General features: G+C 39.3%; 2 protein-coding genes across 2 annotated transcripts in view; one reads left to right on the top strand and one right to left on the bottom strand.

Annotated features, from left to right (window-relative positions):
- The window catches only part of LOC115224585 (retinoic acid receptor RXR-beta-like), a 29,816-nt gene extending 15,767 nt beyond the window's left edge, over positions 1–14,049 (top strand). The window contains exons 7-10 of the mRNA XM_036500731.1: positions 1,129–1,670; positions 4,612–5,004; positions 10,493–10,663; positions 13,638–14,049. Coding sequence (XP_036356624.1) covers positions 1,129–1,670; positions 4,612–5,004; positions 10,493–10,663; positions 13,638–13,879 — 1,348 coding nt within the window. The 3' untranslated portion in view covers positions 13,880–14,049. The remainder of the gene's footprint in view (positions 1–1,128; positions 1,671–4,611; positions 5,005–10,492; positions 10,664–13,637) is intronic.
- A 14,295-nt stretch (positions 14,050–28,344) lies between these two features.
- On the bottom strand, positions 28,345–61,549 carry LOC115231904 (biliverdin reductase A). Its single transcript, XM_029801802.2, has 7 exons — positions 61,316–61,549; positions 54,754–54,867; positions 39,898–39,995; positions 37,483–37,593; positions 35,881–36,058; positions 32,277–32,410; positions 28,345–28,740 (listed from the first exon to the last, which is right to left on the bottom strand). The coding sequence occupies exons 1-7, from the start codon at positions 61,528–61,530 to the stop codon at positions 28,616–28,618; spliced, it is 975 nt and encodes a 324-aa protein (XP_029657662.2). The 5' UTR covers positions 61,531–61,549; the 3' UTR covers positions 28,345–28,615.
- Positions 61,550–72,089: the final 10,540 nt, after the last annotated feature.

The following is a 72,089-nucleotide window of genomic DNA, read 5'->3' as shown; positions in this document are numbered from 1 at the left end:
TATATATATATATATATATATATATACGAGAGGCTTCCACAATTTGCCAACCAAATTCACTCACAAGGCATTACTCAAGATGCCACGCAATGTGATTGAACCTAAATGTTGCAAAGCGAGCTTCTTAACTACACAGCCATGTCTATCAATCGATGAAATAAGAACGGGGCAAGGGGATTAATATAATTGAAAGTACGGGTTCTTGAAGGGCCACAATCCAGTGGGTGGGACTGGTAAAAGAATAGAAGAATTAAAAGAATACTCTTACATTCCGTAAGGCGGCGAGCTGGCAGAAACGTTAGCACGCCGGGCAAAATGCGTAGCCGTATTTTGTCTGCCGTTACGTTCTGAGTTCAAATTCCGCCGAGGTCGACTTTGCCTTTCATCCTTTCGGGGTCGATTAAATAAGTACCAGTTACGCACTGGGGTCGATATAATCGACTTAATCCGTTTGTCTGTCCTTGTTTGTCCTCTCTGTGTTTAGCCTCTTGTGGGCAGTAAAGAAATAAGAATCGGTAGAACGTCAGATAAAATGCTTAGCGTCGTTTCCTCCGTCTCGTTAGGTTCTAAAACTAAATCCCGCCAAGGTCAACTTTCCTTTTCATCTCTTCAGGATCAATAAAATTAAGTACCAGTCAAGTACTTAGATCGATGTAATCGGCTTTCTCCCTACCTTCAAAATAGCTAGCTTCGAACCCTGCAACGGACCGGCGTCCCGTTCAGAGAGAATATTGAATCTCGATCATTTAACCCGGGTTACCGAGCTTACGATTCCTAAGGCGCGAGAGAAAAAAAAAGCATAACAGCAAGCTTGACAATGAGAAGTCTCTTAACCCCTTGGGGGTCGTTGGGGCGCTGCAGCCATGCAGTGTATATAGGGCGAGAAAGTCATGTGTAGCCCATCCTTCTCCAGGCTAAAGTGGACTGGAGCAACGTGAAATGAAGTGTTTTGCTCAAGAACACAACGCATTGTCTGGTCCAGGAATCGAACCACAATCTTACGATCATGAATCCAGCATCCTAATCTCTGAGCCAGGCGCCTCCACGTTTGGATTCTCAGATCTTCAGTTATTTGTTTTGGGACGATTTTTAGTTGCTTGTATTTTTTTTTTTTTTTGTTATTTGTAGATTGGATTATGCCCAGTTTCACCAGTACAGCACCCCAGTCACACTGCACCCTGAATTACCCGGTTACAATCCAGGTCAAGTGTTTCAGCCAATTACAATCCAATTAGCCGACCAAAATAGCCGCGCAGCAACTGCAGCTTTTCTCCACCCTCACCACCATCATCATCCATCACATCTACCCCATCACTACCCGAATCACTTGTTACAGCCAGGTACTACACCCAGTGGAGAAATAGGCTTCCGACCAGCAATAGTAAAAATTCCGTCTGGGGAACCAAATATACGCGGAACTGGTGGAGGAGGAGGAGGGGGAGCGGGTGGAGGAGGCGATGGAGAAAGAGGAGGAGGGGGAAACAACAGTGGTGGAGGTGGTGGAGGTAGCGGTGGCAGTGGTACTGGTAGTGGCGGTGGCGGTGGTGGCAGTAGAAATGAGAACAGTAACGTCGACTGTACCATCAAAGAAAACTGTTCGTCACGCGTTTCTGGAGAATGTTCCACACCGACGCATCTGAAACGCGAAAAGACTGAATCAGACAGTACAGGTAAATTGATTCACACTTTTTTTTAATGACTGATGATCATCACAATAAACTTTAAACTCATCTTGTCTTGTTCTTTTTATTATTCCTGAGTTGCATTAGATTTGGTCTGTTATTACGTGAAGAGACAAAATTGCATCGTGCTAGAGTCACTGTAGCCATTAAAAATACACACGTACTGTTAAATTCACTTTCACTCAATGGTTATTATTTTAAATAATATTTCCTACTAATGTTCTTGGAGCAGACATCTAGGCCGTAGATGTACTCAATTTCTTATGAAATATATCATTATTGGGCCAAACAAGGCGGCGAGCTAGCAGAAACGTTAGCACGCCGGGCGAAATGCGAAGCTGTATTTCGTCTGCCGTTACGTTCTGAGTTCAAATTCCGCCGAGGTCGACTTTGCCTTTCATCCTTTCGGGGTTGATAAATTAAGTACCAGTCATGCACTGGGGTCAATGTAATCGACTTAATCCCATTGTCTGTCTTTGTTTGTCCACTCTATGTTTAGCCCCTTGTGGGTAATAAAGAAATAGGTATTTCGCCCGTCTTTACATTGTGAGTTCAAATTCCACCGAGGTAGACTTTGCCTTTCATCCTTTCAGGATCGATACATTAAGTATCAGTGGAACACTGAGGTCGGTGTAATCGACTAGTCCCTTCCCCACAAATTTCAGGCCATATGCCTTTAGTACTCTTTACTCTCTCTCTCTCTCTCTCTCTCTCTCTCTCTCTCTCTCTCTCTCTCTCTCTCTCTCTCTCTCTTTCGTCAAGCTGTTATTTCCACAGTTCACATCGTTTAACGAACTGAACCCATGGATCAAGTGTAGACCGAAGTTGGGCATGTGGCATGTAGAGTGCCATCAGGCACTCGTGCTTCTCTCTAAATCGAGCAACGCCGGTGGCGGGGTTACTACCTCGTTCTTCTATAGAGGGTTAGTAGAGTTTAAGTGTGACGACGTCCTGGGAGAAACTCTGGGCTTCGACGAAGATCAACTGGCCAACCTGTTCCAAAGAACATTCGGTCCGGGGCCTATGGATAATTACCAAAAGTCCCTGGCCTGGCAATGTTACAGAGGAGCTTTACCGGTTCGAGATAAGCTCTTTAGACATGGGTGTGCACCCTCGCCGGTTTGTGCAAGATGTGAGAGGGACAGTGAAACTGTCCTGCACGCGATTGTGCAATGCCCCAAGGTGACTGAACTCTGGGCTTATGTCGAACACCTGCTGTCGCATTCGAGAAGAGTACAACTGTCGAGCGAATCTGTAATTAAGATAGTTCCGCCGACCTCCCTGAATCCCTATTCAGGAGCGAGCCTGTTTTCTCTCGGTAGTTGCTATGGCGAAAAAAGTAGTGTGGAAGACGAGAGTAAAAGGAATTGCAACAGGCATGTTTATCTCCAATCTCGAGCAAATCGACTTTTTCGTTTTCCACATGAAACGAAAAATAAGGCTGGAGAAGAAATGCCTGTCGCAAAGTGTGTTTCGTAAAAGATGGAAGTATATAGCAAGTATGTTGCGAGTGAAAGAACCTGTTTAATCAAGAATGTGAAAAAGGAGAAAGCAAAGTCTTCAGTGTGAGTATGTGGTTTGTGGGGTCAACCGCGTCCTCCGCTTCATTTTTTTTTATTCACTCATTCTCATTTAATTGTATATATTTTAATTGTTTGTTTATTCATACGTTTCGTCTCATTCGATACCCTAACCCCAACGTTTGTTTTGTCCCCTCTTTTTCTCAACCTCATGGTGAATAAAGAAATACTCTCTCTCTCTCTCTCTCTCTCTCTCTCTCTCTCTCTCTCTCTCTCTCTCTCTTTCACTCTTTTACTTGTTTCAGTCATTTGACTGCGGCCATGCTGGAGCACAGAATTATTATTGGGTCAAGTAAGGCGACGAGCTGGCAGAATCGCTAGCACGACTTTGCCTTTCATCCTTTCGGGATCAATAAATTAAATACCAGTGAAACACTGGAGGTCGATGTAATCCACTAGTCCAGTCCCCTCCCTACAAATTTCAGGCCTTGTTCCTTTAGCAAAAAGGACTTATTGGACCAAATAAGGTGGTGAGCTGACAGAATCGTTAGTGCATTAAACAAAACGCTTAACAATATTTCTTCCGGTTCTTTGTGTTCTGAGTTAAAATTCCGCCAAGCTCGACTTAGCCTTTCGTTCTATCGGGGTCGATGAAATAAGTACAAGTTGAACGCTGGGGTCATTGCAATCGACTTAGCCCTTCCTCGAAATTTCTGACCTTCTGCCAAAAATTTAAAACCCGTATCTAGAATAAATTTTGTTATTGTTTATATTTGATAAGTACACGAGAAAAACTGAGCATGAGATAATAAGAATTAATAAATTCTATGCATGGAATTATCTCTAATCTATAAATCTGCATTCATAGCTCTGATAAATACCCCAGTTTGCCGAAGCACTACTTTGTGGTTGGGCTGCTGTTCACCTCTTTCTTTTAAATCATAACTTTAATATTGCTTAAGAACAATGCTAAATTTAAAATAAGGCTAGCGATAACTTGGGTTTGATGAAATATGCAAAAATTGTCATTGTACCCCAAGAAACCAGTATTGCTTCATAATTATCGAACCTACATCAGACACAGAAATTCAGTTTCCATTTTCTTTTTATTAATTTTTTTGTTGTTTTTGTTTTAGAATCTAGGTTAACACGCAGGATAATGAAATCTTACGTAAAAATAAAATGTTAATTCCAGAGAAATGATTGAAGTATTGTAAAAATACTTCCCTAGAGTGTCTACAATTCTCTGCAATTTTGATTATGTAACTGTGAGACAATTTATAAATTTTGTCAATAAATTTGGATTCTTTTGTCAATAGAATTTATTTACAATTCTCAATTCTTTTCTCCTTAAATAAACTGAAAACTAACACACCATTTTGTTTCGTCTTTGCATGGTTTTTATTTAGAATCTTCTGGAGGTACTTCACAAGAGAATTCAGTTAGCACTACAACATCTATCCATCCACCGACAACCCTAAATGGTAACCAGCCCCAGGCATTTCCTTACAAAATGATCCCAGCGTCCGCCGTAAATATGAATCCTTCATCGTACCAACCACCGTTTGGCATGTTAGCTAACCCCCTCGCTGGAGGAGACCAACATTTTTATGTCAATAATTCCGGTGTAGAAAGCGTCTACGAAACAGCAGCACGTCTCTTATTTATGTCGGTGAAATGGGCGCGAAATATCCCGTCATTTCTTCAACAGCCATTTCGCGATCAAGCAATTCTTTTGGAAGAAAGCTGGAGTGAATTGTTCATCCTTAGTACGTCACAATGGTCAATGCCAATCGACATTGGTAAGTAAATATTCTTTAGAATAAGGATTCTCAAACCGGAGTCCGTGTACCCCCAAAAGTATGCAAGAGAAATACGAGGGTATGCGAGATTTATAAAAACATTTTAATCTTTAAATATAATCTACTACTTATCAATGATGCATCTTCGGATTCGGTAAATACATTTATTTTTAAAAAAAACTTCGTCAAATATAATTACCATCTTTTCCTGCATACAAGTTTACGTAGTGTATAAGTGTAGTGTAAACATTCAAACATTGTCACTATCTTTCCAAATCCTACTGCATTTCACAGGGAAGTTGTGGTTCTCCAAAGTCATCTTGCCTGTAAATTTTGGTCTAAAAATTTCGATTTGTAATGCTGAAAAGTATGATAATAACAGATAATATACGTTGTCTACATTGTCCGTTTCATGAGATGTGGTTGCATGGCTTAGTGTGTTGCATTCATCATAAGATTATGATTTCGATTCCTAGACATGACGATTTGTTGTGTTCTTGAGCAAAACATTTCATATCACGTTACTCCAGTCCGCTCAGCTGGCAAAAACGAGTAATGCAGGGACGGCCGCCGTCCCGTCCGGGAGGGTGAGGAATATACGAGAAGGTATTGAAAAGTTCCTGGCTTTATGGGTATCGCGAAAAAACCTGATTGGAAGCCCAACCTTCTGAGCTCTTTTACAGGGCTTAGAAAAACTGAACGACCACTGCAATAAATGTATGAATCTGAGAGGAGAATATGTTGCATAAAATCATAATTAACTGATCCTCCTGTATCTTCTTTTAAGCAAAGCCGGGAACTTTTCAGTAATCCTCGTATACGTCACGGAATTCGAGAAACCGGCCTTAAGAAACCGGCCTTGAGAAAAACATTTTATCCACTTTTTTTATCTTGTTTTATGGTAGCCATAAAAATTATATCTATCATTGTCTGTTTTATGGTATCGTACTATATTACAATACACAGGGTTATTCAAAAAGAAGGAGCCGACTTCAAATTTATTTTTAAAACAAGCGGTAAAAGACACAAAGACATTCTACATATTTCTTGATAGGAGAAGGTTTAAAGTTTATACCTGAACATGATAAATTGAATCAAGCCTTAAATAAAATAATATTTTATTTTGTTTTAATGTTTCCTTTTGTTAATTTTATTTAAAGTTGTATAATTTTCATTTCTGTAATCCCTTAGAAAATGGCGACGCCACAAGAAAAGTCTTTTTGTGTGCTGCAGTTTGAGAAATGCGAATCGATTGTGCAAGTGCAACGTGAATTTCGCTGCCAATTCAATAAAAATCCACCTCGTCACAAGCAAATTTACGAATGCCATAAAAATTTCACAGAAAAGGGTTTCGATGTTTGTCGAGCAACACATGGTGCTCATATTGAGTGCATACTACTTTAAAATAAACTTTAAACCTTCTATCAAGAAATATGTAGAATGTTTTTGTCTCTTACAGTCTGTTTTAAAAATAAGTTTTAAATCTACTCTTTCTTTTTGCATAACACTGTTTGATTTCAAATTTTGGCATAAGGCCAGCAAGTTCGGGGAGAGGATAAATCGATTACATCGATTCCAGTACTCAACTGCTACTTATTTTATCGATCTCGAAAGGATGAACGGCAAAGATGACCTCGGCTGCATTTAAACACAGAACGTGAAGACAGACGAAATACCGCGAAGTATTTTGCCCGGTGTGTTAACGATTCTTATTTCTTTATTCCCCACAAGGGGCTAAACATAGAGAGGATAAAACAAGGACAGACAAAGGGATTAAGTCGATTACATCAACCCCAGTGCGTAACTGGTACTTAATTTATCGACCCCGAAAGAATGAAAGGCAAAGTCGACCTCGGCTGCATTTGAACACAGAACGTAAAGACGGACGAAATACCGATTTCTTTAATACCCACAAGGAGCTAAACACAGAGAGGACAAACAAGGACAGACAAACGAATTAAGTCGATTACATCGATTCCAGTACTCAACTGCTACTTATTTTATCGATCCCGAAAGGATGAAAGGCAAAGTTGACCTCGGCTGCATTTGAACACAGAACGTAAAGATGGACGAAATACCGCGAAGCATTTTGCCCGGCGTTTTAACGATTTTGCCAGCTCGCCGCCATACTATTTTACAATATATTAAACATGCAGATACGCCAACACTGCCGGACATGACGAGTACCCAAGAGGAAAATGTTTCAGAATCTCTTTTTTAGACTGTCGATTTTATTGAAGAAAACCATCTGAATCAATAAAGAACGAATCCCTCTAGCAGAGATGAAAACATTATTGTTATGTTATAACATGAATGTTTTAATGTGTCTTTTCTTTTGATTTTGGGCTGGGGGGGGGGGGTTGTGTGTGTGGTAGGGTGTTAAAGGAATAAGATTTCCGATGGTGAACGAATATTGAGAGGAGCACTGGGATTAGTCTTCAACAAGCGTCTTACAATGTAGTGCAGCCGGTTCTGAAAGAGAGAGAAATGGAAAGGGGAGAAGAATCGACCTCAGTACTTGGTTGATACTTTGGAAGGAGGAAAGATAAATTTTATATCGACAGGATTTGAACTCTGAGTGCAATGAAGCACAACGATTACTGTGAGGCATTTGTCTGAAGATCTAACGAATCTGGCAAACAACTTTCTAATGTGTGTGCGTGAATATGTGCATGTGTGTGTAGATAGATAGTTAGGTAGATAGATAGATAGATAGATAGATAGATAGATAGATAGATGGATGGATGGATGGATGGATGGATGGATGGATAGATAGATAGATTTCTTTATTGGTCACGCAGGGCTGAACACAGAAAGGAGAAAATACAAAGTAGAGCTTTTCTTTTTGGGAAGAAGAGGGGGGGAAGGGTCAAATTCCGATCAAAAGGGATCGTGAAAGAAAAGTGGGGCCGATCAATAGGGATCGTGTATTAGATAGATAGATAGATAGATAGATAGATAGATAGATAGATAGATAGATAGATATAGATAGATAGATAGATGGATGGATGGATGGATGGATAGATAGATAGATTTCTTTATTGGTCACGCAGGGCTGAACACAGAAAGGAGAAAATACAAAGTAGAGCTTTTCTTTTTGGGAAGAAGAGGGGGGGAAGGGTCAAATTCCGATCAAAAGGGATCGTGAAAGAAAAGTGGGGCCGATCAATAGGGATCGTGTATTAGATAGATAGATAGATAGATAGATAGATAGATAGATAGATAGATGATAGATAGATAGATAGATAGATAGATAGATAGATGATTTATTTTCGAACGCAGAAACGCCGTTAGAACAGATGAAATATTTGGTAAATTACCCTTACAAAGTGGAAAAATTTGTCAACATATACGTGTGTGTGTGTGTGTGTGTGTGTGTGTGTGTGTGTGTGTGTGTGTGTGTGTGTGTGTGTGTGTGTGTGTGTGTGTGTGCGTGCGTGCGTGTGTGTGTGCGTGCGTGTGTGTGTGAAGACTCGCGGCTTAATGTTTAGAGTATTCGATTCACGATCGTAAGGTTACGAATTCGATTACCGGCAGCGCGTTCTATCTTTGAGCAAGAAGATTTATTTCATGTTGCTGCAGTCCACTCAGCTAGAAAAATGTATAGTACCTATTTTTCAAAGGGCAACCCTTGTCACATTCCGTGTCACGCTCAATCTCCCTGAAAACAACGTTAAGGGTACGCGTGTCTGTGGAATGCTCAGCCACTCTGCACGCTGATTTCGCGAACAGGCTATTCCGTTGATCGGATCAACTGGAACACTCGTCGTCGTAACCGACGGAGTGCCAGTTGGTTATATATGCTTTTATTTTACTATTTCAGTTTTTTTTTTTCTTGGACTGCAGCCATGCTGGGGAACCACAGCATGGCCGCAATCGAACGACTCCAGTACTTATTTTTCTTAAGTCAAGTACTTATTCTATTGGACCCTTTTGCTGAGCTGTTAAGTTACGAGAACGTTAACAAATCAATTCTGGTTGTCAGGTGGTAGCGGGGGATAAACACAAATATATAGATTCACACACATACACATGCATGAATATACGAACGTATGTATGCACGCACGTATATACGACAGGCTTATTTCAGTGTTCGTCTACCAAATTCACTCACAAGGCTTTGGCCGAAGGCGCCACGCAGTGAGATTGAATCTGGGATGCAGACTTTTTACCACTGAGTCACGCCTATATGGATTACCCATTTACAGCTTAGTGGACTGGAGCAACGTAAAATTAATTGTTTTGCTCAAGAACACAACGTACTGCCCGACCTGGGAATCGAACCCACGGTTTTGTGATCATAAATACAATACCCTAACCATTAGGCCACGTTCTTTCACATAGTCGAGCTTGATCTGGTGTTCAATAACAACTGGAATGCTCAACAACTTAATAGTGATCCTTCTCATAGTTCCTGCATTATCTGTATTTGATGTTCTTGTTATTTATGGTTTATTTAAGAAAAAACCGCGCCCATGTCCTTCACAGAACTTCCCCCGACTATTTACTGCGTTTGATGTTCAATTATAAACATCTGTAAATCGATGTAAGAAGGAAACAAAAACACAGGAGCTCTGAAGAAATTCTAGATGGAGGGTTGACATCTGGAGAAGTGCGGTGCCTGTATGGAGGAAGCTTAAGGAAAACGTAAGGAGAGACAGGTGTGCTTATGGACTTCAATGAAAGCTATATGCAACTGGCTAGTTCAGAGGAACAAAAGTTGCTGCAGATGCGATAAAAAGGTACAGAGAATTAGGACACGCTGTATCTAAGTGAAAGAGAGATTTTAGTATCTTAGGGAATTAGCTTTTGTCAATGAGTCGGATGGTTTTCTTTTTGTTTTCGATTCTTCTATGCAATTTAGGATGTGGGTTGGAAAAGAGGAGCCAAAACAATTACTGCTAGGCGTTTGTCCGATGCTCTAATTATTCTATCAATCAACAAACTTCTACAGAGATATGATTCTTTAGAAGAATACTGAAGATGTTCTATGTGAATAGAGTGACAAAAACTGAGTTCCTTGGACAAGCAAAGACCACAAGAAAGATTCTCAATAATATAAGGAGACAAAAAACTTGGTTCTTTGGACACTAAATGAGAAGGAAAAGCCTTGAACAGTTGGTGACAGCTAGGAAACTGAAAGGAAGAAGAAATCAGGGAAGAGAGAGAGGTGGAGATATTCGATGGTCTTACCAGCTGGCTTTCAGAAAGACGGGCAAAATACGGTGCTTAGTTGTGTAGGGAACTAAAAGGCATTGATTTCTGACGCTTGTAGGTATGGCGCATCAGGAGAGCAAGAGAAATAGAGAAAAGGGAAGCGATAGAGAGAGAACGAGTGAGAGAGAGAGGAAGCTGGAACAGACATTGAAAATAGCTTTTCTATGATGATAATAATTACCCCTCCATAATTTTAACTTTCATAATTTTGATACCTTCAAATATTCCACTGTTTATTAAAAAGCCAACTGATAATATCTTTTTATTGTAGCCTCATTATTAACAGCTAATGGTTGGAGCTTGGACACGCAGCATGCAGAGAAAACAGCTTTCATGATGACGCAGCTCCGACTGCTTCAAGATATAATCAATCGCTGTAACGAATTACATGTTGATGCAACAGAATACGCATGTCTTAAAGCAATAACTCTGTTCCGTCCAGGTAAGGTTAAACATCAATCTTTCGCTCTTTCGACCAGACTATCGGATGTTCTTATACACCGCTGGTCACAATGCACTTCCTCGCGTTGTTGTAGCTTTCGAGTGATGCCATTCTGCTGGCTAAGCGGACGGACCAATATTCACCTTGAACAAAATGCGATTTTGCAGCTGAGTGGACTGGAGCAACGTGAAATAAAGTGTTTTGCACAAGAACACAACGCACCACCAGTCTGAGAATCGAAACCACGATCTCGAGATCGTGAGTCCAACACCCTAACCACAAGGCCACGAGCTTAATAGTTAAACATAAGATCCGTATATTCCGTGAATCATCAGAAGCACCACTGAACGCATTTACTTTTCATATAGTAATTCATAGATTTATTTGAGGTTTAACTCGTTGCTTCTTTCAAGCTGACAGTATATATTTCATCTCAGCATTGTAATATAATGAGACGATCATAAATTATATTGTGTCACTGCTCCTACTGCATAGGGACCAGAATTTGGCCGGGTAAAGACAGTGGCGATCCGTATAATAACTCCGCGGGAGATAATCCCAAGTCCTCTTTCACGAAGGAGCGACAACCTAAAAGAACGAGAGGCAAGTACTCGCTCCACCTTTGAGGATCAGAGTATGCGCGGAAAGATGCTTTTTATTGTCTGTGAAAGCGTTCGACTATATCGTTCGAAGCTGGGTGGCAGCTAGTCGTACAGCTATGGCGAACTCCCAGGATAGCAGAAAGTTGGTTGAACAGCCATAATTCAAAGTGATTTCCACGATCCGTCGTAATGCGTAACGGAACACCAAAGCGGGAAATCCAGTCTGAGTTGAGGGCTTGTGCCACGGATTCAGCACTAATGTTGGCAAGAAGGATGGCTTCACGCCAACGCGAAAACCGATCAATGCAGGTAATGATGTATGTGAACCCGCGGCTAGGTGGCCAAGGCCCAACTAAATCGCTCCAACTTCATACTGCAGTAATCTGTGCTGGCTCAAACATTGAGTGTCGATAACACTGTGTAACGCATTTTTGTCCTTGGGTAGCAACTGTTATTTCCTATTCGCTCACCCAAAGAAAGTATGAAAAATAGTTAATATTTCCTTCAAACTTTTCTTTTCTTACATTTATTCAAATTCCAAAGAATTCCTCTCAACATAAGGCTATGATGCTCCTTGACTACTCCTCATGATTAGAGATGTACATATTGTCAGCCACTAAAGGACATGCTCGAGTGGTTAAGCTCAAGCAACTGACAAGCAAATCTGTGATATTGAGCAGAATATTTGCTATAACGATAACCCTGCTTCAGCAACTCAGCACTGAATAAGTCTGAAATGTAATGGGAAAATAGGTTAGTTTCTAAACATTGAGGTCCGGGTCACAAAAGCAAAGTTTGAAGAGAATAATAATCATTAGCTTTGATTTCTAGATAGAAGCAAATAGGAAATAACACTTACTGATCAAAGACAAAAAAAAAAAATTTGTGACACAGTGAATGATTTCATCGAGTGTGTGATTTTACTCAAGTAAGCTCCACTCAAACATTTATAGTGGTTTTTCGACACTAACATTCGAAAATTGACAGCTCATAAATAGTGATTAATGTTCATTCCGTCAAAATTGGTAATTGAAAATAATAATAATAATAATAATAATAATAATAATAATAATAATAATAATAATAATAAATGCCCTGGTGCGGTACCAGGCAGTGGCTCTCGTGGCTTCTGATCTTAACTGATTGGGAGTGTTATCATATACATTGTTTTATCTTGGTATAAAAGATGGGCTACAGCAAATATTCTGCTCAATACCACAGATTTGCTTGTCAGTTGTTTGACCTTAACCAGTTGAGCATGTCTCTTAGTGGCTGACGATATGTGCATCTCTGATCATAAGCAGAAGTAGTGGGGGAGCATCATAGCCATGTGCTGAGAGGGATTCTTTGAGGTTTGAATAATCCACCTTTGGAAACATGGGTGTTTCGTTCAACATCCTTAAACAATCCTTATTCAGGGACCTTTTGAGCGGGATGGGCTACTCGACCAGAAGAAAATTCTAACTGGGCCCCACCTGCAAGGTCATGCGCTGTTTATTTTGATATGAGATCACCATGTCGCGCACACATGGTTGTGATGCATATGCCTAGTGTACTCTTATCAGCCGGGTAGTCATGATGGGTATACTGGGCTTCGTATATTTTACCCCAGTGTCACTTTGATGGCATGCACTGGTCTCTTACTCAATAATAATAATAATAATAATAATAATATAATAATAATAATAATAATAATAATAATAATAATACCGCTTCCTTATTCCGACGGTGGTTACTGCATAAGCTGAAAGTAATAGAAATCCCTCCCTTCATATATCTGAAGGAAAATATATTACTTTTCCCCCAGTTACACGACGAGTTGTTAGAACGCAAGAACACTCAAATTCAAATTGGTTAATAGATTCCCAAATTCTGTTGCAGCCAAACGTGTGTGCGTTCTGCATGAGGCGTCCCTTGTCTTTGCCGCCCTGTCTTCAGGCCTTCAAGCTTATACAGGCTTATATAGAAAACCCCAAATTGCCGACCCTATAAAAGCGTCGCCTGAAAAGCGAACCTCTTCCACCCCAACTACTCTATTGGTGGATGTGTGTGATTGTGTGTGTGTGTATGTATGTGTGTGTGTATGTATGTGTATGTGTGCGTGCGTGCGTGCGTGTGTGTATGTATGTGTATGTGTGCGTGCGTGCGTGCGTGTGTGTGTGTGTGTGTGTGTGTGGTGTGTGTGTGTGTGTGTGTGTGTGTGTGTGTGTGTGTGTGTGTGTGTGTGTGTGTGTGTACGTGTGCGTGAGTGCGTGCGTTATTGATAGATTGATGGATGAGTAAATGGATGGGCGGATAAATCTAAAAGAAAATCGCTATCTTCAAATGATGTATGCTGACATTTTTTTTTTTTTTTTTGATATCTTTCGCAGAGGTTCGCGGACTACGAGATTCAAAACAAGTTGACCGTCTCCAAGACCAAGCTCAGTTAATGTTAAGTGACTACACTTCAAGACATCATTCTTCCATGCAGCCTCGCTTTGGCAAATTATTACTGCTGCTCCCTAGCATAAGGATGATAAACCCACGTTCCTTAGAAGAGTTATTCTTTCGTAGAATGATCGGTAATATACCGATCGAGCGGCTCTTGTGTGACATGTTCAAGTCGAGTTAAGGAATTAGTTGATATACGTAGGAATCCTTGACAATGTCGTTGTTTATAGAATTTTTGTTTTGTTTTGTTTTTTACATTGCAGAATGGGGCCGTTTTCAAATAACAATTGAAACTCTTTCTGCTCTACCAGAATTTTCAGTCGAACAAAAACAATTTGAATTCAAAGACAGCAAATATAAAACATTTTTTAACTGTTTTACTATTTGGAATTGAAATTTTTTCAAATAAAAACATTTTTATTTCCTTTGTTTAATGTACAAAACATCTTCAAATATAACTTCAGATTATGAATAATTTAATTTATGAAAATTATTAAAGAATATACTGTAATAAAATCATTTAAGAAAGATCAAATAAATTGACATTAATTGAAAGAGGAAATAATTCTGAATAAACGTTAGACCTAATGTGAAAACGGCCTTTTCTAAATTACCATTTTTGTTTTCCATTCTCCTTTCTTTCAATAAACATTACTGTTCAGTGTATATTTATGTTGAGCCTTAAATTACGTGAGAAAGATTACTAAACATAACTAGGTTGAGACGCTGTTATCCTTTTAACTGTGAAATTAAATTTCATGGTTATTCCAGTAATGACATTAAATGTCTACCAAAAAATTGAATTGGTATTTTCTGCAAGTTACGTTGTCTCAATAAATTTGACACATCTCGACCAAACAAAAATAGTTTCAAACATGACATTCATCATCAAAAGATTGATAGGTATATAAAACTGCTTTCTGCAGGTAAGGATAATGAAATTTTGTGTGGCTATATCTGATAAGGCGGCGAGCTGCTAGAAACGTTAGCACGCCGGGCGAAATGCGTAGCCGTATTTCGTCTGCCGTTACGTTCTGAGTTCAAATTCCGCCGAGGTCGACTTTGCCTTTCATCCTTTCTGGGTCGATAAATAAAGTACCAGTTTCGCACTGGGGTCTATATAATCGACTTAATCCCTTTGTCTGTCCTTGTTTGTCCCCTCTATGTTTAGCCCCTTGTGGGTAGTAAAGAAATATATATCTGATTTCCATTGTAAAAGGATAGATGATCATGACTTATTTTTCAGACAAGCAGCCGAAAGATTAAAACAGTTAACTGATTCCATCAACGTCTGAAAGTTGAATCACTAGTTTAATTTGTCTCTCACTTTGGTGATATCAGAAACTAGTGATTTGGACACAAATTAAAGAATCATAAATCAAATAAGGAAGTGAATGTGCAGGGTTTGGGAATGCTTCGATAATCTTAAACAGATATTATATATGGATTTCTCTTCAACAAACAGTAAATAGAGTGTTCGGCTTTAAATGCATTTTCTTGAGGAGACCCTCGGGATAAGTGTAATGACTACGATTGAAAATCTAAACTGAGCCACCATCTCACAAGGGTTTTCTTATTTCCATTAAAGCATTAACCGGACAACAGAGATAATTTATATTTTTTTTCTAATATAGACCAGGAATTTTAGTGGAAAGGAGTTAGTCGTTTACATCGACCCCACCTCTCCGCCCAGTGTTCATCTGGTACTCATTTTATCGACCCCGAAAGGATAAAATGCAAAGCCGATCTTGACGGTAACTGAACTCAGAAAGTAAAACTGGAAGAAATGTCATTGAGCATTACCCAGCGTGCTGCCCTGCAGACATAAATTATGATACTTTCAAATTCTGACTAAAGGGCTGGGTGAGTCGGTTACATCGACATCAGTGTTCAACTGATACTTTCATTGACCCCTAGAGAATAAAATATAAAGTCGACTTCGACAGATACTGAACTCAGAACGTAAAGCCAGAAGAAATACCGCTGAGCATATTGTCCGGCGTTTTGACGAGTCTTCTAGCTCACTGTCCTATAGAGATAAATAATAACGATTTCTTTTTAATAAGGCACAAAACACTCATAGTTTAGGGGTGAAGGAAAAGGAGAGGGATATTGATATATTATCCTAAGGACAACTGACATCAATATTGAGCGTGAAGCGATTGTTCATTGGCGTTTGTCAGTTTAAGATAACAAAAATTGATGTCATCCATGAGCACAGTTTAAAGAAAGAAAAAATATTCGATGATATCGACATTAATACTTCACGTGAATTTATTTTATCGATCTCGGAAGAATATAATTAAAGATAGCCTTGATATAAAATTACATAAGAGTACCTCTTTTTTACACTTTCTGATAACTAAAGGAAATAAACGGAAAAATACTCGATATCACGTCTACATATAGCCTCTTTTTGTTTTAGACGATGTATCATTCCATAACCAAAAACTGTGAATATGTTGGAATGCTTCATTATTTTTAATTTAACTGATACCATGGTTAGATATGCAGTTGACGGCGGAGATTTTTACGTCACACAACTGATTATGGTCTTTTAGAATTATACCGGATATTTTGAACAAATATCTGTTAGAATTATAGACCTTTACTCAATAGTTGATACCAATAAAAAAGAAAGCAAGTAATATGTAATGAGTTTGCAACATTTCTTCAAGTGATTAAATAACTGTTAAATATATTTTAAACTGCTGGTATTTGATTAAAAAAGATAAGCACTGCGCTTGTAGATATACGTATGAAAGAAGGGTGCATATATGTGTGCGTGCATATATATATATATATATATATATATATAAAATTTAAATAACAAGGGTGGAAAATTGAATATTAATTTGATTAATATCAATTTGACACTAGTGGCCTAGCATATTGAAAAATCTGAAGATTAAGAAAAATTATATTACATACATATAAGAGGAATGACCACTAAGTGGACATCCATTATGCTAGAGGTAGATCTCATATGGTTTATCCATATGGAGTCTACCTCTAGCATAATGGATGTCCACTTATATGTATATGTATCTCTCTTTCTCTTTCTCTTTTCTCTTTTACTTGTTTCAGTCATTTGACTGCGGCCATGCTGGAGCACCGCCTTTAGTCGAGCAAATCGACCCCGGGACTTATTCTTTGTAAGCCCAGTACTTATTCTATCGGTCTCTTTTGCCGAACCGCTAAGTGACGGGGATCTAAACACACCAGCATTGGTTGTCAAGCAATGCTAGGGGGACAAACACAGACACACACACACATATATATATATACATATATACGACAGGCTTCTTTCAGTTTCCGTCTACCAAATCCACTCACAAGGCATTGGTCGGCCCGGGGCTATAGCAGAAGACACTTGCCCAAGATGCCACGCAGTGGGACTGAACCCGGAACCATGTGGTTGGTTAGCAAGCTACTTACCACACAGCCACTCCTGCGCCTATATGTATATATATATATATATATATATATATATATATATATATATATATGGCCTGCTCGCTTAGCCAGCGGGGTGGCGTCATTCGAAGGCTAAAACAATGCGAACGCATTGTGACCAGCGATGTGTAACAACATCTGATGGTCTGGTCGGTCACGTGATATATATATATATATATATATATATATATATATATATATATATGCATATATGTGTGTGTTTACATACATACATACATACATACATACATACATACATACATACAAGCAGGTAAGTGTACAAATGAGCGAAAAAAGCGGTCAGCACTCATTGTGAAAGATAGATATACGTATAAGTAGACTGACTTTCTCAAGCATTACTTAAAGTTTCATGGATGTACATCTGAGTTATCAGATGCTGCGAGAAAGAAATGATGAAAGAAATTACCTTCCGAGAAAGAATATTTGCCTACCCTCACCCTTCGATTCAGGTCACATGGAGTTGACAGGTCAGCGGTAACAGATCTTCGTGTTTGTTGCTCCAAGTGGCAGAACGGAGAGTCTAGCGTCACCTGCTGAACTGGACTAAGGGAAATAACTGGTTAAACCTCCAACGGTAATTTATTCTTTGTTTACAAATTAACATACCGTAACGGTAATTTATTCTTTGTTTACAAATTAACATACCGTAACGGTAATTTATTCTTTGTTTACAAATTAACATACCGTAACGGTTTTCTACTTCCGGTTTGAAGAAAGATTATATGCCCGCCGCCATTAAAATCTGACTAGTCCATAAAGCTAAGCGCTTTGTGGATGCGAAACCGTTGGTCGGTCTACGACCGGACATATATCTAACTGCATGTAAATATATTACTGCTCTATACCTTGGAGTGTGCTTCTTTTTCGGATATATGATCCACTGACTATATATATATATTCCACACGGGTAGAAATATAGGAAAAATCGAAGCTGAAAAGGTACAGAGAATAGTTTAAATATTTTTTATTATATTTGAAGCTTTAACCGGTTTCACAATTTACACTGATTTTCAAAAAGTTCAAAAGAAAGACGTTTCTTATGTCGCAGTTGTCTTGCTTCTGATTAGTGTTTGAAGTTTACCCTGTTTTTATAGGGAGTTCATGGCTCAAATTCGTATATGTTTTGAATAGGATTTGATTGGTAGAGGTTAGTCAAATGATTGATCTTAGAAATTTTCATAGGTTCTCCGCTGCGTCCGTGTGTTAGTATCAAGTGACACTGTTTGACGTCGTAAGTTAAAGCTGACACAGTTGACTGAATAAGTCTAAACAATAAATGCTCTGAATGTTTTCTGTCAAGCATTTGTAGAGAATAGATACATGATTAAGTTTATAATCTTTTGTACGTTTCCCACTACGTCCGTGCGTTAGTGTCACGTGACAGTATATTTTGCGCATAAAAACGAAGGCCGACACAGTTGAGTAAACATGTTTAGGTACTCCAAATTTAATCTGTCTGGTGGGGGAGTAGGCAGGAGCTGTTTGTATGTAGTCCAATGGTTAAGATTTAAGTTGTTAGCTGTATAGCTTCCTCATGATAAGTGGCAGAATGAATTTTGTGTGAGAATTTGTGTATGTACTCTCTTGAAGTTTGTTAAGTCTTGGTTTGTACTTTTGTATGAAAGTATTTTCTTTGTTTATCCGTGTTTCATCTGTGATATTCACTGAACATAGGTAGGGTGGGAAAACCCGGAATTTGGGGAACTTAGTTTTTGTACATATGTTTATGTGACCACTCAGTGGAATCTGTCTAGTACTGGGGTCTCGTATTTGTTGTGGGCGAATGGTTGGTCTATTTCTTAGGGTAAGCTTTGTTTGACCTATGTAATCTTCATTACATCCTTGACATTTGATAGCGTACTTTAAATTCCTTAAAGGACATATAAAGTGATTTTTTAAGGTAGAAGTCTGTCCTAATTTGAATTTGTTTATTTTATCTTCAATAAGGTTGATACAGGACCCGCAATTGGGGCGACGACATTTTTTGACTGTTGATGTAGGAATTGTGGAAGGTAATATAGCGCTTGTGAGGAATTTTTTAAGGGACAGTCTTTTACTTTTGATTATTTTGTGTATTTCAAATGCTTGTTTCATTCTTGGGTCTTGTTTTAGTAGCGGGATGTTCTGGTGGATAATATCGAAAACCTCTGTGTTTCTTGGGTTGTGTGTTGTAATAAAGTGTAGATTTTTGGATGTATTTGGAGCTAAATTCTTCGATATTTATTGCTTTGGCACTTCTATTCTGTTGTCTATTAGAATTAATGGATAGTGTCTTTTAAGTAGTACTTGTTTTAGTTCCTGGAGTCTTTTATTGCGAGTTTCAGGGTTTGAGACAATTGTGCAGATTCTTCTTGCCAGATTAGAGGGGATATTATTTTTCGTGTGTCAGGGATGGCGTGAGGAGAATAGTAAGTATCGTTTAGAATCTGTTTCTTTGTAGTGAATATCTGCTTCGATGATTTTATCTCTTTTGGGGATTAGTATATCCAGGAATGGTAGTTGAGTTTTACTGCATTCCATGGTAAAGTTGATATCATTGCTTATGCTGTTGATTAGATTTTTGAAATCTACAAGTTGTTCAAATGTATGCGTCTATAGGATTAGGCAGTCATCTAAGTAACGTTTCCAGTTTTCTAGTGGATATTTGTGGAAGTTAAAGCCATATTGATTTAGATTCTCTATATATCTGAACCACCATGTATGCCAAGACTAGATTGACGTACGTCGGAGCAACTTTTGTACCCATCGCAGTCCCAGATATTTGTTTGTAAATATTGCCATCGAAGTCAAAAAAAGTTGTTTTCGAGGATAAACTTTAAATCCTTCAGTGATGAAACTCTTTTCAGTTCTGTCCGGAATTTCATGAGGGAATTTCTCAAGCCAGAAATTTATTACCTCTAGTCCATATTGGTGTGGGATTGTGGTATATAGGTTTTTTGGGGTGCTTTAAACAGGTCCAGGTCGTCCCTCACAAGACTTGGTATGTATTTTAAAATAGGTTTCAGTAATATATCTAAAAAGTTGGTCAGTCTGTGTGTTTCACAGTTCGAGCCTGCTACGATTGGTCTAAATTTAAGGTTGGTGGGATATTGTATGTTTATGCAACTTGAAATTGGTTCTTTGCATGCATTCTTAATAGTTTGACTTTTATGGATTTTTGAGAGACCGTGGAAGTAGCTAGTCTTGCAATCAAAATGAGTTAGGTAGTCACATTCTCTATTTGTTAAACCTTTCCGATGTCTGTGAATGAGTGTGTTCAGTTTAGTCATTGTCTTTGATTTTTGGCAATTATTTACCTGTTCGTAGTGTGTCATATCTTGTAACATAGGTAGTTAATCTCTTTTGTGGTGTTTGCCCTATAAAAACAAGGCAAACTTCAAACACTAGTCAGCTGCGATATAAGCCACGTCTTTCTATTCGAACTTTTTGAAAATCAGTGTAAACTGAAACCGGTTAAAGCTTCAAATATATCAATGAAAAACATTTTAACTATTCTCAGTGCATTTTCAACTTCTATTTTTCATATGTATATATATATATCCAAATTCGAATTCCTTAACGACAATGTAACCTTCATTTAACTAAGATATCTTCGGTCTGATGAGTAGCTAGTGGAGCATCCCTCGTTGAGTAATTATTATTATCGAGTATCTGCTAGCTAGGAGACATATGTAGCCTGGATTTTTACCAGCTTCATTCCCTCAATTTGGATTTTTATTCGCATTCATAACAACCCTAGATGCTAACCGTGAACTATAAAAAACACTTTTTTCAGCTTATTGAAATGCGGCATGAGAAAAACCTACAACCTTTTTACGCCAATAAACTATTATTGTTCCTGAAAGTTGTTCTTTATACCAACCACGGACTGCTTGAAGCTTACTAACTTCCTACACCTAGATCCTTGAATCTTACAATTACATATAATTATACATATATATATATATATATATATATATATATATATATATATATATATATATATATATGATAGTTAAGAGATCAGCAACAACAAATTGAGGTATATACCTACTGCCTCTGTTCCTCGTGATGACATTAAATGTTTGTGTGCTGTGTGGCTGTTTTCATTGCTGAGTATGAACATGGTATTCAGTATTGATGATCGGTACAAGAGGATTAATCTCACTATGAGTAAGCAGAGGTTGCTACTCTGAATTTGCATGTGGAGAAGATAAGGTTAAGATGATCGGTCTTTCTAAGGTATTAGCGGCTAGTAGTTTGAAGTTAATTAACAAAGCTACTATCAGCTGTAACAACATTTACAGCTTCTTACAGAATATGAGTTGGCAATTACGGGTTCCAAGTGAATAAGGAGTAGCCATGTTAAGTATTTTCCATGTAGTCATGAGTATGTCATTACCTTCTATCAGAGTCACGAGATGAACCAGGACAAGGAGGCGTATTTTCCCAATCTCTGCTTCTGAATATAACTGTTTTCAGTCATATTTTTTTCTTTTCCAAGAAATATTCGTCACATTATTCCTGTGACCTTTTAGTGAAGAGTAAACATGAATCCCGTGTTCTTGTTTGTGTTAAAGTGCATGTACTCGTGTGACAAACAACATCGAGTCAAAGTTAAACAAGTTTTTATAACAGTGTTCATACAAAAGTGGATGTGAATAAATAATTGTACAAACGTGGTTACATCTTATGTGATTGACACTGAAACAGAAGAGAGTAAAAAATGCGCCTGCTACATAATGCGGTAGCAGTAATGGCCAAAAGCGAAACGTGTAAGCAGTCCTCGCTGGCTGTGTCCATTGACAAGTCAAACTGCCCACGGGCCGAGAGCGGCGGGTTTTTATGCCTCCCTAGCAGAAGTGCCATCGTGGCGCCACCTAACGACGACACAATGAGGGAGCATAATTCCGCCCTGTTCATTTTAGCGCTTACGGTCCTTGCTACACTGCTCCCCGCGACTATAAGTCGAAAAAGAGGTATGTCGTAGCGAAGGGTCAACCTAGGGAACAAAACAGAGGGAAAGGCATGCACAAAATGGAAGAAAAAAAACAGTTCCAGCAGTGAAAAGAGAAAATAAAACATGCAAAATTTAACACAGTAGTTCCAAAATACAGCATGTGCCACGTAAAAAAAAATATCAAAAATGTGGAAAAAGTCAAAACGTACTAAAATGTTGAAATAAAATGCGTGGAAAATGCCAAGATGTGTAAAAGTCAGGGGACGGTATATATAGTCTTACACAATTTTTTGGCCAGTGTACTCGACGCCCAGCCCGGGTAATCGTGACATGTGACGGTGGAGCGGGAGATACATGGTTGTGTGATGGTGGTGTTTGCGTGAGTACGGTGTTTGCAGATATCAGAGATGGAAAGTGGATGGGGATATTTGGTTCTGGAGTAAGAGCTTCAGAAAGAAACTTGCTTCACCCTATCATTTGAAACAATCTGTTTAGATCTATTAATGTATATGGAAAACACTTTTGACGTTCTTTCCCAGGACACGATAAGGTCTCTTATAGGGTTGAGTGAGAGGACCTCTCACAAAATCGTCCCTGGAGAGACGTGGGTCCATTTATCAATTTTCGCTGGAACACCAGCAGGCACAGTTTGAAGTCTAGAAGACATCGGTGGAAGGTCAGAGAAATAGGTTTGCAGGCGATGAACGTAGGTAGCTGAATCTTGTGCTGAAATATCCACAGGAACCAGAATTTGGCCGGGTAAAAACAGTGGCAATCCATATGAGAATTCCGCGGCAGATAATCCCAAATCTTCTTTCACGAAGGAGCGACAACCTAAAAGAACGAGAGGCAGGTACCTGCTCCACCTTTGAGGATCAGAGTATGCGAGGAAAGATGCTTTTTATTGTTGTAAAAGCGTTCGACTATACCGTTCGAAGCTGGGTGGCAGCTAGTCGTACAACTATGGCGAACTCCCAGGATAGCAGAAAGTTGGTTGAACAGCCGTGATTCAAACTGACTTCCACGATCCGTCGTAATGCGTAACGGAACACCAAAGCGGGAAATCCAACCTGAAATAAGGGCTTGTGCCACGGATTCAGCACTTATGTTGATAAGTGGAATGGCTTCAGGCCAACGCGAAAACCGATCAGATAATGATGTATGTGAACCCGCGGCTAGGTGGTTAAAGCCCAACTAAATCGCTATGTATACGTCGGAAGCGGGCGTCTGGGTACTGACACGAACCAAGAGGTGCATGAACATGGCGATGAACCTTAGAACATTGACACTGAAGGCATGTGCGTGCCCATTCGGTGATTTGATGTCTCATATTTGGCCAAAAGATAAAACGAGCAGAAATAAGCTTCACAGAAACTGTTACACCAGGATATGATAAGGTATGCAGGGCGTTGAAGACAGTGCGACGATGAGACTCTGGTACGAGTGGACAGGATTAGCCAGTAGATGTATCACACAATATATCTCCGTCTGAAGCTGGTAATGGCAAATACTTGAAATGGCATGTTGCGAATTCTTCAGATGTAACATCCAAAGACGATAGTAGTGGTTGGTCAGCTGCCAAAGCAATCAAATCTATCATAGAAGCAGACGACAGTGGACAGGTAAGCGGGATAAAGCATCAGCAACAATATTACGGGAACCGGAGATATGCTGAAGATCGCAAGAAAACTGCGATACATAATCAAAATGTCAAATTTCTCTCGGCGAATACTTGTCCGGCTTGGAAAAAAGAGCAAAGATAAGGGGTTTGTGGTTTGGGAATATTGTAAACTCCCTTCCTTCCAGGAAATGACCAAAATGCTTTATTGCAAGATAAACAGCGAGTAATTCTCTTCCAAATGTGCTATAGTGCGTCGCCGTGGGATTGAGCTGACGGGAATAAAATGCCAGCGGTTACAGAATTTCTTGGCCAGCTTACTATAATACTGCGCCCACAGATGCATCCGATGCATCTACTACAAGCGAGAGCTTTGCATCGGATTTTGGGTAAACTAACATTGAAACGTTAGCCAGGGCCTATTTGACAGTCTGAAAATCAGCAACGAGGAACGGTGAAAGGGAGATAATTTCATTCTTCTTACGATCATTCAGTAATGTTAACTCAATTATTCTGCACAATTTGGGATGAATCAACGATAAGAATTGACCGAACTGAGGAAATGACGAAGCTGCCTTAAGAGAAGATGAAGGAGGCAGTTTCTGAATTGCCTGTACCTTCTCTGGGAGACGACGAATTCCATCACGATTGATAATGTGGCCTAAAAATTCCAGCGAATGTAGAACCAAATACACAAGTCATCGAGTTGATTTTAACTCGATAATCGCGTAGACGCTGAAAAAGGAGCGTTAGTTGATGAACATGCTCTTCCTTCGTAGAACTGGCGATGAGTAAGTCGTCAATGTAGGCATAGACGAAGTCGAGACCACGAATTACCTCGTCTATAAACCTTTGAAAGGTGCTAGCTGCGTTCTGTAACCCTAAAGGCATTGAAAGGAATTCAAACGAACCAAAAGGAGTAGTAACGGCAGTCTTTGGTATATCGTGTGAATTTAAAGGAATCTGGCGATACGCCCGGACGAGATCGACCTTAGAAAAAACATTGCTACTGTGCAAGGTAGAAGAAAGTGGAAGGTGTGGAATAGGGTACCTGTCCGGGGTCGTAATAGTATTTAATCTTCAATAGCACCCAACAGGACGGGAATTAGAATTTCTTTTGGGGACTATATGGAGAGGGGAGACCAGGGGCTAGTAGAAGGACGAATAAGCACCAGCTGGAGCATGTGATCGAATTCCACTTTTGCAGCCTTGAGTTTAGCAGGAGGAAGACAGCGAGCACGAGCAAACACTAGTGGACCATTGGTGTCGATGTAATGTCTCGCTGAATGTACAGGATCAGCGACGTTGAAATAAGTTCCGGGAAAGAGTTGAGAAGAGAATGGTATGTATCACCCGGTACAACACTAAAAGATACTGGGCTTACAACAGGAGCGGACACTGGACCACCAGGAACCAATAACTGCGTTGAGCTATCCAGCTATCCAACAAACGCTGTTGGCGAACATCCACCAACAACAAGAAGTGGTGGAGGAAATCTATCACGAGAATAGGATAGGGTAGGTCCGCAATTACGAAAATCCATTTGAAGTCGCTCTGGAGAGCCAAATCCAAGGAGAGAGATATCTGCCCGAATGTGTCGATAGGAGAATGGTTGACAGCTTGCAGAGAAATCCGAGAGAGAACAGGCTTACTCGTCACGAACTTTACCAGCCAGATGCTACGTGAAGCGCAAGTGTCGACCATAAAATTCTTATGTGAGTTGCGGTCCAGCACAATAAATACATGATTAGCGGTAGCGGGAGCTGCTAACGTGCTCAAGGGGCTATTGTAGAAGACACTTGCCCAAGATGCCCTACAGTGGTACTGACCCTAAGACCACATGGTTGGGAAGCAAGTTTCTTAACCACACAGCCATGCCATTTGTGTAGAAATGTTGGTGAAATTCTAAATTTTTTGTCTTTTATATAGTCAGAAGAAGAAACCTTGTTTTAGAGCTTCTAACACTAGATGGTGGAAGGAAGGAAATTATCCTCAGTTCACAGACCTGGCCTGGATGTTTACAAAAATAGCAAACTCTGCTATAGGTACCTAAGAACCAGGAACTCATGTTAAACCAGCTAGCAGATTAAGTCTACTATCCAAGAACAGGAACAGTTCCTCTAATGGGCTTCCATAGTTTCTGTCTACCAAATTTCAAACACAAGCCTTTGGTCAATCCAAAGGATATGGTTGAAGATACTTGCCCAAGGTGCTTGCAGAGAGATTGAACCCAATACCATATAAATGTGAAACAAAACTTCTCAACCACAAAACCATATGGCTAATCCTGTATATCTAACTAGTACATTAGCTTTTCCTCTGAAATATGAACCTATCTCTTTTTTTTATAATTTATAATTTTCTAAGTTGTTTTATAACAAGTCGTGATACTCAGAGAAAACAATATTATATCACTACTACTACTACTACTACTACTACTACTACTACTACTACTACAACTACTGCTGCTGCTGCTGCTGCTGCTACTGCTTACAACTCACTGTCATATCATTTAGAGTTAGGTACTGCACCTTGTGGTAGTAAGAGGGTATGTTATAGAAACTAACCAAGTATAAAAATACTTCTCTTACTGATTCATCTGACCAATGCAAGAGAAAATGTGAAATGAGAAAGGAAAAACACGGTATAAATTTTTCTTAGATATTCTGATGATAAAAGATTAACAGAAAATAATGAATGGCTGGAACAAAAGTATACTTCAATATCAAAGAAAATATTCTGACATAAGGAAAGTTGGACTTTAATGTACAATTTGAATTAGACTATTTAAAATAATTTGAAGTTTCTCTGGTACATTAGCTGTTACTTTGGTTTGTTAGCATTTCTTCATTTTTTACAGAGTTGTTACTTACTGGAATGTTCCAAATAGTGTTAGAACAGCTCAATGTAGTAAGTTGTTAATATTCAATTTTTCTTCCAATAGCACTAATTATAAAGTTACAATTGTAATGGTACAATTTTCATATAAATAGTTCTGATCAATTCTGGAATGTGAAGTGGGGTTCTTCAACACTATTGCCTGCTGGTTAAAAATTTGAGTCATTGAGTTCAGCTGATAAAATTCTTAGCTGAATTAATAGAGTTTTATATTGAAGTTTTAAAAAGAATTATTTGAAAAGATTAACAGGTATAGTTATTTTTAACATAAAATTTCCCATTTGTACTCCTCTTGAAATTGTAGGCTTAAGAATTCTCAGAAAGGACTTACTGGGAGCTATAATAGTAGGGTTTGATGTTAAAAAAAAAAAGAAAAACAAAGGAATGTTCTTAATTTTTCTTGATGGCAGACTTCTTTCAAGATCAGATGCCAGCACCATGTAAAAACCACCTGTGCTGGTACCACATAAGGAAGCACCTGTGCTGGCATTGCATAGAAATGCACCCGTGCCAGTGCTACGTAAAAAGAAGCACTCATGCTGACACCATGTAAAAAGCACTCAGTACACCCTAAAGTAGTCAACATTAGGAAGGGCATCCAGCCATAGAAACCATGCCAGAACAGACAACTGCAGCCCTTTGGCTTGCCAGCTTCCACCAAACCATCCAACCCATGCCAGCATGAAAAATGGGCATTAAATAATGATGATAAGAATTTTTTATGTCTTGAATTTAAATCCTGGCAGTGTCAACTTGTCTTTGGTTCTACTGGAAACTATTTAATAAATCTGTCAAGTGATGGATTAATTAACTTCTTCCTCACCCAAAGAATGTGACTACTATAAGCTAAAGTTAAAAATCTTATTGCATTATATATATTGTAATTTAGGGTTGCCATGAAATATATTGGCAACAACAAAGAAGCAGAGAGTCATCAAAGTTAGCATGTTCAGAGAGGCTGATTTACAAAGTAGATACTTTTCCAATATTAAAATATGCACAAGTAGGAGTGGCTGTGTGGTAAGTAGCTTGCTTACCAACCACATGGTTCTGGGTTCAGTCCCACTGCATGGCACCTTGGGCAAGTGTCTTCTACTATAGCCTTGGGCCAACCAAAGCCTTTTAAGTGGATTTGGTAGACGGAAACTGAAAGAAGCCCGTTGTATATATGTATGTATGTGTGTCTGTGTTTGTCCCCCCAACATCGTTTGACAACCGATGCTGGTGTGTTTACGTCCCCGTTAGCAGTTCAGCAAAAGAGAACGATAGAATAAGTACTAGGCTTACAAAGAATAAGTCCTGGGGTTGATTTGCTCAATTAAAGGCGGTGCTCCAGCATGGCCACAGTCACATGACTGAAACAAGTAAAAGAGTAAGTAACATACATGGTTCTTTTTCTTCTTTTTGGAGGGGAGGAGTTAGAATTTGGAAAATACATATACCAGAGTAATAATATTTTGTGAGTATTATGCATCAGATGTCCCTTCATCAAACATTAATCATGGATGAAAGAAAAAAAAGATAAAATTCCTGCAAAAATTGAGTATTTGTCCTGAGACCAAAAGAGAAAGATAAAATTCTTTCAAAAATTGAGTATTTGGAATTAAATGCGGTTCAAATGTTCAGAAATTATGAAAATTCTTTCTCATTTGATCTCAAAAGAAGTTTGCCATCGAGAAAAATTGAGAATATTTTTTTGTTTTCCTGTTTTTAACATCAACCCTGCTAATATAGCTCCCAGTGAGTCCTTTCTAGAAATTCTTAACCCTTTAGTATTTAAACCAGCCATATCTGGCCAAAATATTCTACCTGTTTTATGTTCAGACCAGACAGATCTGGCCTCTCGCACCTACCCAAAAATGTCATTCTAAAAATAAACAATCACATCATCAAAACCTATGAAATAATGCATGATGACAGAGTAATCTGAATGCTAAAGAGTTAAGCCTACAATTTCCAGAGGAATATAAATTCGAAAATTTGCATTAAAAATAACTATGAATCTTTTCAATAAGGTCAATAGTTTTTATAGTCAATTCTTCTGTGTCATGGACATCTCTTACTCCAAGTAATTTTTCAGAAAAGTGAAGGAGATCTTCCATAAACATTCCTACAAAGAAAAAAGAATATACAAATCATTTTTAAAATAAAATTCACATGCATACACACACACCTTCCAATTTTGAAGGTATTGTTTTCAAATCTAGTTCTAGAAATAAACATTATGTTCTAGCATTTTGGGGGAAAGTTATGCAACAATGGTTTCCTACTTGTTTTCTTGTATGCATAATGTCAAAGGCTTTTATTTGAAGAGGGAATACAATCTATGGTGCACTTACACTTTTCAGGAGAATTAGAGCTGTATTTAAAGTGAATTAACTACAAACGGAAATTAAAACTATGTCACAGCTAAACCAGTTCAGATCTAGTCTATTTCCAGTAGTCAATGGGGAAATTTGATTCAAAGCACTATCTGTTGACATATTCCTCAATGAGTTTGTAAGTCCTCTTGCTACATATATTCAATGAAGCAGGTTGAGCCTCTAAGCATAAAGTGCAAGAGGGAAAAACAAAACTAACAATCTTTTGGCTGAAGTGCCAAGACCTTCAGCTATGACATCTGTAATTCTTCTTCCAATATATCTATATATGTGTGGAAGAGCGTAGGCTCGAAACATTAAAGACTTTTCACTTACCGAGCATTATACTAATACATCCGTTTGTTGTCTACACCACCTGTCTTCGTCTTTTGTTTTTTTCATGAATTCTCCCAATATCATCATCATTATTTAACATCCGTTTTCCATGCTAGCATGGGTTGAACGGTTCTGACTGACGGCTGGCAACCAGATGGCTGCACCAGGCTCCAGTCTTGATCTGGCAGAGTTTCTATAGCTGGATACCCTTTCTAACGCCAACCACTCCAAGAGTGTAGTGGGTGCTTTTTACATGCCACCTGCACGGGGGCCAGTCAGGCGGTACTGGCAATGACCTTGCTCAAATCTTTTTACACATGTGACCGACACAGGTGCCAGTGAAGCGACATTGGTAACGATCACGCTCGAATGGTGCCCTTTTATGTGCCACGGGTACAGAAGCCAGTTGGCTGCTCTGGCAATGATCACGCTCAGATGGTGTTCTTGGCACCCTACTAGCACAGGCATAAGTGCCAGTAAGGCGACGCTGGTAATGATCATACTCGGATAGCCACTCTGTCAACAATCACACTCGTATGGTGCTCTTTGCACCCTGCTAGCACGGATGCCAGTCATCGAAATGATTTTGATTTTGATTTATATATATATATATATATATATATATATATATATAATTAATATAGAGAGCAGTGTGCAATGTTTTACCAAAAAGGAAAATTATAATTGTCACTAAATATGACTAGGGTATTAGAAACACCTACATTGCTAGAAATAAGAGCTAAAATGTTCTAATACTGTAGTCAAAGCACATAATTGTATACATACACTGACAGGGACTATAATCACCCAAAAATACTGATCAAGAATTCCTTATACTAACTGGTCAGTTTTGCAATTTCCATTGCCTTGTCAGTAAGGACTGGCTCAACTTCAGCAGATCTCAGACTGAATTCTGTCATTAGGGAATCACTAATGTGTATACAGAAAATTAATATAGACAGTAATATGCAAAAGGAGAACTCAGTATATCATCATCATCATCGACATTTAACATCTTCCTTCCATGCTAGCGTGGGTGGGAGTCAATATATATGTATACAATTATGTGCTTTGATTATAGCATTAGAGCATTTTAGCTCTTATTTCTAGCAATGTAGATGTTTCTAACATCTTAGTTATATTTAGCAACAATCATATATATACATATGCATATATATGTGTGTGTGTGTGTGTGTGTGTGGTGTGTGTGTGTGTGTGTGTGTGTGTGTGTGGAGGTGCGTGGCTTAGTGGTTAGGGTGTCAGCATCATGATTGTAATATTGTGGTTCTGATTCCTGGACCAGGCGACACATTGTGTTCTTGAGCAAAACACTTCATTTCACGTTGCTCCAGTTCACTCAGCTGGCAAAAATGAGTAACGCTGCGATGGACTGGTGTGCCGTCCAGCTGAGGAACACATACGCCATTGAAACCGGGAAACTGGGCCCATGAGCCTGGCTAGGCTTTAAAAGGGTGGATTTTATAGTTTTATTTTATACATATATAACAACCAGGTGGTGCTATTAAGTTAGACATGGCCTGGGCCAATAATGGCCGAAACCTATCAAAGTATCAAAATATATATATGTGTGAATGTATACATATATTTAATAACAGTTTTCATTATCTGCATATTAAATAGACTCCTGCTTGAGTGACCTGTCATCATGATCTGTCATTGTTGTTCTGTACAAATGTGACCAATTACTCATAAATATTATGAGTACATTGTTTAAGGCAGTGAACTGACAGAATTGCCAGCATGTTGGACGGAATGCTTAGTGGAATTTCGTTAAGCTTTACATTCTGAATTCAAATTCCGCCTACGTCAACATTGCCTCTCATTCTTTCAGAGTCAATAAAATAAGTATCACTTAAGTACTGGGGTGGGGGATGAAATCAACTAGTCCCCTTGTGCCTATAGTAGAAAGGATTGTTAGTGTTGAATTCTATCTTAGTACATAATACAAAATCATGTAAGGTAAGGTTACATGTTGAAATCTGACTACTAAAGTTATAAGTGTATTATTAAACAAAATGAGTCCAAAGGAAAGAACTCAAATAAGCCAATAACATGAATTTGAGATAAAAAAAAGGTAAATGTTGACATTCAGAAAGAACTGCCACATGAATTATATAAACTGTCATCCAATAATTATAACATCCTGAAAAGATAAAATGCAAAGTTGACCTCAACAATAATAGAACTCAAATGTAAAGTGCATAACTAAAGAGCACAAAGCATTATGTCCAATGCTCTAATGATTTTGCTAATTAATAACAAACATTCATTTTGCTGTAGTAGTTAAAAATATTATTGTTTTCCTCTAAATTTTTCTAGTCTCAATCATTTTCTTTGTTAGTTAAATTTAGATTGTGCTGTGTTATATTTTTTTTTGTGTGTGTGTATCTTTGATCAGTCAGTGCTATTTCATATTTGCTTCTAACTGCAAATCAAAAGAAATGACTATTATTCCCGTCAAACTTTGCTTTTGTAATGTGGACATTGTTTTGAAACTGACCTATTTTCCATTACATTTCAGACAAACTCAGTGCTGAGTTGCTGAAGCAGAAATATCATTCATTATAGCAAATACTCTGCTCAATACCACAGATTTGCTTGTCAGTTGCTTGACTTTAACCACTTCAACATGTCCCTTAGTAGTTTGACAATAAGTGCATTGCTGGGGTTTGAATAAATGTAACAAAAGCAAAGTTTGAAGGAAATATTAGCCGTTTTTCATACTTTCTAGGAGTAAGCTAATAGGAAATAACAGTTGCTACCCAAAAACAAATATCATGTTACACAGTGTTATCTGAGAACACTATATTCAAGTATGAAAGTTTTTTAAAAAATCAATTCTGATATACAGAGATGTTATACAATGAAATTATTATAAAAATGTTTCATCAACAGTATAAAAAAAAAGAATACAGAGGTAAACACATACCGAGTCCAGATCTGGTTTTCCTTACAAGTTCTGGTGGAAGTTTATCAATAACACTCCCATCTTTAAACTTCAGGAAGTATTCTTTCTTCCAAATACCTTTTTCTTTAAACAAGAACAGTTTCACCTGAACTTTCCTGAATATTGAAGAAAAAAATTCAGATTGAATCAAAATGGCTAAAAACTAATGGGCAAAATTGAACATAAGTTATAAGTATTTTCAGGTGATAGGAATCAACTTTAGCAGTTCATAGACATGATATAAAATAAATAAACAAGGACACATTAACTATGCTTACCAACCACATGGTTCTGGGTTCAGTCCCACTACATGGCACCTTGGGCAAGTGCTTTCTATTGTAGCCTCGGGCCGACCAAAGCCTTGTGAGTGGATTTGGTAGACGGAAACTAAAAGAAGCCTGTCGTATGTATGTGTATGTGTATGTGCGTGTGTGAGTGTGTGTTTGTACCCCCGACATCGCTTGACAACCGATGCTGGTGTGCTTATGTCCCCGTAACTTAGCGGTTCAGCAAAAAGACCGATAGAAAAATTACTAGGCTTACAAAGAATAAGTCCTGGGGTCGATTTGCTCGACTAAAGGCGGTGCTCCAGCATGGTCACAGTCAAATGACAAAAAACAAGTAAAGAGAGTAACGTAATTATGTCTTAATGCCCCTTCAACATTATCTAGATGATTTATAAATTTCCTCACTGTTCACAAATATATATAGCCAAATCAAAAATAAACCAAAAACGACAAAAGCGTCAAAAGTGTCAAAAGGACACATACAGTGTATGTGCTAGGTTGACACTCAGTTTAAGATGGAGGAAAGAGTGGGGTGACATTTCAAGCATCAGAAAGAGAAAAGAGGAATGGTCTGAAGAGACGGAAAAGAAAAGTCCACAAAAAGCATGTGTGGTTACATGGTACACACACGCACACACATATCTGACATAACAACATAAAACAATATCTGTGCTTTTGTATGAATATTTCAAAATATTCATTCATACACTACTAAAATCACTGATATTGTTTTCTGTTGTTTTTCCAAATGTTTTCCTCTGTTCATCTGTTGTAGCCCATTCTGCAGTATATTCATTATTGTACTCTGACTCTGATAAGCACTGTACATGTGAATCTACAGAGTTTAAAGCAATGTACTATTTTGAGCTCTAATATATCTGGCTATTTCTTGTACTTGAGCACCACATCATAAAGGTGTGTGTGTGTGCGCGCGCACATAAAGCATCTATTTTTCTGCAGTTTGTAAAGGGACTTATTTAAGGCAACCTTTTATAATTTAATGCCCTGTGACGAATACCAGCCTCAAAAGACTGGCATTTTTAAAATGGAGAAATGATTTAAGTTCCAACATCAGTATGGTCCTGGCCAGAAACAACAAAAGAAAACTTTGTTAAATGAGATAGTACATTATTTACATTATTTAAAATAGACGGATATTTGTCCTCATCTTGTTTGTTGTTGACACAACGTTTCAGCTGATATACCCTCCAGCCTTCATCAGGTGTCTTGGGGAAATTTCAAACCCGGGTTCTCATTCCTAAGGTATTTTTCGATGTTGTGTTTGTTGTTGTTATTATTATTATTATTATTATTATTATTATTATTCAGGTCACTGCCTGGAATTGAATTCGGAATCTTGGGGTTAGTAGCCCGCGCTCTTAACCACTATGCCATATACCTTAGGAATGAGAACTCAGGTTCGAAATTTCCCCAAGACACCTGATGAAGGCTGGAGAGTATATCAGCCAAAACGTTGTATTAACAACAAACAAGATGAGGACAAATATCTGTGAATTGTAAATAATGTACATAATTCCTCATTTCTTAAATATAGAACTGAGACAGCACATGTTATAGGTTTTGGCTGCTCACGCTTGGATCCTATTCCTCATACAACTGACACAATCTACTCTAAGTAGATGTCTGTTTGACAGAGTTATCTCTCTTGCAATCAGAAACTAAGATTGTGAAAAGCACACCACCAAATCATTCAACTAACCTTCCATTTATATTGTACATACAAAATGCAATCTTATATACACCATAAAACCAAAGAAAGATCCTTATGTGGTCATACAGCCTGCTAAAAATAACTGCCAAATCTCCTTCAAATTACATCCAACTGTCTTAAAACTCAAAAGTCACATTGGAAATACACCAAAAAAAAAAGAGATGTTTATGGCACATTTGATTATATGTTGACTTGGAGCTAAACAACATCCATGACAACACCATATTTCATGAAATTTTTTCACAAATTTCTATAAATTCTAATCTTTATTACTTGTTGTGGCAAGAGTCACAACACCCCCTGTGAGAATAGACTTGACTGAATGACTATAAATAATTGTGGTCTGAGTGAGAGCAAGTGTTAATCACAGGAAATCGTAAGATGTCATTTTAGTAGTTTGTTGGAATATTGTTTGTTGGTTTGTGTATAGTTCATGGAGAGTTTGTTGAATTGTTATGCTGTTGTCAACCTGCTCCATCATCATCATCATCATCGTTTAACATCCATTTTCGATGCTAGCATGGGTTGGACGGTTCGACCGGGGTCTGGGAAGCCAGGAGGCTGCACCAGGCTCCAGTCTGATCTGGCAGTGTTTCTACAGCTGGATGCCCTTCCTAACGCCAACCACTCCGTGAGTGTAGTGGGTGCTTTTTACGTGCCACCGGCACAGGTGCCAGGGCAGGCTGGCAACGGCCACGATCAGTTGGTGCTTTTTACATTATATGTTTATTGTAACTACACAGTTATAGAGTAAACAAGTATCATCATAAATAGTGGCAATACTACAATAATTAGCGATGAGGATTCGAAGCTCACACAGATTATTTTTTATACAAAGTTGTCAATGATGGAAGACCTATTAGCTTCTATAATACAATTGCAAAAGCAACAGCAAGAACAGCAACAGGAGTTGCAGAAACAACTACTTCAGAAACAAGAAAAACAACAACAGTTAATGGAGTTATGTCTTAAGAAGTCTGGAAACACTGTAAGTTCATTTTCACCAGATGGCATACAAAACTCTATAACAGAATTCAATTATGACTCAGAGGATGGTATAACATTTGCAGCATACTTTAGAAGGTACTAAGAAATCTTCAGGGAAGATTGCAAGTTGTGGACAGACAACAACAATGTAAGACTATTATTATATAAATTAGCACCAGCTGAACATGAAAAATATTGTAATTTCATATTACCCAAAAAAACTAGTGAAATTTGTTTCCAGGAAACAGTCATACTCCTATCAAAAATATTCAGTGATAAGAATTTCCTATTTAACACTCAATGGGAGTGTTGGAATCTACTTAAAAAAGAGGATGAAGACTTTATCATATATACCGGGACCATAAACTGAATGTGCGAAAGGTTTAAACTGAATGAACTCCTGATATGTTTAAGTGCCTCATCTTTGTACAAGGGCTTATGACAAACAAGGATGCAGAGACACATGCAAGAATTCTTACAAAACAAGTGGACCAAAGTTTAACCCTGCAGGCAGTAGCAGAGGAGTATCAAAGAAAGGTAGACAAAGAAGGAAGGAAGGATTTGTAAGCATTTCACCTACTTGTCTTCTGATGTTCTTAGGTCAGCAATGGCTTCAAAACAATCATCCTTCTCTGTAAGTTGCCCACCAACAGAAGTTAAATTCCCAAACAAAAATATGGCTGCTTTTATGATGCTCTGGTGTGCAATAAAAGGTGTCTTCTCTTTGGTCATATTTTCACTCAATCTCCCCAATGAAACTTGGAAAGAAGAAAACACAGATGAAAGTTGTAAACATTTTAAAGATAATCAAGAAAAGAAAAATTACAATTTCATATTTAGAAAATACAAAATATCAATCTTATACAAATTAAAACTTGCTGTCTTCAATTCAGTTTATGCGTCTATCCTCACCAAAGATCACAAATGATGGGTAATGACCAAATGAGTATAATTGTAAATACAAGCTGCAGAAATGTGGTTCCTTCATAGGATCTCCAGAGTAACATTACTCAATATGGCACATAACTCAAATGTCAGGGAGCTCCTCCAGGCTGATATGCTACTTCAATACATTGATAGATCTCAGCTCAGATACTATAGACATGAGATTAAAATGTTGCAGAATAGACAAGTTCTTCAACTAGCAGAAGACCTAGGGGTAGACCAAGAATGAGGTGGCTAGGTAGTAAACCATAGTCTCAGTCAGTCACGACTGAAAATCTAGCTGGTAGGTCTCATGATGGTTGCATCTGATAGCATCCTATGGAGGAAGATGTCTGAGGACCCTACCCACAATGACCCTCCAAAAAATAATGAATAAATATGGATGGATGGATGAATGGACAGATGGATGGATGAAAATTAAAATAACTCAATGCCCTAATATAGAAACATTAGTCAAGCATAACTAACATGTTAGAATCATGCAACACCCTTTGTATTGCATGATACAGTTTGGGTGAAAATACAGTTGCGTGGGGAAGAAATTTGCTTTGCAACTTATGTGGTTTCACAGTCAATTGTATAGCATGACTCAATGGGCAACTGTCCTCTACCATAATATGGTGTCAACTAAAGTTTTGATAGTGAAATTTGGTAAGGATGAAACAGCAAGAAGACCATCAAAGGGGTAGCTCTTGTTCTTGAGAGACAGGCTTAATCTATGATTTAGTTTAATACCAATATTTGCCTTTGAGTGTCTTTAACAGAGTACTTACTGCTGCACACATTCAAGTATGGAATCTATTGTGTGGTTAACTTTTTTGCTTCCTCCAATTAGTTTGAGAAGCCCTGGAAAGGACTAAATTATTTTTTTAAATGTAAATTTGAAGACAGAGACAGTAGAGAACACCAATAAATACTTCCTGGTAATCAAGGAATTATTACTGTGATTTCAAACATACAAGTGAACATTGTATATAGTATAAACATTCAAACATTGATGCTATCTTTCAAAATCCTGCTGCACTTCACGTGGAATTTTTGATCCTCCAAAGTTGTCTTGTGTATAAGTCAACCTACACATTTTAGTGGTAAATTTTGGCCTGAAAATTTCAACTTGAATGCTGGAAAATACAGTAAATTAGTGGTGATCATGATGGATATGCTGATGTGATGATGACAATGATGATGTGATGATGATAATGATGATGATGTTTAAAACATTAAATATTAAAATTACCATGGTGGGCAAGCTGTACTTCCTGCAGAGGTGGTTTATTTTCTATATCTTTTTTCAGCTCAAGTAAAGCAAGGGAAAGCAATCCAATATTTTCTTCATGAAGAACTACACCTGTACAATGTGCAATTTAATAAAATACTAAAATAGTATGAAAATTGTATAAAATGGACAGGCTTTGAAAAAATAATGCAAAAATTTCTGGTGGCAAAAAGGAAAAAAGGAATCTAGAATTTGAAATTTCTAAAATGTTAACATAAACCTATTACATTTAATTAGTAGACTTCTCATAAGTATAAGCGGAGTTGTGCAATGTATTTTTCCCAACCACATGGTTTCAGGTTCAGTTCCACTGCATGGCACCTTGGGTAAGTGTCTTCTACTAGAGCCTCAGGCCAACAAAAGCCTGGTGAGAGGGTTTTGTAGATGGAAACTCAAAGAATTCTATCATATAAGCATACGCATGTGTGTGTGTGTGAGTGAGCATGCATGCATGTGTGTGCGCACACGTGCGCATAGCCAGAGAAGTACATTGCTGAAATTTTATGTGATTTTTATATATAATTTTACAAAGTATACACTGGGTGCAGCATATATATATTTACCCATTATTCATTTTATCATAAGATAAAACATTTTAGGTTTGGGTTGATAAAAGTTAATGGGCTAATTGTTATATTTACTGACAGTATTTTACACACAATTAGCACACCAGGCAAAAAAACTTAGTGACATTTCATCCATCTTTATATTATGAGTTGAAATTCCACCGAACTCCAATTCGCCTTTCAGCTTTTCGAGATCAATAAAATAAGTACCAGTTGGGCACTGGGTTGATATAATCAGCTTACTGCCTCCCTTGAAATTGCTGGCCTTGTGCCAATATTTGAAACCAATATTTTACATATATTTATAATTAAAAAATATGAAGGTACATGACTCAGGGGTTAAAGCGTCAGGCACGCAATCATGAGGTAGTGAGTTCAATTCCTGAATCAGGCTGTGTGTTGTGTTCTTGAGCAAGACACTTTATTTCACATTGCTCCAGTTCACTCAGCTGTAGAAATGAGTTGCAACATCACTGGTGCAAGCTGTATTGACCATTGCCTTTCCCTTGGATAACACTGGTGGTGTGGAGAGGAAAGGCTGGTATGCATGGACGACTGCTGGTCTTTTATAAACAACCTTGCCCAGACTTATGTCTCAGAGTGTAACTTTTTTGGTGCAATCTCATGGTCATTAATGACCAAAGCAGGTCTTTACCCTTTATAAGGCAGCGGGCTGGCAGAATTGTTAGCACGATGGGCGAGATGCTTAATGGTATTTCGTCTGCCGCTACGTTCTGAGTTCAAATTCTGCCAAGGTCGGCTTTGCCTTTCATCCTTTCAGGGTCAATTAAATAATATAATCGACTTAATCCGTTTGTCTGTCTTTGTTTGTCTTCTCTGTGTTTAGCCCCTTATGAGTAGTAAAGAAATAGGTCTTTACCCTATGGCCACCCTTTGCATAGCCCTTATTCTTTATATTTGAATACTGAGTGAATTATTATGCTTAACGTAAAGTATACTAGCCATCTCAATATGGCTAACCACTAAGGGTGGGTGTTACTGTAGCTTTTAGCCCCAGGAGATCATCGTCTCCAGCTGGCTTTAGGCACACTTTCTGTGCACTTATGGTATTTGCAAAGGGAGGTCATCCCTCTCTCGTATAGATATTTGCAAACAGGTCCCCTCATCGAAAACTGGTGATTGCCGTACGTTGACAAGAGGCAAATACCTCGAAACTGCAGTCCATGCGTATCACTTACGTTTACGAGAGAGGGATGACCTCCCTTTGCAAATACCATAAGTGCACGGAAAGTGTGCCTAAAGCCAGCTGGAGACGATGATCTCCTCGGGCTAAAAGCTACAGTAACTCCCACCCTTAGTGGTTAGCCATATTGAGATGGCTAGTATACTTTACGTTGTCGAGCGGTTACTGTTTACATCTCGTTCAGAGAGTTATTATTGCTATTATGCTTAAATAATAGATAAATATATGCTACACCTGGTATAACTTACAATACATTGCTTCAAATGACCAAACTATTTGCAACACTAACTTTATACCCACCCAATCAAGTGAACATGAAAATCCAAGAAACTTTGCAATCACCAGGAAATAAGACAGATAGATGAATGTAATACTAAGTATTACCCTCATGAAGAATGAACCATTCAACATAAGCAAGTGATCAATGACCTTAGGACAAACGTTAAACTGATTTTTTTTTTCTTTTTCTGAAGAGTTTTAATAGAAGCTCTTTAACTTGAAATTGGTTGACTCCACATCTCTGAAAGTATTAAAATGATATTTTGATCTATGAATTCAATAAAACTGAAAAGTAAAAAAGGGAAAAACAAACATAATATATAGTACCTTTACTAGAAGCCATCTGATAGAGTTCTTTTGCCGCTGTAACATTCATAACAATTGGATATTCTACCAATACATGCTTCCCAGCCTCCAATGATTTCCTGTAACCAATAATAGTTTTATATTAAAAAAAGGTTTGCAGGAGTGGCTGTGTGGTAAGTAGCTTGCTAACCAACCACATGGTTCCGGGTTCAGTCCCACTGCGTGGCATCTTGGGCAAGTGTCTTCTGCTATAGCCCCAGGCCGACCAATGCCTTGTGAGTGGATTTGGTAGACGGAAACTGAAAGAAGCCTGTCGTATATATGTATGTATATGTATATATGTGTATGTGTGTGTGTTTGTGTGAGTGTGTTTGTCCCCCTAGCATTGCTTGACAACCGATGCTGGTGTGTTTACGTCCCCGTCACTTAGCGGTTCGGCAAAAGAGACCGATAGAATAAGTACTGGGATTACAAAGAATAAGTCCCGGGGTCGATTTGCTCAACTAAAGGCGGTGCTCCAGCATGGCCGCAGTCAAATGACTGAAACAAGTAAAAGTAAAATAAAAGAGTATATCTTCCAGACGATCATGCGATGGGTCGAGCATGAAAACTTATATTGTAAGTCATCAAAATTGCAACTGCTTTCAGCCGCTTCCATCCTTATACATATATATTATACATGGGACGAAGTGGTGAAGTATGATCTTTGAACTTTGGGCTTCACAGAGGCAATGACTAGTGACTGAGGCCTTTGGCGAAATGCTGTGCTTGAGAAGACCCATCAAGCCAAGTGAAATTGTAGTTGTGGTTGATGCTGGTGCCATGTAACTAGCACCTATGCCAGTGGCACATAAAAAGCACCTTTTGAGCATTGGGCCTCACAGAGGCAAAGTGGCTGATGCTGGTGGCATGTGAAAAGCTCCTTTCGAGCATTGGGCCTCATAGAGGTAATGACTGAGACTTTTGGCATTATGTCATGCTTGAAGAAGAAGACCCATCAAGCCAAGTAAAATTGCAGTCTGGCAGTTACCAGTCTACCTTTTACTCTGAGTGAGAGGCCCTTTGTCAGCAGCAGAGGTAAGAGCTCTCTGAACTTTGCCCAAGCTATTCTTATTCTAGCAGCTACACTTTGAGCGCACCCTCCCTCGCTACTGACTTGGTCACCTAGGTAATGGAAGCTATCAACAACTTCTAGTTTTTCTCCCTGGAATGTGGCGGAAGTTGTTCTCTGCACATTTTCAGTGTTTATTGCTCCCGAGCATCTGGCACATACAAAAACTATCTTCCTAGTTAGCCTTCTTTGATATTATGTATGTATGCATATATATATGTGTGTGTGTGTGTGTGTATTTATATGTATGTATATATATGTATATACATATGTATATATATATATATGTGTGTGTATATATATGTGTATTAATATGTATGTAAATGTATATATGTATGTATATATGTATGTATATATATATATCATCATCATCATCGTTTAACGTCCGTTTTCCGCGCTAGCACGGGTTGGACGGTTTCGACCGGGGTCTGGGGAGCTCGGGACTGCCCCAGGCTCCAGTCTAGTCTGGCAGTGTTTCTACAGCTGGATGCCCTTCCTAACGCCAACCACTCCGCGAGTGTAGTGGGTGTTTTTTACGTGCCACCTGCACAGGTGCCAGAGGGGTCTGGCATCGGCCAAGTTCGGATGGTGCTTTTTATGTGGGGGGGGGTATAGAAATATATAGGGGAGCACCAGTGGGGAGGGTGGTTCAGAGAAATGATGACAGGTTCTAGGCAAGTAGAACGTAGGATATCAAGAGAGGGGTAATGCATGGTGAAATAGCGTGTTGAAGAGGGGGGTTCGAAGAGTAGACACCTATAATGGTGGTGGGAGAAGCGACATCCGGTATAGATGGAACAAAAATATAGAGATATCCGGTATTGGTGGTGGTGGTGGGGGTGGGGTGGGGGGGGGGGGGGGGTGCACCGGGAATATGCGAAGGTTGAACTTTAGAGAAACGGGCGGGAATGGCGATGTTTTTAGGGTGGCATGTAGAAAGAAAAGGAAAGCAAAGCAGATTGGTGGTTATAAGTTCAAAACATTTAAACGGTAGACAAATGTATGTATGTATGTATGTATGAAATAGAAGGGAGAAATCTTAGCCTGCTCATGGACATCGCTGCAAGTCAGGGGAAGAAATGATAGTGAATGGTGGAGATCGAATTAAAGGGAATATGCGAAGGTTGAACTTTAGAGAAACGGGCGGGAATGGCGATGTTTTTAGGGTGGCATGTAGAAAGAAAAGGAAAGCAAAGCAGATTGGTGGTTATAAGTTCAAAACATTTAAACGGTAGACAAATGTATGTATGTATGTATGTATGAAATAGAAGGAGAAATCTTAGCCTGCTCATGGACATCGCTGCAAGTCAGGGGAAGAAATGATAGTGAATGGTGGAGATTGAATTAAAGGGAATATGCGAAGGTTGAACTTTAGAGAAACGGGCGGGAATGGCGATGTTTTTAGGGTGGCATGTAGAAAGAAAAGGAAAGCAAAGCAGATTGGTGGTTATAAGTTCAAAACATTTAAACGGTAGACAAATGTATGTATGTATGTATGTATGAAATAGAAGGGAGAAATCTTAGCCTGCTCATGGACATCGCTGCAAGTCAGGGGAAGAAATGATAGTGAATGGTGGAGATTGAATTGAATTAAGGGAATATGCGAAGGTTGAACTTTAGAGAAACGGGCGGGAATGGCGATGTTTTTAGGGTGGCATGTAGAAAGAAAAGGAAAGCAAAGCAGATTGGTGGTTATAAGTTCAAAACATTTAAACGGTAGACAAATGTATGTATGTATGTATGTATGTATGAAATAGAAGGGAGAAATCTTAGCCTGCTCATGGACATCGCTGCAAGTCAGGGGAAGAAATGATAGTGAATGGTGGAGATCGAATTAAAGGGAATATGCGAAGGTTGAACTTTAGAGAAACGGGCGGGAATGGCGATGTTTTTAGGGTGGCATGTAGAAAGAAAAGGAAAGCAAAGCAGATTGGTGGTTATAAGTTCAAAACATTTAAACGGTAGACAAATGTATGTATGTATGTATGTATGTATGAAATAGAAGGGAGAAATCTTAGCCTGCTCATGGACATCGCTGCAAGTCAGGGGAAGAAATGATAGTGAATGGTGGAGATCGAATTAAAGGGAATATGCGAAGGTTGAACTTTAGAGAAACGGGCGGGAATGGCGATGTTTTTAGGGTGGCATGTAGAAAGAAAAGGAAAGCAAAGCAGATTGGTGGTTATAAGTTCAAAACATTTAAACGGTAGACAAATGTATGTATGTATGTATGTATGTATGAAATAGAAGGGAGAAATCTTAGCCTGCTCATGGACATCGCTGCAAGTCAGGGGAAGAAATGATAGTGAATGGTGGTGGAGATTGAATTAAAGGGAATATGCGAAGGTTGAACTTTAGAGAAACGGGCGGGAATGGCGATGTGTTTTTAGGGTGGCATGTAGAAAGAAAAGGAAAGCAAAGCAGATTGGTGGTTATAAGTTCAAAACATTTAAACGGTAGACAAATGTATGTATGTATGTATGTATGTATGAAATAGAAGGGAGAAATCTTAGCCTGCTCATGGACATCGCTGCAAGTCAGGGGAAGAAATGATAGTGAATGGTGGAGATCGAATTAAAGGGAATATGCGAAGGTTGAACTTTAGAGAAACGGGCGGGAATGGCGATGTTTTTAGGGTGGCATGTAGAAAGAAAAGGAAGCAAAGCAGATTGGTGGTTATAAGTTCAAAACATTTAAACGGTAGACAAATGTATGTATGTATGTATGTATGAAATAGAAGGGAGAAATCTTAGCCTGCTCATGGACATCGCTGCAAGTCAGGGGAAGAAATGATAGTGAATGGTGGAGATCGAATTAAAGGGAATATGCGAAGGTTGAACTTTAGAGAAACGGGCGGGAATGGCGATGTTTTTAGGGTGGCATGTAGAAAGAAAAGGAAAGCAAAGCAGATTGGTGGTTATAAGTTCAAAACATTTAAACGGTAGACAAATGTATGTATGTATGTATGTATGTATGAAATAGAAGGGAGAAATCTTAGCCTGCTCATGGACATCGCTGCAAGTCAGGGGAAGAAATGATAGTGAATGGTGGAGATCGAATTAAAGGGAATATGCGAAGGTTGAACTTTAGAGAAACGGGCGGGAATGGCGATGTTTTTTAGGGTGGCATGTAGAAAGAAAAGGAAAGCAAAGCAGATTGGTGGTTATAAGTTCAAAACATTTAACGGTAGACAAATGTATGTATGTATGTATGTATGTATGAAATAGAAGGGAGAAATCTTAGCCTGCTCATGGACATCGCTGCAAGTCAGGGGAAGAAATGATAGTGAATGGTGGAGATCGAATTAAAGGGAATATGCGAAGGTTGAACTTTAGAGAAACGGGCGGGAATGGCGATGTTTTTTAGGGTGGCATGTAGAAAGAAAAGGAAAGCAAAGCAGATTGGTGGTTATAAGTTCAAAACATTTAAACGGTAGACAAATGTATGTATGTATGTATGTATGTATGAAATAGAAGGGAGAAATCTTAGCCTGCTCATGGACATCGCTGCAAGTCAGGGGAAGAAATGATAGTGAATGGTGGAGATCGAATTAAAGGGAATATGCGAAGGTTGAACTTTAGAGAAACGGGCGGGAATGGCGATGTTTTTAGGGTGGCATGTAGAAAGAAAAGGAAAGCAAAGCAGATTGGTGGTTATAAGTTCAAAACATTTAAACGGTAGACAAATGTATGTATGTATGTATGTATGTATGAAATAGAAGGGAGAAATCTTAGCCTGCTCATGGACATCGCTGCAAGTCAGGGGAAGAAATGATAGTGAATGGTGGAGATCGAATAAAGGGAATATGCGAAGGTTGAACTTTAGAGAAACGGGCGGGAATGGCGATGTTTTTAGGGTGGCATGTAGAAAGAAAAGGAAAGCAAAGCAGATTGGTGGTTATAAGTTCAAAACATTTAAACGGTAGACAAATGTATGTATGTATGTATGTATGAAATAGAAGGGAGAAATCTTAGCCTGCTCATGGACATCGCTGCAAGTCAGGGGAAGAAATGATAGTGAATGGTGGAGATCGAATTAAAGGAATATGCGAAGGTTGAACTTTAGAGAACACGGGGCGGGAATGGCGATGTTTTTAGGGTGGCATGTAGAAAGAAAAGGAAAGCAAAGCAGATTGGTGGTTATAAGTTCAAAACATTTAAACGGTAGACAAATGTATGTATGTATGTATGTATGAAATAGAAGGGAGAAATCTTAGCCTGCTCATGGACATCGCTGCAAGTCAGGGGAAGAAATGATAGTGAATGGTGGAGATCGAATTAAAGGGAATATGCGAAGGTTGAACTTTAGAGAAACGGGCGGGAATGGCGATGTTTTTAGGGTGGCATGTAGAAAGAAAAGGAAAGCAAAGCAGATTGGTGGTTATAAGTTCAAAACATTTAAACGGTAGACAAATGTATGTATGTATGTATGTATGTATGAAATAGAAGGGAGAAATCTTAGCCTGCTCATGGACATCGCTGCAAGTCAGGGGAAGAAATGATAGTGAATGGTGGAGATCGAATTAAAGGGAATATGCGAAGGTTGAACTTTAGAGAAACGGGCGGGAATGGCGATGTTTTTTAGGGTGGCATGTAGAAAGAAAAGGAAAGCAAAGCAGATTGGTGGTTATAAGTTCAAAACATTTAAACGGTAGACAATGTATGTATGTATGTATGTATGAAATAAAGGGAGAAATCTTAGCCTGCTCATGGACATCGCTGCAAGTCAGGGGAAGAAATGATAGTGAATGGTGGAGATCGAATTAAAGGGAATATGCGAAGGTTGAACTTTAGATATATATATATTATGTATGTATGCATGTATGCATAATGTGTGTGGTATATATATTATAATATATATATATATTATATATATATAATATATGTGCATGTGTGTGTGTGTATATGTGTATGTATATATATATGTGTATATATACATATATATGTATATGTATATAGGACTGCAGGACTTAACTAGTCCTGCAATGACCACTGGATCTGACCCAGGTACTACCATTCCAGCTTGCTGACCACACACACACACACATACATGCGCATATATATATATATATATATAATATATATATATATATCTATAATATGTATATAATATATTTATATATGTAATATATATATAATATGTATATAATATTGTTGACAGGGCTATTAGACAAAAGAAACAGGCTTGGAAGGCCTGGAAGAACGGTGGTAGCAGGGAAGTGTATCAGACTGCCAGAAGGTAAGCTAGGAGACAGGTCTATCTAGCCAGAGGGGAGGCAGATAAAGAAAAATTTGCCAATGTCCTGCGCCGTGAGGATGAAAGACTTGAGGTATTTCGTGTTGCAAGACAGTGTGTGAGAGAGAATCGTGACGTGGTAGGAGAGAAATGTGTTCACAAGGATGACGGTTCACTTGCGCTAAATGAGGATGCAAAGAGAGAGGCTTGGAGACGCCACTATGAAAGGTTGCTGAATGAGGAAAATGAATGGGATAAAGAGAGTCTCCCGAATGTCGACCCAACAGAGGGACCAGCAATCCGAGTAAACAGTTCCTTAGTAGATAAGGCAATTAGAAGCATGAAAACAGGGAAAGCCCCAGGCCCATCAGGAATTACTGCAGAGATGCTCAAAATATCTGGTAGTGTCGGCTATAGCTTAGTCACCCGTATAGTAAACCAGATGATACACGAAGGAGTCATACCCAATGACTGGTGTAGCAGCATAATAGTCAACTGCTACAAAGGTAAAGGCGACGCCCTAGATACAAATAACTACAGGGGCATCAAGCTGCTGGATCAGGTAATGAAGGTTACGGAGAGGGTTATAGCCCAATTAATTAGAGAGAGAGTTAGCTTAGATGATATGCAGTTTGGGTTCGTGCCAGGGAAAAGTACTACTGATGCTATATTCCTGGTAAGACAGCTGCAGGAGAAATACCTAGCCAAAGATAAGCCCTTGTATCTGGCTTTTGTTGACTTGGAGAAAGCCTTTGACAGGGTCCCCCGATCCCTTATCTGGTGGTCAATGAGGAAACTAGGGATAGATGAATGGTTAGTGAGAGCTGTGCGAGCCATGTACAGAGACGCTGCTAGTAAGGTGAGGGTTGGCAACGAGTACAGTGAAGAATTCCGGGTAGAGGTTGGGGTCCACCAAGGTTCAGTCCTCAGTCCCCTCCTATTTATCATAGTCCTCCAGGCAATAACGGAGGAATTCAAGACAGGATGCCCCTGGGAGCTCCTCTATGCTGATGACCTTGCTCTAATTGCTGAGTCACTATCAGAACTGGAGGAGAAGTTTCAGGTGTGGAAACAACGATTAGAATCGAAGGGCCTTAGAATCAACCTAGCCAAAACCAAAGTCCTAATAAGTAGGAAGGTGGACCAATCACAAACGACTTCAGGTAGATGGCCCTGCTCGATCTGTAAAAAAGGTGTAGGTAGAAACTCTATAAGGTGCACCAAGTGTAAGCTATGGACACATAAGAGGTGCAGCAATGTCAAAGGAAGGCTAACTAAGAAAATAGTTTTTGTCTGTGGCAGATGCTCAGGAGCAATAAACACTGGAAATGTGCAGAGACCAACTTCTACCACGTTCCAGGGAGACAAACTAGAAGTAGTTGATAGCTTCCGCTACCTAGGAGACCAAGTCAGTAGCGGGGGTGGGTGTGCTGAAAGTGTAACTGCTAGAGTAAGAATAGCCTGGGCAAAGTTTAGGGAGCTCTTACCCCTGCTGGTGACAAAAGGCCTCTCGCTAAGAGTAAAAGGCAGACTATATGATGCGTGTGTACGTACAGCCATGCTACATGGTAGTGAAACATGGGCCGTGACTGCTGAGGATATGCGTAAGCTCGCAAGAAATGAAGCCAGTATGCTCCGATGGATGTGTAATGTCAGTGTTCATAATCGTCAGAGTGTAAGTACTTTGAGAGAAAAGTTGAACCTAAGAAGTGTCAGTTGTGGTGTGCAAGAGAGACGGCTGCGCTGGTATGGTCATGTGATGAGAATGGCTGAAGATAGTTGTGTGCAAAAGTGCTACACCCTAGCAGTTGAGGGAACCTGTGGAAGAGGTAGACCCAGGAAAACCTGGGACAAGGTGGTGAAGCACGACCTTCGAACTTTAGGTCTCACCAAGGAAATGACTGAAGACCGAGTCCTATGGAAGTGTGCTGTGCATGAGAGGACCCGGCAGGACTAGTCAGGCCATATCCCGTGCCCCCCGCTACCTGGGACGTAGTCGATCCACCTGTGCATACCTTCCTTCTTGTGACACTTGTGAAGACCTGCTGAGGCAAATGAAAATCAATCAAAACAAATCAAAATAGATGAACATCAATGGAATTTGTATCTTTGTGGTACCAGTGCCTGTGGCACACAAGAAAACCATCCGAACGTGGCCGTAGCCAGTACTGCATCGACTGGCCTCCGTGCTGTGGGAACATGGTGGCACATAAAAACACCATCCGAAGACCCGGCAAGACTAGTCAGGTCATAACCCGTGGCCCCTACCTGGGACGTAGTCAGTCCACCTGTACATACCTTCCTTCTTGTGACACTTGTGAAGACCTGTTGAGGCAAGTGAAAATCAAAACAAATCAAAATAGATGAACATCAATGGAATTTGTATCTTTGTGGTACCAGTGCCGGTGGCACACAAGAATCCATCCGAACGTGGCCGTAGTCAGTACCGCATCACTGGCCATCGTGCTGTGGGCACATAACAAACACCATCCAATCGTGGCCGTTCGCCAGCCTCATCTAGCACCTGTGTCGGAGGCACATAAAAAACACCATCCGAAGACCCGGCAAGACTAGTCAGGCCATAACCCATGGCCCCTACCTGGGACGTAGTCAGTCCACCTGTGCATACCTTCCTCCTTGTGATACTTGTGAAGGCCTGTTGAGGCAAGTGAAAATCAAAATCAAATCAAAACAAATCAAAATAGATGAACATCAATGGAATTTGTATCTTTGTGGTACCAGTGCCGGTGGCACACAAGAGAAATCCATCCGAAAGTGGCCGTAGCCAGTACCGCATCGACTGGCCTCCGTGCTGTGGGCACATGACAAACACCATCCGATCGTGGCCGTTCGCCAGCCTCATCTAGCACCTGTGTCGGTGGCACATAAAAACACCATCCGAAGACCCGGCAAGACTAGTCAGGCCATAACCCATGGCCCCTACCTGGGACGTAGTCAGTCCACCTGTGCATACCTTCCTTCTTGTGACACTTGTGAAGACCTGTTGAGGCAAGTGAAAATCAAATCAAAACAAATCAAAATAGATGAACATCAATGGAATCTGTATCTTTGTGGTACCAGTGCCGGTGGCACACAAGAAAACCATCCGAACGTGGCCGTAGCCAGTTCCGCATCGACCGGCCTCCGTGCTGTGGGCACGTAACAAACACCATCCGATCATGGCCGTTCGCCAGCCTCATCTGGCACCTGTGTCGGTGGCACATAAAAAACACCTTCCGAAGACCCGGCAAGACTAGTCAGTCCACCTGTGCATACCTTCCTTCTTGTGACACTTGTGAAGACCTGTTGAGGCAAGTGAAAATCAAATCAAATCAAAATAGATGAACATCAATGGAATTTGTATCTTTGTGGTACCAGTGCCTGTGGCACACAAGAAATCCATCCGAACGTGGCCGTAGTCAGTACCGCATCGACTGGCCATCGTGCTGTGGGCACATAACAAACACCATCCGATCGTGGCCGTTCGCCAGCCTCATCTAGCACCTGTGTCGGTGGCACATAAAAACACCATCCGAAGACCCGGCAAGACTAGTCAGGCCATATCCCATGGCCCCTACCTGGGACGTAGTCAGTCCACCTGTGCATACCTTCCTCCTTGTGACACTTGTGAAGGCCTGTTGAGGCAAGTGAAAATCAAAATGAAATCAAAACAAATCAAATCAAATCAAATCAAAATAGATGAACATTAATGGAATTGTATCTTTGTGGTACCAGTGCCGGTGGCACACAAGAAAACCATCCGAACGTGGCCGTAGCCAGTACCGCACCGACTGGCCTCCGTGCTGTGGGCACGTAACAAACACCATCCGATCGTGGCCGTTCGCCAGCCTCATCTGGCACCTGTTTCGGTGGCACATAAAAACACCATCCGAAGACCCGGCAAGACTAGTCAGGCCATAACCTGTGGCCCCTACCTGGGACGTAGTCAGTCCACCTGTGCATACCTTCCTTCTTGTGACACTTGTGAAGACCTGTTGAGGCAAGTGAAAATCAAAACAAATCAAAATAGATGAACATCAATGGAATTTGTATCTTTGTGGTGGCACGTGGCACACAAGAAAACCATCCGAACGTGGCCGTAGCCAGTTCCGCATCGACCGGCCTCCGTGCTGTGGGCACGTAACAAACACCATCCGATCATGGCCGTTCGCCAGCCTCATCTGGCACCTGTGTCGGTGGCACATAAAAAACACCTTCCGAAGACCCGGCAAGACTAGTCAGTCCACCTGTGCATACCTTCCTTCTTGTGACACTTGTGAAGACCTGTTGAGGCAAGTGAAAATCAAATCAAATCAAAATAGATGAACATCAATGGAATTTGTATCTTTGTGGTACCAGTGCCTGTGGCACACAAGAAATCCATCCGAACGTGGCCGTAGTCAGTACCGCATCGACTGGCCATCGTGCTGTGGGCACATAACAAACACCATCCGATCGTGGCCGTTCGCCAGCCTCATCTAGCACCTGTGTCGGTGGCACATAAAAACACCATCCGAAGACCCGGCAAGACTAGTCAGGCCATATCCCATGGCCCCTACCTGGGACGTAGTCAGTCCACCTGTGCATACCTTCCTCCTTGTGACACTTGTGAAGGCCTGTTGAGGCAAGTGAAAATCAAAATGAAATCAAAACAAATCAAATCAAATCAAATCAAAATAGATGAACATTAATGGAATTGTATCTTTGTGGTACCAGTGCCGGTGGCACACAAGAAAACCATCCGAACGTGGCCGTAGCCAGTACCGCACCGACTGGCCTCCGTGCTGTGGGCACGTAACAAACACCATCCGATCGTGGCCGTTCGCCAGCCTCATCTGGCACCTGTTTCGGTGGCACATAAAAACACCATCCGAAGACCCGGCAAGACTAGTCAGGCCATAACCTGTGGCCCCTACCTGGGACGTAGTCAGTCCACCTGTGCATACCTTCCTTCTTGTGACACTTGTGAAGACCTGTTGAGGCAAGTGAAAATCAAAACAAATCAAAATAGATGAACATCAATGGAATTTGTATCTTTGTGGTGGCACGTGGCACACAAGAAAACCATCCGAACGTGGCCGTAGCCAGTACCGCATCGACTGGCCTCCGTGCTGTGGGCACGTAACAAACACCATCCGATCGTGGCCGTTTGCCAGCCTCATCTGGCACCTGTGTCGGTGGCACATAAAAACACCATCCGAGCGTGGCCGTCTGCCAGCCTCGTCTGGCACCTGTGTCGGTGGCACATAAAAAACACCATCCGAGCGTGGCCGTTTGCCAGCCTCGTCTGGCACCTGTGTCAGTGGCACATAAAATCACCCACTACACTCTCGGAGTGGTTGGCGTTAGGAAGGGCATCCAGCTGTAGAAACACTGCCAGATCTGACTGGACTGGTGCAGCTTTCGGGCTCCCCAGACCCCAGTTGAACCGTCCAACCCATGCTAGCATGGAAAGCGGACGTTAAATGATGATGATGATGATGATAAAGCGCTGGCTTTCAATGGTTTTTCTCATGAGTTTTACAAGGCAAGCTACCCTTTTTAACCCAGAGGATCAGTAAGATCCTCTGATGAGCTATATGATTGTAATGATCAGAGTTTGAAATAACGTCATAAGGATATGTCTGTTTACTTCATTATGTGAGTTTCTCACTTCCAATCAATTCATTATGTTAGTGCTTTGCATGGCTACTTGACTTGTGTTTTTGACTCTTATTTGCCGGTACTAATTTGTACCTTTGTTTATTTACTTGCCTTTAGGTTTTAATTGTTAATTGTTTAATTTAATTGTTAATTGTTAATTATGTATTTAAAATATTTTAGTATATTAATATGATTTAATATCTCATTGTATTTATACCAGTATATATATATATATGACAATTATAGTGAATGCAAAGATTAGTACCTCTACATATTTTTTATTTCTATTGTTAATTAATTATCCAGCATGTTTGGTTTAAATATGACTGATGAGTGTTTCTGCTGCATTGAGAACAAGCAATAACATTTGCACCCAGCTATTTTCAAATTTGCAACTTTATTCTAGGTTTGACTACAGATATCGTCCAAAGCAAACTGAGTGTATGTATGCGTGGCAAACATTATTTTGCAAGGTTACCATAGTTTTTGAGAGAAAAGAATGTGGATAGAATATTTAGAAAGTTGATATAGCTATAAAATTTACTACCCAGTTGACCTCATGCAGACTTTATTTTAGTTTGAAATGAGAATCAGGACCTTTAAGTAGGTCAAAGTATTTTTTATGAACCCAGACTTTAGGTGGACTATGAATTTGTGATCTGACTGTTTTGTACAACACCTAGCTACTAGACAAGGTTAAATTGAACTAAATTATGTTAATTATATGTGGTATGTAGAGCTTATTTCTGAGGGCAATTCTATATTGGTGCATGTATGGCTAAATGGTAAGAAGTTTGTTTTCCAACCACATGGTTCTGGGTTCATTCCCACTGTATGGCACATTGGGCAAGTGTTTTTTACTCTAGCTTTGGGCTGGCCAAAGCCTTCTAAGTGGATTTGGTAGATGGAAACTGAAAGAAGCCTGTCATGTATACATATATGTATGTATTTATGTGTTTGTGTTTGTACCCTTGCCATTGTTTGACAACTGATACTGGTGTGTTTATGTCCCTGTAACATAACGGTTCGGCAAAAGAGACTAGACTTACAAAGAATAAGTCATGGGGTCGATTTCTTTGACTAAAACCATTCAAGGCAATGCTCCAGCATGGCCATAGTCAAATGACGGAAACAAGTAAAAGATTAAAAGAATATAATCAAGTTTTAGATTATATGCAGTATGTATGTATGTATGCATGCATGCATACATGTATATATGTGAGATAATAGTTTCAGTATTAATAGTTTCATTATGTATATGTTATATACCTACTGAAAGTATTATCTCACATTACAAAAGAGATGTTATTGTTTTACTTTAGACATGTAAAACTGAAATAGTGTAAGAGTTGAGAGATTGTTCCAGGTTCACATTAGGCATGAAGTTGAAAATTTTTTTGGCCCATGACACTGCATGGACCCTAAGTAAGACATGTGTAAAATTTGACTGAAATCAGTTGGGTAGTTCTCAAGTTTTAGTAATGCACACATACAGACAGACAGACATTCTCAGTTTTATATATATAGATGTATATTTATGTGTGTGTGTGTATATATATGCCTATATCGAGTCAAAGATCAAACATGTGAGTTACCCATGCACAATTTTTCTTGGCTCTCTCTCCTCCTTTCTTATCTTTTTTCCTCCTGTCTTTCACCTCTTTCCTGGACTTTTTTCTTTGTATCTCACAAAGACTATATCAGAAATGTTATACCTTCACTTTATAACTTTAGCTTTATAACACTTTTCTTTTTCCTTTCTTTGTGGGTCAACCTAATAATATTAACTGCCAATGTCATTTTGACATTTATGGGTTTTTTTGTATTAGAGTTTGTTTTTTATTATTAATTTGCTCTCTCTCTCTCTTTGTATGTATGTGTGTTTGAGAAGACTTGTCAAGCCAAGTAAAATCTTAGTCGTGCCTGTTGCCAGGGTCATGTGAATGGTGCCAGTGAAATAATGATTGTGGCTGTTGCTGGTAACATGATCTTCGAATGTCGGGCCTCACAGGTTATGACAAGTGATAAATACCTTTGGTGATATGCTGTGCTTGAGAAGAGTCATCAAGCCAAATGAAATTGTACTTGTGGCCATTGACAGTGTCATATAAATGGCACCTATGAAATCATAGTGGCCACTGTCATGTAAATGGCACATACAGAGAACCCATTACACTCTCAGAGTGTTTGGCATTAGGAAGGGCATCCAGCTGTAGAAACCATACCAAATCAGACTGGAATATGGTGCAGCCCTCCAGCTTACCAGTTTCCAGTCAAACAGGCTGTAGTAGAAAACACTTGCCCAAGGCGCCATGCAGTGGGACTGAACTCAGAACCATGTGGTTGGGAAGCAAGCTTCTTACCACACAGCCATGCCTGTGTCTATATATATATATAAAATACTGGTACTCTGTCGTTATGATGACGAAGGTTCCAGGTGATCCAATCAATGGAACGGCCTGCTCATGAAATTAATGTGCAACAGGCTGAGTACTTCACAGACACATATACTCTCAATGTAGCTCACAGGTAGATTCAACATGACATAGAATATGACAAGGCTCGCCCTTCTAAAATTCAGGTACTACTCATTTTTGCCAGCTGAGTGGTAGGCAATAACATAAAATATAGTGCCCTGCTCAAAGACACAACATGCCACCAGGAATTGAACCTATGAACTTATGATCATGAGCCAAATACCCTAACCAATAAGCTATATGCTCCAAACATACACACGTACACACACAACTTAGTGGATGGTAACATCAGATAGATGTGTGTTAGTGTATATAACATGGTTTCACTGAACAAATTAATTAGCCCAAAAGCTTATTTTTTCAACAAAACAAAAGTTGGAATGAAATTCATGCAAATTAGCAAAAACTTACCTAATTGTCTCTTCATGTGCCTCTGCTTCAGTACAAATTATAATAACATGAACATCAGATCGATTCAAGGCCTCTGGTAAGGTCAAAGACAACAAATCTAGGTCAAGCTCACGTCTGGAAAAAACAGTTCCAAATAAAAATCAATATATTAATTGGATGAAGAGTTAACAAATTTGTAACATAAATCTCATTTGATGAAAATATTACTGAAAGAGGGAAACTCATCAGAACATTCTACATATGAAATACTGTATCATCCTGCATACAAATCAAATTTTTCAAACTAAAATTTACAGCCATGAAAGGTTCCTTCTCGAGCCATGCCTGGCTCATAAGGGCCGGTTTCCCGGTTTCCTTAGTGTATAAGTTCCCCACCTGGACAGGACGCCAGTCCATCGCAGGTGAGCTGCAAGATGCAGGAGGAAAGAGTGAGAGAAAGTTGTGGCGTAAGAGTCAGCAGAAGTTTGCCATTACCTTCTGCCGGAGCCATAAACACAATCGCCCGATCTGAGACTCGAACCCACGATCCCTCGACCACGAGTCTGCTGCTCTAACCACTAGGCCATGTGCCTCCACAAGTCATGAAAGGTAGGTCGACTTATACACCAAAACAACTATAGAGGATCAAAAAGTCCATGTGAAATGCAGGAAGATTTGGAAAGATAGCAATGATGTTTGTTCACACTATACATTATGTTAACTCGTATGTTGGAAAATATGGTACACACACTGAAGGGCCTCGCAAGAAGGCAGCTAATTTGCAGAATCATTAAAGCATTGGATAAAAGGCTTTGTAATACTTATTCTGATTCTTTGCACTTTAATCTGAAATTCTTGTGCAGTCAAGTTGGCTTTTCACCCTTTTAGGTTGTATAGAAAAAGTACTAATCCAAGGCAATGGATTAACAAAACTATTACAGGGTTAGGAAAGATACTTTGCTAAATTTTTCCAATTCTGGGTTGGTTCTGACAGCAACACCTGTGATGACACTGGTGCTAAGTGGATCTTTTCGGTTTGAACGGCAGTTTTTAACATAGTTTCTAGGTAACTAAAAAATTTTAAACTTCGTATACTGGTACAATGTGTTTATAAAACATCTTTTTCTTTTGGCTTTATTGAGAAAATTCTATAGTTTGTAAGATATTTGTTGTTTTTTTTCTTCAGTTTCTGCAATTTCAACCAATCACTAATGTCTATTGAGGTAAAAAAACATTCTGTGCCGTATGAATATGTCCCTTGTTTAAGAAACAGATTGGGTTTATTTACATTTGTGAAGAAAAAAAAGATACCCTTCCCCCCACCCCTAACCCTAAAACAGATTGAAATGCAATAGATTGATACTAGGGTCATAATTATGGGTGACAATTTCATATGACACCGCTAGAAAAAACTGCCGTTCAAACCGAAAAGATCCTGCTAAGCTGTATTGATCCAAGTCAGTGACCTCTCCCTCAGATATACATCAGTTGCATGGAGAGAGGAGACTTGCATGCCTAGGTAACTGCCTGTCCTCCTCAAAATATTTTTCCCAAGTATACACATGCATGTATGTAAAGAGTAAAGACCCCCTTCGGTCATGAATGACCATGGGATTGCACCTAGAAAGTTACCCTCCTAGACACAAGTCTGGGCAAGGTTGTTTTTATGGAAGACCAGCAGTCGCCCATGCATACCAGCCTCCCCTCTCCACGCCACCAGTGTTATCCAAGGGAAAGACAAAGGTCGATAAAGTTTGGCACCAGTGACGTCGCAACTCATATCTACAGCTGAGTGAACTGGAGCAACGTGAAATAAAGTGCTTTGCTCAAGAACACAACATGCAGCCTGGTCCGGGATTCGAGCTCACAACCTCACGATCGTAAGCTCGACGCTCTAACCACTGAGCCATACATGCATGTATGAAGGTATGATTAACCTATGATAATAATTCCTTTGAGCAATGGTTTAAAGGTTAAAAGCAACCAGGGGAGATATCATCAATTTGATCATCCAATCAAAATTTTTAGAAAACAATGTGATGCAGATGGATGTGAACCTTGTTTTTAAAGCCAACTGGTGAAAACAACATACATATCAAATTTCCACAATCAAGCTAAATCTATTTGGCTGATAAATATTGGTTTCAAATTTTGGCATAAGGCCAGTAATTTCGGTGGATAGGGGTAAGTCGATTACATCAACCCCAGTGTTCAACTATTACTCATTTCATCAACCTTGGTAGAAATTGAACTCGCAACATGAAGATGGACAAAATGCCGCAAAGCATTTTGCCTGGTGCAGTAACAATTGTCAGCTTGCTGCCTTTCATCAATTAAATATCAAAAGTGATTAGTACATATAGAATGGGGAAAAAATGCAGTGACACTGATTATAACCCACCTGGGTTATTTATCACCCAGTCTATCACATAACAAACAGCCTGGACATGTTTGTGCTAAGAACTGGAAACACATAACACCATATGAATGACTTGTTTACAAAAGACGATACGCATAATTAAGATGTGTCAAGAAGCCTTGAATATGTTTTTCAGTGGACTGAGAGGAAGCAACACTATCATTTTTTTCTTTTTTTACAAGTAGCAAACACAAAAGAAGAAGAGGGAAATATAAACTCACTCACATGAACACACATGTCTATGGGTGTGTTTGAGTAAGTGTGCATTAGTGAATTAAAAGCCAACGAAGAGTTGAAGCTCAAACTTTAAGAATGGGTTCCAGAAATTCTGGAAGTAACATGATTTATCATCATTATCAACGTTAGGAAGGGCATCCAGCTGTAGAAACTCTGCCAGATCAGATTGGAGTTTGGTGCAGCCTTCTGGCTTCCCAGACCCCAATCGAACCATCCAACCCATGCTAGAATGGAAAGCGGACGTTAAACGATGATGATGATCAACATTTAATGTTTGTTTTCCATGCTGGCATGGATTGGACAGTTTGACCAGAACTGGCAGTTGGACCAGGTTCCAGTCTGTTTTAGATTGGTTTCTACAGTTGGATGGCTCTTCCTAACACCAACCACTTTATAGAGCAGGAGTTGCCAAAAGGGGTCTGAGGCACTTCCTAGAGGTCAGTGAGGAATTACAGGGGTCGATGATAGCCAAGGCGTTCAATGGGGGTCAGCCTGCAAAAGACCAGAGCACCAAGATGAATTGCTTGAAATACTTAGTCAGTGCCATGCTGGCCCTCACATTGATGCTGTCAATTTCAATAAAAGATATTCCAGCAATATGATGCGTTTTTCACTTTTTCTAACTGTCAAAACAATTTCATAAAGATTGAAAGTTCAATACTGTATACTCATACATATAATTTTAAATGTAAAAAGTGTGTCATCTTCAATAGAATTTCTTAATTTGTTGTACTTGTATATTTTAGCTACCAATTTCAGTACCCGATACGCATTTAAGGTATGGTATGGTAGGGTAGGATATTAAGATATTTTAAATGAGGAGGGTGGTCAATGCGGAAGAAGTGCCGGAGGGGGGGGGTCGATGATCAAAAAAGTATGGCGACCCCTGTTATAGAGTGTGCTGGGTACTCTTTATGTGGCACCAGCACTAAATTATAAACCCTTAAACTTTTCCATATCAACCCACCTGAGACTGGCTCTGCTCCTGGGATCCAAACTCCGTTTTAAAGTGATCTGAAGTAGAACTTTTCATTAAAATTCCATGTTGATCTTTGCAAGCTTTTGTGTGTGTGTGTGTGTGTTTATCCCCACCACCACCACCACTGCTTGACAATTGGTGTTGGTGTGTTTACGTCCCCGTAACTTAGCAGTTTTGCAAGAGAGACTTAAAAAATTAAGTACTGGGGACAATTCATTTGACTAAAAAATCCGGCATGACCACAGTCTAATGAGTGAAATTAATTAAAGGATAAAAGATGAAAAAAATATTTTAAAAACTAATCGAAACAACGACAGTGTATTCCGACAGAAATACAATATAATAACAAAAGTATTAACCTGGATAATGGTTAATACTTTCTATCAGTGTATTTAGTTGAATGTGGATTTCAGTGTTATTATGGACCTTTGAGTGAAAAAAGAAACTGACTACAAACAATGTATGGTATGAGTTTATGATACAGTTTACTAATGTTAAGGTGGATGAGGAATCTTCTACATTGTCACTTCATCTGTAAAAAAAAAATAGCAGCTTAATTACTATGGAAACAGTTTTTCTCATGGAGGTCTGCTGGATCAAGGCAAGGCGGCAAGCTGGCAGAAACGTTAGCACGCCGGGCAAAATGCTAAGCTGTATTTCGTTTGTCTTTACGTTCTGAGTTCAAATTCCGCTGAGGTCGACTTTGCCTTTCATCCTTTCGGGATCAATAAATTAAGTACCAGTTGCGTACTGGGGTCGATCTAATCGACTGGCCCCCGCCCAAAAAATTTTGGGCCTTGTGCCTAGAGTAGGAAAGGATCAAGGCTTAACAGGCCACGGGCTTATCAACAATAGACTACTGTTCTCACCAAGTGGAGATTTATGACTGAAGAAATTGAGTGACTGCGTAGAGAATCTTATTTATTTCTGTTTAGCTCTAAGTCTGTTCTGATCAAGTTGATTCATGATTGAAGGCATTTCCGTACACGACAATTTCACCTTTTATTTTCCAGGCAATCATATTATGTTGAAATACGAGTTGCGTCTTAATTCAAATAATGTTAGTTTTCCAATATTTCTACATCTAGAGATTAATTTAACATTGAATTTATGTATTGAGGAATGTAGCTGCTGTTTCTAGCATGCTGGCGGCTACAATGCGTGCGCGAGTGAACTTGGCGCTATCATATCTATTCAATATTCAATTTTTTTTTTACATTTCTGCCTTCTAAAACTTCAATAAAAGACATAATGGTCATGGGTGAGGAAAAAAGTCACGGTCAGAAGGTTCTTAAAATAGAACGGGCATTTATAAAGATGCAGGTTTCGCGCGAGGCACATGTTCAAATAAATGCATTCGAAGCGATGTTTGACCGCCTTTACTATGAAACGCTAATTAAATAACGCTAAGTAAATATTAGTACAACACCGACTCTTATAATAAGCACTAATTTCCAAGCAGGAACTTCAAATTCCTGCGACCGCCAGATCATTTTACTGGTACAGTATTAATATACTTGTATCATTTACACTAAGGTACAGCTATTGGTGGAATGGCTTCGGAATCAAAAATTCCGGAAAATCGATTTTGCACCAGTATTACCTGTATATATTCTAATCAATTTGTTCGTCCGAAAAAGTTTGAGAAACAAATCTAGTCGATTGAATACAAGTGTATGCATTATAGTGTGGAGGCGCAATGGCCCAGTGGTTCGGGCAGCGGACTCGCGGTTTCGATTCGCAGACCGGGCGTTGTGAGTGTTTATTGAGCGAAAACACCTAAAGCTCCATGAGGCTCCGGTAGGGGATGGTGGTGATCCCTGCTGTACTCTTTCACCACAACTTTCTCTCACTCTTACTTCCTGTTTCTGTTGTACCTGTATTTCAAAGGGCCGGCCTTGTCACTCTCTGTGTCACGCTGAATATCCCCGAGAACTACGTTAAGGGTACACGTGTCTGTGGAGTGCTCAGCCATTTACACGTTAATTTCGCCGAGCAGGCTGTTCCGTTGATCGGATCAACCGGAACCCTCGTCGCCGTAACCGACGAAGTGCTTCCCATGCATTATAGTCCTTTGTTCATGTCACATTCCTACATGTAAATAAAAATTGTTACTCATAACTGCTTCTAAACGCTCCGCTGAGCATTATTATAAGCAATCGCTGCTGTTCCGCGAAAATTCTAATGATAACAACCGTTTGCTTTTGTTGTTTAGCTGCAGCTCTGTGCTGATGTTGTGGACCTATGATCAAGAACTGTATAACATTGACCTCTCGGCTTTTATTCAAACAGTATATTTGGGACTACATCATCCAATGACAAGGTGTCTTTCATCCTTTAAGACAATAGGTTATATGGTCCGAGGGGAGATTCGGCATCTATTTCAAACAGGCAGAACGACCGTGTGGTGTATCCCTCGTTAACTTGTCCGTTTACATCTCCCATTTATTCTTGTTTGTGTACAGTTAGTAATGTATATACGTATATTTTGGCATAACTACCCCAATTTACTAAGCAATGAATATTTTTAATGGAATTCTGCAAAGATACGCTTTCGAGGATACAGATTATATAACTCATCGATTTTGAGGTTGGAGATATGTTTCTGACATAAATCTCGAAAACAAACTCTTACATAAAAAGGAAAACAAAAACATTTTAAGTGAAAATCTTAAGGTTATAGAAGTTAGTGGTGACGGAGTCTTTCGTGAAGTTATGAAGAAGTACGTGGGATGGGGGGGGGGGGGGTTACCAAACTACAATGCGTATTTTTGTTTTGGTTTGTGTGTGCGTTTGTTTGGGATTGTTTTTATCTATTTGGAGTGGGGAGACCGACCTAATGAGTTACATCTTATTTTTTTTTTTATTTTTAGGTACGGTGATGAACAGGATGGGAAAAAAATATATTTAAATTGCAGAACTGAAAAATTAAAATTATGTTTACAAACCGAGATACGTATCCGATAAGCTTCAAACATTGTAAATTTGGTTTGTCTGCAGGCAGGTTCCGTAAATCTCTAATACGTACTTGCCCAGCCATTCCAATACCGACCACAACAACACCGAACGATTCCATTGTTCTCGCAGGAATAGATATTCTGAAGAGCAAATACTTGCAGGTTTCGGCAAAAATTTTACTAACTATGGAAGCCTCAAAGTACATCAATATTCACAAGACCGATTCTGAACATGTTAACTACAGAAAACCATGTTACCACATATATTTTTAGTTTTAATGCCAATTGTTAACAACTAAATAGCTTCAAACCTTCACGGCACCTCTATGCAGGGCCTCCTAGGGAAATCTGTAAAGTGAAACGATACAGCTTTCACAGGAGAGGTGGTGGGGAAGGTCCTCTCAAAATTAAAGCAGACTAAGGGTTTCTTTTTTTTTAATTTTTTTTTTTTTTTTATGGTCCCGTCAGATATTCATAGGTAGTCTGTCTGGGCCCCAGACCGATTCATTGACTGAACACTCCTCCTCTTACAGATCCTACCTCTATATCAGGGAAGTCAAAACTCGTTTGGCTTTGCAGGCTGGAGTGAAGCATAAACTAGATCTCGTGGACCAAAGAGGGATAATTATTCTTATAAACTCTGTTCGTAAAGTAGACCAAAGGAAATTGCTAAAGCGTTCAATATACATTAACAATTTTATAAACAATGAAGAAAATAATGAATATAAGGTGTGCTAACTAAATTTGTGCGCAGAGATGTGTGAGAAAAAAAATTATCCACTTGGTATATAGACAGTCCTATTAAATAAGAGTCCTTAGAGCAAGAACGGATTTTGAGATTGTCAAAATAAACGCATACAGTTCTTGAGAAGACGATGCTCGATAGAAAGCTTACAGAGTTTCCACTGCAAAACCTTTCAATAGTGTTCATATCACTAGAATCCATTTGACCGAACTTGTACGTAATTTTTTAAAATCCGTTTGGTTCGGCGTGTATAGATAAAGTGAAGGGAAAATAGATCGTATCTTTTAGTATAAGAAAAGATTTCCTAAACTACACTGATTTGTCTAATCAGAACCGATGTTAATCACGACACTAATAGGGTCTCGAGTCTGAACGCACGCCAACGATATACATTTTACAGAAGGTTTTAAAATTAAAAAAAAACTAATGACAATTTTTAATATATAAATAAAACAGAGTCGGAGGCTAGTTATAATATTGCCGCAGACCTATACCTACGTTTTTCACCTCTATTATATATTGCTGCTCATCTTGCTAGGAACAGCAGCAAAAATCTCCAAATCAAACCCGATTTGATTACTAAAAGGGTATTGTATAATATGGGCCTCGGTTCATTATGCCTAAAAATTAAGATAGAACGTGCATGGTTTGAATGTCTTTGACCATAGGTTTACCTGAATCAGGAATGACCAAAGGCTAAACAACAACAGATTAAGCTGAACTGATAAACCTGATGTACAGACTGATATGCCATGAATTCATATCCCAACCATCATCCTACTAGCCTCATTTCTAAATAGCTCAAAGATAATTAAGATTGTCATTAACAACGACGCTCTACAATACACACACACACACACTCTCTCTCTCTCTCTCTATCTCTCTCTCTCTCTTCTCTCTCTCTCTCTCTCTCTCTCTCTCTCTCTCTCTCTCTCTCTCTCTCTCTCTCTCTCTCTCTCTCTCTCTTAACGACCATCATTACGTCTTTCGAACAGTCAGATCTACTGGAGGATTACGCTCTAATGTGAAAAACCGGTGAGCTCTCGATTAAGAGTAATTTATACAAATCTTCTCGCCTTTGACCTTTGTCTCTGTTAAACGTGTAATAGTCTCTCACCTCTTGGATCAGTAGCTTCCAATGAGATTGCACTAATGAAGTGTGTGTTAACGAGACTCATTCTGTCTTGCACTCTATTGTCTCTGGTGTTTCCTAGAGTTCGATTTTGTTCCCTACTCACTTCCTTTTATAATCAAAAGCTTACATGCCATCACATCCAACATGTACTTTCGTACGCATGTTACAACTCTTCACTCCTTCCTAACCTTCCCCAACCATTGCATTATCCATCCACAGAATTAGGTATCATTCGCCGAAGTTGCACTGATTCCATGAACAGAGATCACAGAAGCATCATCCAATGGAGATGCGCAAATCTTGTGACCTTCAATGGCAAAAGACAATCACCACTCAGATTATGAAAACATCATCGTACTACACATCCTTAAACATGAACAACACACAGCTAGAATCCTTAAGATTGCTCCAAATACTGAACGCCACTATCAACGTGGATCTCTCCTGACGAAAGAACATCCTCAACATAGCAAGGACCGCAACTCAAAGACCCTTCACTTCTTTTCAGAACGAGAAAAGCTTTTACTCAACAACAAATATTGGCACGCTTCAAAGCTTGGGTGAGTATTGTTCCTACATCTGGGACACAGTTACTGTAGCTGCACACACAGATATCCTCAACTGCATCCAGAAAAAGATCGTTCAGCTGATTTGCCATGAAATTATTCACAGACACGTTCCAACTTCTATCTTCCATATACATGCTGTTTCTTATCTCTTCCTTTTCGGCCGCAACTATACGACTTCTGTTTATTGAAACTAGCTGATCTTATATTATTTCCATCCAGGTACTCCTAACTCATTCGTTTCTTCTCTCTTCACCCGTTTTATATCTACCCAATTCCCATTTCGCCATTCATCTGTAACAAAACTTAAAAACAAGAGATAGGTCACTGCGTATCAGGCGACTTGCCCTGAATTCTCACCAATTATATTTCAGCTGCGATCATTCGAGTGTACGTTTTCTAGTGGAATTTTCCAGCAAAGAATTTGACCTCACTAGTCAAAAGTACTGATTACTCGTTACTGAATAGTTCCTAGGAGGAAAGGTCAAGTAATTTACTGGAACATCCGAAAAGGGGCGGATTACAGAAACACGGATAGAGCAATGGAGCTGAAGTAAAAAATGCCGCCATATAAGATCCATAAAGCTCAGTATGTCGTTTATGAATTCAAGATCAATCAATGTAACATCTTCATCTTTGTAAACTGATACTGGTAAAACAGGCCACAGAAATATTAGTAATTTTTAAAAATTGAGATCTTAGTATGCTTTGCAGAGAGAAAATATATATTTCGGTCAAATCACACAATATAATTTTACTGATTGTCAGTCTATTTCTAGACAGTCGCTGAGTGAAGGCGCGTGGCTTGGTGTTTAGGGTACTCTGCTCGCAATTGTGAGATCAGCGGCACACATTGTCCTTGAGCAAGTCACCTTATTTCATGTTGCTCCAGTTCACTCAGCTGGTAAGAATAAGTAACACCTATAAATCAAAGGGTCAGCCTTGTCACGTTAAGAGTACACGTGTTTGTGGAATGCTCAGCCACTTTCACGTTAATTTCACGTTGTTCGGATCAACTAGAAACCTGGTTATTGTAACCGACGGAGTAATAGGTTAATACACTGATCATTTCTAAATTATGTGGTAAGAAGTTTGCTTCCCAGCCACATAGTCCTGGGTTCAGTTTCACTGCGTGGCATCTTGGGCAAATATCTTCTACTAAAGCCACGGCCCTTGTGAGGGTATTTGGTTGTCAGAAACTGAAAGAGGCCCATCGTACACACACGCGTCCGTGTGTGTGTTCTCTTTTAATTTAAAATATACTCTCCATTTTCTACAATGCTCTTGCATCTATCTGGTAGACTTGCAAGGCCCCTCTTCCAAGATTTACTTGTCCCTGATGAGAAATACTCCTCTAGTACTGTTCTGACCTCGTCCATAGAATTCATATTTTTTCTATCCAAATGATTTTAAAGACCGTGGAATAAATGATAATCAGATGGAGCCATGTCCGGCGAATATGGTGGGTGGAGCATCGTTTCCCGTTCAAACTGCTCCAGCCTTTGGAATGTCATCCTCGCTGTATGTGGCAGAGCATTATCCTGATGGAGGAACACCTTTCATCTTGAAACCAAAGATGGTCGCTTTTCTTCTAGCACTGACTTAAACCGCTCAAGCTGCTCGCAGTTAGATCTCCTTTGTGATCGTTTGATTTGGGTTTAAAAGTTCACCAGTCACTATTCGGTTCAAAAAGGTTCATTCGCGAGAAGTGACAGCAAAGAACACACATTCACTCTCTGCGCATGATTAAACTCGGAAAGTTTGTGAGGAACACATTGACCCAATTTGCTGACTTTTCTGATGGCACGCAGGGGTTGATGAATAGTTGAATGACCAAATTCAAGCTTCTCTGCTAGTTCCTCAACAGTTACGATGGGATTTTGTTCCACCAGGGTTTGCAGGACGTCCTCGTCGAGCTCTACAGATCTTCCAGGACGAGGCTCGTCTTCTAGGCTGTAGTTTCTGGCTCGGAATTTCTGGAACCACCGTTGACACTGGCTTACGCTTATTGTCCGATCCCCATATACTGCATTAATATTCCTCGCACTTTCCGTTGTGTTGTTGCCTTTATTGAACTCGTACAGCAAAATATGCCGAATATGCTTCTTTGTCACTTCCATTATAGCTTTCAAAAAAGTAACTGTTAAAATCGAACGGCACTCTTCAAACCTAAATATAAAAAAAAGGAGCACTCCGTCGGTTGCGGCGACGAGGGTCCCAGCTGATACGATTACCGGAACAGCTTGCTCGTGAAATTAACGTGTGAGCGGCTGAGCATTCCACAAACAAGTGTACCCTTAACATAGTTCTCGGAGAGATTCAGCGTGACACAGTGTGTGACAAGGCTGGCCCTTTGAAATATAGGCAATACTCATTTTTGCCAGCTGAGTGGACTGGAGCAAAGTGAAATAAAGTGTCTTGCTCATTGACACAACGCGCCGCCGGGAATTGAACTCACGACCTTACGATCATGAGCCGAATGCCCCTAACCACTAAGCCACCTAAATATAAGTACAAGGTAAAATTACTACCTGTTTTTCCAGCAAATTGATGCAGATAGTTTATCCCGCCCCTCGGCTATTAGTTCATCCAAGTGAAAAAGCCGTATTACTTACGGGATGACCCAATATAATTAGTGCTGCGAAACACATTTGGAAGCATTTCAGCAGTTATCACCGGCACTATTAACTGAATGCGTTCAGCTAAACTATTGCTCCATCATGGAGATTAAGGTAGAGAAATTGATTGCAACCAAATTGAAAAAAAAAAAAAAAAGCTGTTGCCGACAGATAAACGGGATCCGACAGGAATGAAAATAATAAAAATTATAAAATTATAAGCAAAATTTAAAACTGATAAACTTTTAACGCATATTTTAACGCATAGGCGCAGGAGTGGCTGTGTGGAAAGTAGCTTGTTTACCAACCACATGGTTCCGGGTTCAGTCCCACTGCGTGGCACCTTGGGCGAGTGTCTTCTACTATAGCCTCGGGCCGACCAAAGCCTTGTGAGTGGATTTGGTAGACGGAAACTGAAAGAAGCCCGTCCTATATATGTATATATATATATATATATATAATATATATATATATATATATATATATGCGTGTGTGTGTTCGTGTGTCTGTGTTTGTCGCCCCAGCATCGCTTGACAACCGATGCTGGTGTGTTTATGTCCCCGTTACTTAGCGGTTCGGCAAAAGAGACCGATAGAATAAGTACTGGGCTTACAAAAGAATAAGTCCTGGGGTCGAGTTGCTCGATTAAAGGCGGTGCTCCAGCATGGCCGCAGTCAAATGACTGAAACAAGTAAAAGAGTAAAAGAGTATATTAAACATGATAAACATTTTTTTTTTAAATTGTCCAATTTCACTGAAATAGATAGTTATTCTTTGACACCCTGTACATAATCAGCGTCACTACATTTCCTTTATTTCTGTATGTACTTATCACTTAAAATTTTTACCACTGAATTTAATATCCTTTGCTAAGAAGGTTTAATAAGTCCGAAACGTACCCCTTTCCTTTTTAGTCCATGAGTACATTTTAATTGATGCAGTTTTGTTTGACAATCATCCTGGAAGATGCAAAGGTTGACAACCACATGATTTTGTGTTTACGGCTTAACATTGTTATTTTCGGCTGTAAACACAAGACCATATGAGCACACGTTTTTGCGTCTTAGTGAGCTACAGTCGAACGAAATCGCGCCTGTTTAAGTGCAGTCGCTGGTTCAAAGGATTAAAGAGATGATCCATTCCATCTGCATCATTTTTTTTCTCTCCAAATATTTCAATTGGCTGATCTTACCAGGGATTTTAAACACATTCAGAGTAAGCTTCTTTTTTTTTTTTACTAATTGAATGAATAATCCCAAATAATCGAAGTTTTTCAGCACACCATGTTATATATCTGTAATTCTATCACCTTCCTTCCCCACTCCAGTTACATCATTACCGAACCGCTAAGTTACAGAGACGTGAACAAACCAACATTGGTTTGTGGTCAAACAGTGTGAAGGACAAATTTATGCGCGCGCGCGCACACACTCACACACACACACACACATATCTATGACTGGCGTCCAACAGTTTCTGTCTGTCATATATACTCAGAAAGCATTAGTCGGCCTGGGGCTATAATAGAAGACACTTGCCCAAGGTGCCGCATTGTGGGACTGAGCCTGAAACCACATGATTCCAAAGTGAGATTCTTCACCAGACAGCCATGCCTGTGCCATGACTGCACAGTATGGTAAGCTTATTTTCAACCGAAGATCATCATAATGATGAGAAAAGACTATACACCAATGTCAGAAATCCTTCATGTAGAAATGAAATACGTTTTTGCTGTGAATTGAAGTAGCATCGTGAACTCATTCCCTTGATGATATAATTACTTCTTAAAGAGTATTGAAATATGTTGTCTTCGGAAGAAGGAAATGAGATGTTTCAGTATTTACGCCTATTCTAAATGGAGTAGCGGATCACTTACTGTAATAATATAAACTAGCACTATGACCCAGCAACGCCGGGTCATAGTGTTAGTACATGCATATACAGCTGCGTGCGTGAAGCACATACACGCGAGTACTGTCCAAATCTCCGACCAATCACATACAGCTAGCTGGCATTCAATTGGCGTATCAAGTTTCGGACATTTTGATTGTGTTTTGGATAGAAAATTCACAAAAAGTCACTTCTATTGATTTTTTAATGGCTTTGCTGGGTGACTGGGGAAATGTAAAGATGTGCACGACCACCCTTGGACGGTTTTGAATGACCATAGAAAGTGCGAGCCCTCTAACTGAAAAATTGTGGATTTGTATAAAGGACACGCTCACACACACACATTATGCTGTTTATATATAGAGAGATGTAAAGACAGTTCTTTTTAGACATGGCAAAAAGTATTGATACCATCTCGCAATACATTCCTGATTTTGGAAATATAGAGCTATTGTGAGATAAGGACTTGTTTGTCATCATTGCATAGTTTCAAGAGGGGAATCATCTTGTGCCCATTATCATTAAAAACAGTGGTTCTCAATTGTGGTCCATGTGGCTTTTGGGGTTCCACGTAAGATGTTGATACTAAAGTTTACGTGCAATAAGCTGGTATACATCTACAATTCACAAAATATTTTAACACTTTTTTTAAATAAAATTCTTAATAATATTTAATTATAAAAATATAATATGATTTTTTAAACATTGAATGACCATGAAGGTATATCCAAGTAAAATAGGAATCAAAGGTGTTCATAGGTTAAAGATGAATGAGAAATACTGATTTAAAGGAAACATCGTGCAAAAATTATTTTCATGGCTTAGTCAAGAAAAAACAGCATCTTTCATTACTTTGTTCAGAGGACTTTGAGACTGCCGGAATGGAGGACCACTCCTAAGTTGCTACAGTAGAAAGGCCAACAAAATACCAAGATTGAATATCGGGTTCGAATGCTTGCAACAGAATGGTTCCCAATTGCTAGGTGATGGTATAAAATCGAACGACAAATTCAGTCTGCTGTCTCTAAGAAGAAATGACAGTAACGTAATTAAATTGTAGCGAGGGTGGTGCAGACGGTGACAATTGTTCATCTTTTTCAACAGGTTTTATTGGGCAATAGGAGAACAATATTATCGCAGCCCTTTATCATCTCCCCCACCACCACCACCACCTCTCTCTCTCTCTCTTGCCTTGTCTCGTTGGAACGAAACCGTTGTAGCAATTCATTTTTCTTTCCTCAGCAGATGTAAGCTGTTACAAATAAATAATATTAATGTGTACTCCAAGCAGAGTTTCACTATTCGGTGAGGATTTGCGTTATAGTATACCATGCAAGCCCGTGGCTTACTGGAACTGATGGGCAGACAATGAGATCGACCCAAGTACTTTATGTCAGCAGAATTTGAACTCAGAACGGAACAGTTATTACAAGAGCAAGACATTCGTCGGATGATATAAGGATTCTAACAACCAACCATCCTACTCACTCCAGTCGTTGTTGTGTACTACAACTAAAAGCTATCCTATAAGCGACTTCTAAATTATTCTCATCGCTCTTCCACAGAAGCGTCAGTACCTCCATGGTTCCGTAATCCTAGACCTGATCTACTGAAATATCATATTCGCATAAACAATGTGGGCCCTTTAGTCGATGAAAAAGAGCTATTTCAAGCAAGCCCTCATTTTACCCTTATTCACTTGCCTGACAGCAAAGAAACTACAGCGTGTTATATACAATGAGTACCAACACTAACGGCTACCACGAATGAGACTAACACTATCTTAAAACACATATGGAGATGCCAGGTTGACCAAAGACAACAATGGTACTGGCTTCAGAGATAAAGCAGAATCATCAATAATAGATGAATTTCCAACAACTTCTGCTCTGGAGAAGTTAAGATGAGTCCAGCATCCTTCTAATCACTTGGATTTATGAACTGAAAATATCATCATGGAAGGAAGAATGTTATGAAATTTCTTTACTACGTAGATCGAACCAGTGAATTCTTTATTAACACGAAGGAATACTGAACTAAATAAGATACATTTTCTTAAACAATTTTTTTTTTTTTTAAACAGAAAAAAAGAAAAGAAAAAGGAGCTCAAAAAAATTACCCCGAGTCCTATAAGCAAAGTCGCTTTAAATATTGGTTTCAATTTTTGACACAAGGTTAGCAATTTCGAGGAAGGGCCTAAGTCGATTACATCGACCCAATGATCAACTGGTACCTTTTTTTTATCGACCCTGGAAGGATGAAAGGGAAAGTCGACTTCGGCAGAATTTCAACTCAGACCGTGAAGACGGACAAAATGCCGCCAAGCAATTTGCCCGGCTTACTAACGATTCTGCCGGCTTAAATATTATCTGCTTTAATGCACTAAAAACTTTGTGCAAGATAAACATAACGTATTGCTCACCAGTCTGTTAAGATCATCGGCGTTGTCTCCCCTCCTTGACTAAAATACAAAAGTAGTCCAATTATCGTCACACATTAACCATTGTAAAGGGACTAATGAGTGTATATAGCAAACTGAAAATCGAGATCGAGCAAGCTTTTGCCCTTTTGCTCGACTAATGAGTGTATATATGCTACAACTAATGAGTGTATATAGCAAAGAAGATATAAAGTTTGTAATAAGTTGGAGACCCTGTTGGATTGACTACTGATCGACTCATTATGTTAGTGCAATGGCTTAATAAACGGATTAAGAGTGCCAAGACAGTAATTGATAGGATGAGAAAGCCAAGTTGTAGAATAAATAATTGGAAAAGATGAATGAAAAAGAGGATCAACAAGAAACTGTAATGCAAATATATATCTTGATAAAAAAAAACTGTCATGTCAAAGAGACTAAAATCTAAAAGTGATGGTTGTGAAAGAAACCCTGAATGCAAGCGGCTGAAATGGGTTTCCTCCGAAGCTTCTATAGAGTGATGTTACTAGACAGGGTGCATAGCTCAGAGATAAGGGAATTTCTCCAGATCGAATCACAACTTTGCGTTGAGAGGTGTAACTACAGATACGTGATTCGAATGTAACAGAAAAGAATCGCAAGGCAGATTCTTCAAGCTGAGCCAACCGACCGGAGACTTAGGATTAGTCCAAGAACGAGATGGGTGGATAATATCCGTAGTCACAGTTGGTTACGCTTGAGAATCCAGCCGCAAAGTGTAAAGTCGGTTGCTTCTGATAGAACTCTATGGAGATGCTTTGAAGACTGTACTCCAACGACCCTCCCAGGAATAGTGGACGGAGAAAATAGATGGATGGGGCAGAGGGAAGGATACTTAAAGTGTTTCTCTAGATATCTTGAAAGACACCTGGGTAACAATAGAATATACAATTTGTCAGTTTTAAAGTTGGAAATGCAAGATACTACTCATATAGATTCCCTAAATCTGACGATGCTTTTCAAATTGATGCCCTGCCTATTGTTGTTTTTTTTCTTCTGTAGATTAATAAAAATGTTGTTAAAAGACTTGCGCATATGTAATTTGTACATAAAATTAACTCGATTATGAATTTTTTTAATGCAAATTTAATGTTCAAAATGTTTTGAGAGAAAGCAAATTTACAAGGTGATTACGTTGTTAAAACTGTTTCGTTTTTAAAAATTTATAAAATATATATAATACTCATATTACATTTTCTTACGTTAGAACAATAATATAAACTTGATAAGGAACTGAATTCAATTAATCGACCTCACAATTCACAGGGCCATGTTTTACCGACATCGACCAAAGTCAAACCCATGAACGAAGAGGCCGTAACTAAATACATGCAAGGGATTTCGTGAGGTGTC

This window comes from Octopus sinensis, linkage group LG2, assembly GCF_006345805.1.
Source record: "Octopus sinensis linkage group LG2, ASM634580v1, whole genome shotgun sequence".
Classification (NCBI taxonomy): domain Eukaryota; kingdom Metazoa; phylum Mollusca; class Cephalopoda; order Octopoda; family Octopodidae; genus Octopus; species Octopus sinensis.
Note: the sequence above shows the minus strand (reverse complement) of the source record. Positions and strands in the feature narration are given on the sequence as shown.

Coding starts and splice junctions, on each gene's coding strand:
- LOC115231904 (XM_029801802.2), bottom strand. CDS start 61,530: ATGTACTTTGAGGCTTCCATAGTTAGTAAAATTTTTGCCGAAACCTGC. Junction 36,059..37,482: donor AGTACAGCTTGCCCACCATG/GTAATTTTAATA, acceptor CTTCTTTCCAAG/TTTCATTGGGGAGATTGAGT. Junction 28,741..32,276: donor GAAAACCAGATCTGGACTCG/GTATGTGTTTAC, acceptor TTTTCTTTGTAG/GAATGTTTATGGAAGATCTC.